At 42.4% G+C, this 71,471-nt stretch overlaps 1 protein-coding gene, 2 long non-coding RNA genes and 2 pseudogenes across 7 annotated transcripts; 2 read left to right on the plus strand and 3 right to left on the minus strand.

The window, feature by feature from the left end:
• Positions 1–9,873: 9,873 nt before the first annotated feature.
• LOC125414768 (ferritin light chain-like) lies at positions 9,874–10,537 on the minus strand (annotated as a pseudogene).
• Positions 10,538–11,287: 750 nt separating this feature from the next.
• LOC125414843 (uncharacterized) lies at positions 11,288–26,033 on the plus strand. Its single transcript, XR_015735310.1, has 3 exons — positions 11,288–11,395; positions 24,902–25,014; positions 25,827–26,033. It is a non-coding gene; the product is annotated as an uncharacterized LOC125414843 (long non-coding RNA).
• On the minus strand, positions 17,897–26,761 carry LOC148119349 (uncharacterized). The gene is made up of 2 exons (XR_015735311.1): positions 26,209–26,761; positions 17,897–18,812 (listed from the first exon to the last, which is right to left on the minus strand). It is a non-coding gene; the product is annotated as an uncharacterized LOC148119349 (long non-coding RNA).
• Positions 26,762–26,897: 136 nt separating this feature from the next.
• Ap1ar (adaptor related protein complex 1 associated regulatory protein) lies at positions 26,898–59,125 on the plus strand. Of its 5 annotated transcripts, XM_048456704.3 has the most exons (11): positions 26,901–27,211; positions 40,479–40,527; positions 41,671–41,697; positions 44,417–44,442; positions 48,629–48,725; positions 50,035–50,133; positions 52,210–52,265; positions 52,849–52,922; positions 53,111–53,239; positions 57,409–57,598; positions 57,789–59,125. In XM_048456704.3, the coding sequence occupies exons 1-11, from the start codon at positions 27,135–27,137 to the stop codon at positions 57,862–57,864; spliced, it is 900 nt and encodes a 299-aa protein (XP_048312661.3). In that variant the 5' UTR covers positions 26,901–27,134; the 3' UTR covers positions 57,865–59,125. The 5 variants fall into 5 exon arrangements, with proteins under 5 accessions (XP_048312663.3, XP_048312661.3, XP_048312664.3 ...); XM_048456706.3 differs by lacking the exon at positions 50,035–50,133 and having other exon boundaries at positions 26,898–27,211; XM_048456705.3 differs by having other exon boundaries at positions 26,903–27,211; positions 57,409–59,125.
• An 11,604-nt stretch (positions 59,126–70,729) lies between these two features.
• The window catches only part of LOC125414755 (ubiquitin-conjugating enzyme E2 variant 1 pseudogene), a 4,506-nt pseudogene continuing 3,764 nt past the window's right edge, over positions 70,730–71,471 (minus strand).

Below are 71,471 nucleotides of genomic sequence, written 5' to 3' on the forward strand. Positions count from 1 at the left end.
CTTCACCAAATGAATCAGGTCTCTGCCTCTGCCTGCAGAATGCTCATATCAGAAGCGTCGGACTGTTGAATCCTCAGAGTGTATCCACACTTCGTCTGCCCTATCAGCTTTGCTAGCGAGAGAGCAGCATGGCTGTCCCTCATGACAGCTTCTCTTGTCTTGTGAGGTCTATGCAGGGCCCTGTTCCCAGAACTATGAATTTACTACAATCTAATTTTTAGAGGCGGCCTACAGATAAGATTTAAGATGTTGATTTTTGAGTAGTTTGAACATGCAATCATAGCAAAACCGAAATAGAATTTCCTGTGAGACACCATCTGCTGCCATTTTTTTTGCCTTTCAGTACATAGCAAGGAACATCAATACGAACTCATCTATAGTTTAATATAGATGTAGATAAATACATATGGAGATAAGCTCAGAAGTGAGTACTTGTGCTAAAGATGTTGTGATTTAACTGTGAAATGCCCCTGTATTGTCAGCATGCTCATATATACGGGAGCTATTAGAGTGGCTTACAGACTGTGGCCTAGCTAGCCCAACAATGTTATCTTCTAACAGGAAGTCAAAGAATCTAGCAGTTGTTCCATCCATGAGGCTGGATGTCTCAGTTGGTCTTCAGTATATGTGGGAATTCTGAAGAAGTAGGCTTTATTGCCAGGTAAGGATTAAGCTTTCCAGTGAGGGTTAGGACAAGCAGGCAGAGCAAAGGCTTCCTCTTTTCATGTCCTTTATATAAACTGCCACAAGAAGGTGTGGTCCAGATTTAAGGTGGATCAAAAGATCTGGTTTAAAGACGGGTATTCCCACTTCAAATGATTTAATTAAGAAAAATCTCTAACAGGTACCCAACTGCATGGGTTTTAATTGATTCCAGATGTTGTCAAGTTGACAACCAAGAACAGCCACAACAAGATCACCCCTTGTCAACTTGACACGCAGTTGTATCTCCTTATATCATGGATAGTTTCCAAATGAAAACAATTACCAAGTCATAAGTATGCCTAACATGATATAACTATCCCGTGTACTATGGCAAACACATATATTTTAGAATAGGTGACACTGTCCCTTAAGGAACATTCTTTTAGAATCTCAAACTTAAATATAACAACTACTGGTATTCTCTCACTTGATGTTACATTATGTGATAAATCAAGAAAATAAAATACAGTACCTGCACAAACATATTCTGCTTTTAAAAGACTTATTTTTATTACGCATAGAGTGTTCTGTTTGCATGTATGTGCACACAGCAGATGAGAGCACCAGATCTCAGTACTGATGGGTGTGAGCCACCATGTGGCTGCTGGGAATTGAACTCAGCACCCCTGGAAGAGCAAGCAGTGCTCTGAACCTCTGAGCCATCTCTCCAGCCCCTGCACAAACATATTCTTTGCAAAATATGACAGAAACGCATATGTCAATTATAATCCTCATTTTTGTAACTGGTTACATGACAAGCAGTTAACTACCTTCCTCTACTATCCATTCTGTATTTCCTCTTCTCTCAGCAAGTTCTTTGGCAGGTCTTTTCCTGGAGGGGAGGAGTGATCCTTAACTTTATTATTACTGAGGAGTCTATGCCCTTTGTCATCCTGGATTGGGTGGTTGTAGTTTCCTGTTGTCTTTAAACTTATGCTTTATCTACTGTTTTATTGTATGAAGAGACACCATGACCAAGGCAGTGCTTATAAAACAAACCATTTACTTAGGGGTGTGTTTACAGTTTTAGAAGGTTAGTCCGTGATCATCTCATCGTGGGAAAAAAGCAGACAGGCATAGTACTGGAGCAGAAGCTGAGACCTTTTCATCCTGAACTCAGGCACCAGACACAGAGGAGACTGGGCCTGGCCTGGGTTTTTGAAACCTAAAAGCCTACCCCTTGATAAACCTCTTCCAACAAGGCCACTACTCCAACAGTGTTGCACCTCCTAATCCTTCCCTATCAGTTTCGCTAACTAATGACTAAGCATTCAAATACACAAGCCTATGATGGTTGTTCTCATTCACTGCCACCATAGGCTCAAATGTTTCAACACTTGGCCCTCAATTGGTGATGCTCTGGAGAAGGTCGGGAAACCTTTCAGAGGTGGAGCCTTCCTGTAGGAAGTGGACCACAGGCCACGGGATTTGATAGCTAGGAATATTTTCTCTTCACTTTTTGTTTCCTGCATGACGGATGCAGCCGGCTTGCGGCTCCTGTCAAGCATGCCTTCATGCCTTGTTACCATGTCTTCCCACCATGGCAGACTGTATCCTTCTGAACTGTAAGCCAAGATATACCACTACTCCCCAAAGTTGCTTTCATCCGGGTATTATACTACGGCAAGGGGGAAAAAAGCTAAGAGAAGAAGTTAGTATATATACTCCTCCTCCAATCCTGGAAGCAGCCCCATCACAAAAGCAACCAAGGAACCAGAAGCGAGTCTCTGTTTCTAATACTGTTCTCCAATAAAAGGAGCCCAGAGTCCCTAGAGAAGTGGCTGATTTCACTGCTGGGAGGGCAGCAGGCAGCATGAGCCTGAAATATCTTCCAGTGCTTGTGTTCAAGAAGCACCAGGACCACATGAAACTCTTTCATCTCATCTCTCTCACCCTCCCCATGATCCCTCCCTCCCTTCCTCCCCTCCCCCCTCTCTAACACACACACACACACACACACACACACACAGAGAGAGAGAGAGAGAGAGAGAGAGAGAGAGAGAGAGAGAGAGAAGAGAGTAAATTGAAGAGACAATTGAAAGAGCTCTCAATAACCAACTAGCTGGTACAATCCCAGTAGCAAAACCTTAAAGGACCCTGGAGAGGAGCCTGGAAAGAAGGCAGACTGGCAACTCCCCCTTTTATTGATGCTAGCTATGGAGGCTCTCAGGGTATCCCCAAGAGTCCCTGCTTGGCAGGAGATAGCAGGTGCTGAGTCCCCTCTGGAGTAGAAGGTTTTCCGAGACCTGACAACCCCTTCTGACAGCGCCACCTGTTTTCCGCTCGTTAGGAGATCCTCCAGTTCTCGGGAACCTGAGTGTCTCCACCCTAGGCGCGGTTGTTCAGTTGCCGGGGTCTCCAGCGATGACTATGACCTTGTGCGCAGTGAACAGGCAGAGCAGCAAAGCAAGGGGGGCAGCACACCCAGGTTGCTCTAGAAACTGCGCTGTGTCTTAGCTTCCCTCCTTATAAATGCCAACGAGTAGTTCTCCAAGAGGCAAATATTGTTGGATAACATCTAAAGCATTTTTCCATGTGTGGTAATTTATGTACTTAGTGCATAAGAGTCTCTACTTCTTGTCTGTTTTTCGACTGCCACACAGAAGTGGTTCTCCTTTTTATCTCCTAAAGAATGATCCTTATTATTTTTTAAGTACCACAAAAAATATGAAAACTCTTCTCAAAGTTTTCCACTCGGGGCTGGCCTTCAAGATAAAAATTTCCAAAGTATTTTTATTTGCCACAATAAAAACTGCATGCGTGGTCAGGCCTGATCACAGAGGGTGGAAGCCGGTGATGCCTGGATGAAGACAGAGGATTGCAAGGCCCAGATGTGAAGCTTTTCCCTTCGGGCTGCGCTTGGTCTGTGGGGGCCCAGGGCTGTGTCATCCCTGACTGCTGAAACAGCAGGTTTAGTGCCAAAAAGAGGTCAGGCATGACTCTGAAGATTTTGAAAATGGAAACTTACCACCACTTATCCCTTTAATTTAATTTTTCAACAATTACTTGCACAACTGTTTGCAACTGGGGGGCCAGTGATGAAGGGTTAACATCTGGAATCCCTGAAGACATTTTTGCAGGAAGTTCCCTGCCTCTGCTTCTCTTCCCTTACCAAAGCAGAATGCCAGGAAACTGGGAATAAACACAAGTAGGGGTCAAGAGGAGTTCCTCGCAAAGCCCTTTGGGGTGTCTGCTTAGCGCCCTTGTGTTTTTCTTTCCAGTTGTTAAGAATGCCTCTCTTAATTGGACTAAATAAACAACTGACCAAAACTCATTTCTTACATTTAATACTCCTTCTATGATATCTCAAAATGCTTTGGGGTCCTGCTTAGGTGATCCTTGCTATATCCTGGGTAGTTTAGGAGTTGGACATATAGCTCAAAATAAAGAACCACAGTAAAGGAGTTCGGTGAGAGCTTGCTAGTCCAGCTATCTCCACCCTGTCGCTTGCACAGACAGCCATTCTTACAGCCCCCACCTCTCTGTGGCAATGGACCACTTAAAAGGTGAGCCCTCCAAGAGTTCAAGGCGTTAGGAGGAGAGCACTGGAAATGGTGGGTTTCCACATTTTCTTGGAGGAAAGGATGGCCAAGGTTTTCCAGGACAGACTCAGAAAAGAGCTCAGCCACAGATAATGGGGTAGATTGGAGCTTCCCACAGAAGCCTAAGTGCCTCCATGTCCAATCTTAAAGAGGCAAGCAAATCTTGTCTAGAGCCTGCTGTTCCCATAGCAACGCCAGCAGCACAGCACGGGGCTAGCCAGGGTTCCTGGGGCTGTCCAAAGGCAGAGACTGAAGACTGGAGGAAACTGATAGTTGTTCTCCTTGGGAACTTACAGGCATACGTACAGAAAGTCAGAGAGACAGACAGACAAACAGATAAAGAGGAACTTTCTGAGATAGATAGATAGATAGATAGATAGATAGATAGATAGATAGATAGATAGATAGATAGATACTTTCATTGCTTGCAATGGGATCATGAACCTGGCTTCTTCAATATTTTTATCACTGAACTTGAATTAGCATATAGTGAAAACTGACAATATGGGCCAAATATCAAGTCAGAATCATAGCAGCATACTTCCTGTTTTACACATAGATTGTACGTTCTATATTTTAAATACTATAAGGCAAATATTTTATGACTGAAACAAGGTTTCACTAAGTAGACCAAGCTAGTTCTTTTGATTCTGATGCTGAGGTTACAGGATAAGCCACCCATCCATTATATCTAATAGGTCTATATAACAACTGCCCAGCTATTCTGCCTGATTTGAAAGGATCCCTTTTGAATGTTGCGCTATCACAGTAACTTGTTAAATCTTAAGTCCACTGTTGATATGTTCCAGGGAAAATGGCTACTTAGTGTGGGATTTTCTTGAATTATTTGGTTATTTTTTTAATATGTGTTAAAATATAAGAAAAGGCCATGAAGCTATTGACAATTGTTAGCTTCTGGGACAGGGAGAGCATACATAGCCCCTGGAAAGCCAAACATGCTCCAGAAGACCACATCCAGTAGGTCATCCAGACAAAACTAAACAGAAAAGTGCTGAACTAAATGATGTCATAAGTCAAATGGACCTAGCAGATGTTCCTATTACATTTCACCCAAACACAAAAGAATATAACTTCTCAGCACCTCATGGAATCTTCTCCAAAACTGACCACAAGTCTCAACAGATACAGGAAAACTGAAACAATATCTCCTATCCTGTCTGCCATAAATTAAAGCTGGACAGCAACAACAACAGAAACAACAGACATAAACTCATGGAAACTGAACAATTCACTACTGAATTAAAAATGGGTCAAGAAATTGAGAAAGAAATGTTAAACACTTTAAAATTGAATGGAAATGAAAACACAACATTCCCAAACCTGTGGGATACAATGAAGGTATTTCTAAGAGGCAAGTTCATAATACTAAATGCCTACTTAAAAATACTGGAGACGTCTCATATTAGTAACTTAACAATACACATGAAAGCTCTAGAACAAAAAGAAGAAATCACACCCAAAGAAGTAGACAGCAAGACGTAAACTCAGGATTGAAATCAATAAACTAGAAATAAAAATCAATGAAATGAAGGTTGGTTCTTTGACAAAACGAGTAAGATTGAAAAATCCTTTGTCAAGTTAACTAAAAGATGGAGAGAAGACCCAAATTAATAAAATTGGAGATAAAGGGGAAGGGGATAACAGCAGAAAGCAGATATTCAGCCAATCAGGATCCAGTTGGCACCCGATAAATTTGAGCTTTGGAATGCAAGGCACTTTAGGATTTCTGAGAGGAGGAGGAAGAGATGACGGCTTTCAGCGTTGTAATGTGGAGAAAGCGGTGGGCAAGAAAACGGTGCCATGCGACAGAGCTCAGGTGGAGGGGGTTTTTATTGGGAGAAAGTGAAGGGGAAAAGGAAAAGGGGGGAGGTGAGACCGGCCTCTGAGGACAGGAGTAGCAGAAAAGAAGAGAGAGAGACAGAGATAGAGAGATAGACAGAGAAAGGGGAAGAGATGGGCGGTGGGCAGGGCCTTTTTAAAGGGGAACCTAGTGGATGCGCACAGGAGGTGCTCCCAGTGGCTACAGCTGAGGATGTGGATCCCAAGGTCAGGCCAGTACAGATGTCTGAATACTAACATTCAGGACTCCACGGACAGACTCAAGAGACTGAGATCCCTGGGCATGAGGCTTCTGCCTCTGTCAAGGGAAGGGGCTTTACTGAACTACTTACTACTCCAGGCAGGGGAAACTCTACCCTGTCTGGGTCTCCAAGGCTCCACACTGCAGTCAGCTGCCTCACTACAGCCACCTAATCTTTGACAGAGGCATCAAAACACGAATGAGAAAAAAAAAAAAAAAAGACAGTATCCTCAACCAACGGAACTGGTAACACTGGATGGAGTTTATCCTTTGAAAAGAAGGAAGCGACATCCTTTTCTCGCCCTGCGTGGGGCAAAAATCAGTTCACAAAGACCTTAATGCAAAACCCGTAACTCTGACATTTCTGGGGAAACCGCGCAAGACACTGCCCCCAGAGCCCTGTGCGGCCGCAGCAAGGGTTCTCTCAGCCACACTTCTAGCTCAAGGCTGTCGTAGCTCATGGCCACCACCCGCAGCTTCACTCAGCACGCGGTCGTTTAAAACACGGAGAAGTCTTTCTTGTTGGGGAGAACTGTGCCCAGAAGTGAACTTCTGAAGAGCGGCAAAACTGAGCTCAGGTCCTCGGAGGTGACATGGCTCCCCCTTTTGGCTGAACAGAAAGCAGCTCGTCTTGCTCTCCACCGAATCTTGTTATCAGCCTTTGTGTAAGGCTTTCATTGATATGACCTAATGATGTTCTCTAACTTTTTATAATAGACTTAAAACGTTAGTCTTCATTTAAGAGGCAAATGATCTGGTTTTTTCCTGAAGTATTTAGAGGGTTTAACTAAAACATTAACTAAAACACAAAAAGATTGTATTTATTATTACAAGTTTTTGTTACTATAAATCTAAGGTGGGGAGTTTGTGCCATGGTGTGGGGGTTGGGCTTTTGCTATTGTCTGCACGTTGGAAGTCAGAGGACAACTTCATGAAGACAGGTTTCCCCTTCCACTTTTACATGTGGTTCTGGGATTAAACTGGGGTCACTGGGCCAATACCATAAACAGTTTACTAGCTGAACCATCTTGCTGTTCCCAACACGGTTTCTATAAAATGTAAGTTTTTATATATAAATTGTAAGACAATTTGATGTCCTATCAAAATACTTGAAACAAATTGTCTAAGGAGGGGAAGAAAGATGTTGATTGCTTCCTGTAGCTGCTGTCGCTGGCTGTCCTCCATTCTGATGATGTCTCCTTAGAAAGCAGAGCAGCCCTTGCCAATTCAGCAATAAACGTAGCAGAGTGAGCGCTCTGTGTGAAGGACCAGACAGTAGACACCTCAGGCTTCACAGATCACGTGACTTCTGATGCAGCTTCTGAAATCTTTGGATAAAGTATGGCATCAGCCCACTGTGGAAAAGATGACCACCGTTCCACTCCAACAAAACCATGTCTGAATAGTAAAAGTGAAATCCAGTACATATCACTGAATTTCAATAAATTAGTATATTTCTTTGGGGGCAAAACATAAGCCTTAATTTTTGAGTTATGCAAAGTGGGTAGTGGACTAGCTAGCCAGGGACCAGACTGCTTGGCTCCTACAGCCAGGGCCAGCCTGCTTGAGTTTATGTCTCCCATTTGGACACACATCCTGAGTTCCACCTACCTTTCCAGTAGTCTCTAATTCCTCCTGCTGTGAGTATCCCGAAGCACCTCAAACTAGCTCAGAACATATGTCTCATCCAGGCCGGTCTGCCTGTCAAAAGCCACTATTTCTGTTCACAGCACATCATCTCCCAGTCTCCAAGCCTGACAATTGGAACTCTTGGTACCCTAGCAGGACCCTCGTCTAGTACTGCCTCGCTTTGAGACTGACTTTGCTTTCAGTCCTCATCTCCAGCATCTGGGTTGTGGCCTTTGTTTTCTAGCCTGCACTGTTGCCGTGGCCCCACGTACCCAACAGGACTGGTAGCTGATAGCACAAGTCCTAAAATGTTCCTCCAATCGAGTCACTGTAGACTTGTAAAGCTTTGTCTTCCTCTATTATTTACAGAATTTGATACTAACACTTCTGGTTGGTAGTAGAGGCCTTGGAGGCATTATCCCCACTGTGTTTCTAGTCTTGCTTCATTCCAAGTGCAATCAACTTCAATGAGCAAGTGTTGGGTGCTCCCCTGAATACACTGTTACAATAATAAACAAAAGTAGCCAGACTGCATGGTTTGCACATTTTGCATGGCTCTGGCTGCACGGGGCACTGGGTTCAATTTCTTGCCTATGTTTTCCCAGACTGTACTGTTTGCAGTCTAGATATGGGAAAGATATCAGTCAGGTTGTCACGTAAAGATAAAAGATAAAACTGGGGGCAAAGTATTATGAGGTAATCCTTTCAAAGAACAGACAGACCCTTCTTTGTAACGTTTTACACAAGCTGAAACTATCAGCCGAGGTCTGTCTTCACTACAAGGAAAGGTCTTGCTACCCGCCTTTCTAGAATGCAGGTGCTTTGGTGCTCCCAGTGGAGCATAAGCATTGGCCCTTCCACAACAGTTTGAGCAATATGCATCCCCTCCATAGGATGAAGAGACTCTGTGTCATAACCATATATTCCCTGTTGTTGGCCATATTTATATATGCAGTATGTGACAGAAATAAAAATAGGCTCCAGTGTATGAGGACATCACCAAAACTACCACATGCACACTCTCCGGAAAAGAGGCCTGGAAGAAACACTCCAAGAAGAAGAAAAGAGTGCTCCTAGGGGCTTTGAGATCTGTAGAAAATAAGGTTGCATAAAGCTTTGCTTTATTGCAGTGAAATTTCTGCACAGGTATGTCTCCATGTGTCAAAGCTTATAAACTTGGCTGCTTTAAACATGAGTAGCTACCCAGAGAGTAAGGCTGGGCTCAGTCTTGGGCAGAGGAGCTCATTTTTCTCAATGTGTTAATGCAGAGCTTCAGAAGTGGTCAAAGCACTGAGATTAAGTTACCGTTGCAAGCTCAGCTTTAAACAGAATATCTATACCACTCTCTCCAGGGCCCAATGAACACTGCAGAAAAGAGAGGAAAAGATGTAAGAGCTAGCGGCCGAGTGCTATGAAATGCTGTCTTGTGGATATGACATGATCATTGCAATCGTGAACACTTAGGGACTGCGGATGCCCACCCAAGATGGGGCCCATCCGCATAGCACTGTGGATGGGGGAGGAGCTCATGAGGTCCCCATCCCTCCCTAAGGAACTTAATGGTTGCTGGGCAGAGGGTATCATTTTTAGTGATAGAGCCATTTGTAAGTAAATAACCCCTCACCCATTCACAGGAAAGCAACCCTAATTAAACTCAGTGGGTCACATAGAAAACGACACAAGAGTGAGAGGGAGATACCTGAGGAAGAAAGGAAGGGAGGTCAGCAGGAAGAGGAAAGGAGTATGAGAGGACGGTGGGGAGCAAATGTGATTGCCATTATTTTACATGAACCATATATCAATTATAATGCATTGTATATATGCTTATATGAAATGTAAACATTTTAAAACTGTGAACATCTGGGTTTTTTTTCTGTTTCAAAACGCTTCATTTTTACTTGGTCCAAGACTTGAGAGGGGCTCCAGGGCGTTACAAAGCTGCCCAGTGGCTTCTTGAGAGGTTGGGGTGAAGGTCCTGAGGCTGGCTGGTGCAGAGCAGGGGTGAGAGCCCCTCGGAAGGAGAGGCCCCCTAGTCATGCTTGAGAGTGAGCCGCTCAAAGAGGTACTCGCCCAGAGATGCCTGGGGCCCAGCAGCCAACCTGCGGAGGTTGGTCAGGTGGTTGCCCATCTTCTTGATGACCTTCACCTCCTCATCCAGGAAGTGATTTTCAAGGAAGTAACAGAGATGAGGATCTGTGTGAGGAGAACCCAGGGAATGAAGATCCAAGAGGGCCTGGTTCAAGTTCTTCTCCAAGGTCAAGGCAGCTTCCATGGCCTCCTGGGTTTTACCCCACTCATCTTGAAAGGGCTTCTGCACATCCTGAAAGAGTGCACGGCTGTCGTGATCGTTCTGCAACTTGAGGAGATGCTCGGTGCCCTTGCGCTTCTCCTGGACCAATTCGTGGAAGGAGTGGCCTACACCCTCCAGAGCCACGTCATCCTGATCAAAACAGTAGTCCAGAGAGAGGTAAGTGTAGGAACCACGCAGGTGTAGGTTGACCAGGCGGTTCACGGCAGCCTCCACTTCGGTGGAATAATTCTGACAAACTTAGGAGATCATGGCTGAGACACAGTCTGGAGCTATCCGCAAAAAGATGGTGCTGGCTGGTCCTAGGAACTGAAGGCGGAGAGAAGATGGTCCCAGAGGCTGTGACTGGAGAGGATGAGGAACAGTTGAAGCTAACAAAGGGAGGCCCCGGGTCTGTTGCGTCCAAACACTGTTGAAGCAAGACACAGACCCATGGGATCTCCGAGGGCTGCTCTGTGAATATCTTTTTAATGTTAAATATAGCTCAATAAAGTATGTGAGTAAAATCTTAATGCATAGCCATTCCTTTTTGTAAAATTGATGGGGGGGGGGGGTGCAGAAGACACACACATACCACAGCATTGTAGGGAGAGCTTATAGGAAGGAGAGTTGTAGGAACCAGTTGTCTCCTTCTACCATGTGGGATCTGGTTCAAATTAAAGTCACCAGGCTAGGTAGCAAGTGCCCTTGCCCTCTGAGCCATCTTGACAGCCTAGTACTACTCGTATAAGAGTATTGCAAAGGATAGAGTTCCATATAAAGAATATTGCACTGTACACATTACTATCCTCATTAGTTGTCATGGTGATACTCAGGTCATAAGCACAATCTAGCTTGCCAAGGGATAAGAGGTTCCGGTTTAGGGAGTAATTACCGCAGGCCAGACTTTGGGTGATATTTATTATACATCATTGCTGCGGGAGCTCCTTCCGCTCCTTCAGCCAATAGCCTCTGAGATACCAGCCCATTGGGGTGTGGTCTCTCTCTCTTTAAAAAAGCCACTTTAAAAAGTGGCTGTCCTCCACTCTCTCTCTGGCTTCCGGCTCCGCTTCCGGCTCCTAGACTCCTTTCCTGTTCGCACAGAGGGGCTGTTGTCTGGGACGGTAATCTGTAAGTTTTTTCCCCTTTGAATAAATAGCTATTCTATTAATCATAATTCCAAACTGGTGTGGGATTGTTTGTGACTTACGCCTTCATCTGGTGCCCAAAGTTTGGTTGTAGAACCCCCCCTTCTCTCCCACTCAACTGCTTGCCACCAGCTCGGCTAGTCACGAGCCCTCCCTCAGCTGCGGCCTGTGCCCTGTGTGTGGAGCCAGCAGTTCAATTAAACCCCACACCTCCCAAGCTCCACAGGCTCGGGACAGTCTCTGCCTGCCTGGTTTGCTCTTTTCTGAGTTGTTTTTAAATTTCCCTTGGAAGTGCGGTGCTTTAGTGGCATGAATCAGAACGACTTGGTCACGTGGAGGCATACACGGCTTCCGGGTTGCTCTTTTCTACCCCTGGATTCTGGGTTTCTGGTTCCGTGTATGGAATTGATTTAATTACATTTTCTTTCTTGAGCAACTTATATTTCCTAGTTTTTAACAAATACTAAGGCGGACACTGAAACAGGACCCTGTTTCTGTCACCTTTGCAGTGGTTCTAGTCGCGACTTGGCAACAGCACCGCCTACTAGACAAGAGGTAACATGGCAGTTTTTGTTTCCAATGCCAATTTTACTGTTTTCTTTATTAATACACTGGATATGTCATGCAAAGTTTATATGACTATGGGGATACATTAATTTACTTGTTACTAGGTTTCAGTTTTCTTTTCAATATTTTATCATTAAGAAAGATACGATTTTTACGGACTAATAATGAACAACTAGTTGAAAGGATTAAAATTATTGAAAATCAGGGGTTATCTGAACAAGTGGATACTATGATAGACAAAATTGACTCCATATCCAAGGGTACTAGGAAGTTACCTGAAAGGGTTCAGGCTGTTGAATTTGACATTCAGACGTTACCACAAAGTTTTGATAAGGTAACAGATAAAATGTACCTCCAGAATGGGAATCAAAAAACTGATACCTTAGTGAAATTCCTAGAAACACGGGTAGGTCAGGAGATTCAGGATTTAAAGGAGACAACGATAAAAAGATTAGAAATGATTGAAGAAATTATTGGAGCTGGTGAACAGAGTGAGAAGGCACAAGGACAGGATACAATGCCACCACCAGCTGTTAGAACTGGCTTACCCAGGGTTCTAACGACATACCCTGTAATTTATACTGACAAAGGGTCAACTTCTAAAGGCTCAAAGGGAGTTAAAGAAGCTAGGTGGACACCAAAAGCAATGAATGATTTAAAAGAAATTAAGCAAGCTGTCGTTAATTATGACTTGCACTCTGCATTTGTTAAGGAAATGATAAGGACTTGGGCTTCTAATGTCAGAGCTACTCCCCATGATTTCTCTCAGCTAGTGTCTGCAGTTTTAGATGATGGACCTTCCTTGATGTTTGGAATTTATTTCAGAGAGGAATCCAAACACATGGAACAGCAAGGAAGAGCTAAAGGTGTGGAAGTTTCCCAAGATCAAATTCTTGGTGTAGGAGCATATGCTGATCCACAGATCCAAGCTCTTTATGACGAAGAAGAGCTGTCCTTATGTCACAAAGCAGCCTTGACTGCTTTGAATAGAATACAAGATCCAGCAAAAAGGGTCGAATCATATACCAGGGTTAGGCAGGGACAGAGAGAACCCTTTACTTGGTGTGGGAGAATTATCTGTATTCTGTCAATCATATTTTAATAAAACGCTGGTTGGCCAGGCAGGCAATATAGACAGGAAAGCCAGACAGGAAGTAGAGGTGGAGCAAAGAGACTGGGAGTATTCTGGGAAGCTCCCTCTGCCAGTTCTGCCCAGACCACTGGAGAGGAAAGATGTAAGCTGCCACGCTGAGAAAGGTACTGAGCCATGTGGCTAACGTAGATAAGGATAATGGGGTAACATAAGTTATAAGAGCTAATAAGTAGCCTGACCTAATGGGCCAATCAGTTTATAACCTTATGGAGTCCTGTGTGTGATTTTCTTTGGGGTTTGCCAGCTGTGGGGTACTGGGTGGGACAGAAACCCCAACAAGCTGGCCCCTCATGCTACAAATGTTGCCAATGTGGATAACTGAATCCACAGAAAGCTTGAGAAAGCTTGGGAAAAAATAGAGTACAGCATGTTTTGTTGGTAGCAGCAATTTCTCGGGTCTGCTCTGCTTGCTAGAGGCAAGCAAATGCTCTCATCTAAGAGAGGCTTCCTGACTCAGTTTTAGCTGCAAAACTTTGTAGCTCCTTTAAGAGGTCCTGCCATGAAACACTTAAACTGTGTTGATGAAAAGCTGAATGCATGCTTTTCGGTTTTCAGTCGTAGCAGGAAAAAAGCTGTGCTGTTTTAAAATGCCGGTTTTCTGGGCCGTCCTGCCAGGGCAAACTCTGACTCTTTTAGGCAGACAGTCCAACTGAGTGTGGTCTGTGAGCAGAATACTACAGCTTTTGCTAGCAAGGACCTTGAAACGCCATAGAGTTGTGGCAGTGAACTGCAGCTCTGGCTGGTATCTCAGCCATGAGGCTGGAAAGCTAAGGAATGGGCTGGATCTAGCTGTCAAAGCCATGGCTCTCCATATTGCTTAGTAAATTAAAGGCTCATGTAGTCAGGAAAAGAGAGATATACAGTAAAGAGAGATTCAAAGAGGAAGAAAACCTCTAACTGGTTTACAGTATGTTAAAAAATATATGCAGGCTAAAGGTTAAAGTCATTAAAAATAAAAAAAGAAGAAAAGGGAGACATAGGGTGTGGTGGTACACACCTTTAATCCCAATGCCTGGGAGGCAAAGGTACATTGACCTTTGTGACTTCAAGGTGCAGAGGTAGATTGACCTCTGTGACTTCAAGGTATGGTAGTGCACACCTTTAATCCCAATGCCTGGGAGGCAGGGACAGACAGATCTCTGTGAGTTCAAGGTGTAGTAGCATACACCTTTAATCCCAGCACTGGGGAGGCAGAGACAGGAGGATCTCTGTGAGTTAAAGGACAGCCTGGTCTACAGAGTTATTCCAGGACAAAGATATATACAAAGAACCTGTCTCAAAAAGCCAAAAGTTAAAAGTAAAAATAAAAGAAATAGAGGTTGAAATAAAGCTGCATAAAGATGGAAAATAAACAAAGAATCTTGATACTGTTTGTTATTATTCTCTCTTTGAATTGTTTGAATGCTGAGGAAGGAGCAACAGCTGCTAAAAGACTTTTGTTTATAAATGTTGCTGAACTAACCCAAGATAGGTATTTTGAAAATACCTTGGCTTCAAAACTGAAGTCAAAAGGTATGTTACTTTGGAGAAGAGATTTTGCTTTTGTTTTCACAGAAAATGAGAGACTATGGATTCATTCTGAGTTAAGAAAAATCAGCTTTGATCAAGGGAGACCACCTGAGAAATCTCTGACAGGAACAGATGGCCCAGATGTCTGAGTTCTTCATCCAGAACAGGTTCAAGACTGCTGCCTGAGATGATCAGGACTCACAGGATACTCCAGTCAGGACTTGATTATAACTCTAAATTTTCTTTAGGTCCCCATAAGAGACTATTTGCAATTTTAAAAGATATTGATCTTGAAATTTAACCATCATTTTACTTTCACAGGATCCCCCAGAAAGAACGTCGCCCCCATGACAGCTGGAAGTAATTTTAGAGAACAACGTCCCTTCTCCCAGTAAAGTTTGTCCTTGGGTCTAGGGACATCATTTAGGGGTTGGTTATATTTAGTATACGGTTGAGGGTTGGGGGAGGAATTTTATAAGCGCAGGAATCCTTTAAAAAAAAAAAGGGATAATTGGATTATGGGATAATAGATTTGTACTTGTGAGTTATTGTTTTTAGACAAATATATTGGTATTGATTCTTATATATTGATACAAAGTTAAATTATGTTCACTATTGTATACATGCATGCTTCTACCTCTGTTTAAAACATTTTTATGTATTGATATATGTATATATATATAGTATTGATATATGTATATTTACCATACTGCATTGTACACTTCTACCTCTGATTAAGATACTTATATATTGTCTATGTATTGATATATATATTTACCATATTGCAATGTATACTTGCACATTGTTTATATTTGGAGGTCATATTGTCCTCATTTATTGCACAGTTGTTTATTGTCTCAATCTTTAAGTTAGATAGGTATTGAGAATTATATAGATCAATAGTCATCTAATTTTGTCATTTATAATTAGACTAATCAGGTTTAGATACATAGAGATTATATTCAGTATAGATAGATAATCTTCAACCTCTTCAAAGAGCTGTAGAAAATGGCCTTTAATCTAATTCAGAGTTCTGTGGTAGTGAGACACAATCGCTCCTGGCAACACCGATCTATTCCCAAGAGAATGTTGAGCACCAAAGACACTCCATCTGGAGCCTTTCTTCTTGCCAGAACTGGCCTTTGGGTAAAGAAATGCCCACACCTCAACTACTGACAGAGTTACAGAATATCTGTAAATGGATAAAACAGGACTGTCATATCCGCCAACACAGGGTAAGATAGCTTTGAAAAGTTTCTTGCCTTTGAAAATGGTATGTCAGTTACATCAGGCCTTAGCCAAAGTTGGTTGATTCGACGCTGCAAACGTGACTTTGGGTGTTTGCCCAGGTAGTCAGTTGTCTCTGTGATTTGTTACATGTTCTGGAAGTTGTTTGATTGCACTTCCTAATTACTCAGGTAACATTATTTCCCTTCTCAGATCTTCGATGGGATTGAAGATTATATAAATGTAGTTACTTTCCTCATGACTTGGCCAAGTTATTTGTTATACAAGACTTAAGCTAGTTAGAATAGGATATTTGTATTTATTGTATATAATTTCATAGGTTTGTACTTATTGTATATAATTTCATAGTAGGCTTAGAACTCTCTTACTTAAACCAAAGGGGGAGATGCTGCGGGAGTTCCTTCCGCTCCTTCAGCCAATAGCCGCTGAGATACCAGCCCACTGGGGCGTGGTCTCTCTCTCTCTTTAAAAAAGCAGCGGCTGTCCTCTACTCTCTCTCTGGCTTCCGGCTCCACTTCCGACTGCTAGACTCCTTTCCTGTTCGCGCAGAGGGGCTGTTGTCTGGGACGGTTGGTAATCTGTAAGTTTTTCCCCTTTGAATAAATAACCATTCTATTAATCATAATTCCAAACTGGTGTGGGATTGTTTGTGACTTACGCCTTCACATCATTCTACTGACTGGTTGTTTTTTCACTAAAGTTTTATTGGATATTTTAAAACATGATAGTACTGTTTCATTCATTCCTCTTGCTGCATAGAAAGGGTAGAAAGACCTTTTCTGTAAAGTGCTGGTCAGAAAGTATTTCAAGTTCTTGCATAAATTAGTTCACGAGCATGGCTATGTTCCAACACATTATTTACAAAACAGAAAGCTGTGCCTGTAATTTTCGACTTTTGTCATGAAACAGTGATTCTTGAACCTGAGAACATGAACCCCTCATATGAAACTTATAAAAACAAAACAAAACATGGAGACCAGATAGACAGATCATGATTATAAAGATAGATTTCAGTACTGATTGGCTTTTTTTGTTTGTTTGATTTTTGGTTTTGATGTTGTTGCTTCGAAACAGGATTTTTCTGTGTAACAGAGCCCTGGCTGTCCTGGAACTCACTCTGTAGGCCAGGCTGGCTTCAAACTCACAGAGATCTACCACCTGCCTCTGCCTCTTGAGTGCTGGGTACTTTTATAATCGATAAGTTAATCTAAGTTAACATAGAAATCAATGTAAAGACTTGAAGATTTTAAATGTATTTTGTACTGTGCTTTCAATAAATTAATATTATCAACTATTTGCTAGACAAGCTAGCTGTACTGTACACCATTCATCAACATTCCAGTAATTTCCAATCCTTTGCAGACTTTGGTACCTTATTGCTGCAAGTTCTTGTTTGACACGGGTGTTTCTATGCTAATGATTCTTCTCTCTTAGGCATGATTTGATTCAGGAAAGGGTTAATAAATTCCCCATCAACTCAACAGTAGTTAGGTGACTTGTGGTCTAGGGATGTAGTTAGCTTAGTGGCAGAGGACTTGCCTAGCATGTGTGAGCCCCTGGTTTAAACCTCAATTCTGTTAAAAAATAATAATAATAAATTTTTGTTACATTTTTCCAATCTTCAAATTATTCCCAAATTATTTGCATAGAGACAATTAGCTCTTACTGGCATATCATATTTAGTTAGTTAAGACTCTTAATGCCTAGTATTTGCAGGAAGAATGAGCTTGGATTTGGGGACACAAGATGACTATCTGAAGAAAATTTGGGTTGTCACAGGAGAAAGTATGTGTAGCTGCCACCTCTTGCATAGAGACCAAGGGTGATTCTAAACACCCCTCCGTGTACAGGACAGCCCATAACAAAGAATCAATTGGACCAGACACTAATGCTGATATTAAGACGCCCTGTGCTAGGGACTAATATACACATCCTAAATTTATCAGATTACATTGAAATTACATTAAACCACATTTTTACAAATAGAAAAAAAGCTCACAACTTAAATGTCATTCCAATGAACAATGAACACTTCCTTTATTGATCTCTTTTCTTCGGCATTCTACAATTTCTAAATTATGCGGTTAATTTTTAATAATGAAATCAATTTTTCTCATAAATTTAAAAAATGGCTTTATTTATCCTCTTCCAGCCCTCTTCATTTGTTCTTTTCTATAATCTGGGTGTCCATCTGCTGGTTTTTCCTCTGGGCTGCTGTGCTCCCATTTGGTTTTGTTTGGGTTTGTTTGTTTTTGTAGTAAAACTGCTGCATCGAATTCTTTCAGGTTGTGTCTGCTGGAAAGTGTTCTTTGCTTTCCTTTTTCAAAGCTCAGTTCCCTCGATCTAGTTGTCAGAGTCCAGCAGTCTCTTCTCCCCATCCTTTGCATGACTGTAACCCTTCCCAGATATTGCTGTCTTGAGAGTGGATTTTTGTTTGGTTTGGTTTGGTTTGGTTGGTTTGTTTTTTGTTTTGTTTTGTAGTTCTGGGTCAGAATCCAGCCAGGATCCAGCCAGTAGCATGCCCACCAAGTGCCCTTCTCTGAACTGAGACTGCCCACCCTCATATGCCGTTCTTGCTGCTGTTTCTCCCACGGTGGATTTTTTTTCCTCCTGTACTGTGGGTTTTCTTTTCTCCATATGTGTTTTTTGTTATTGTTGGGTTTTTGTTTTCTCTGTTTTGATTTTTAGCCACTTTCCTCTTCTGGGCCCTGGTTCACAGTTTCTACATTTATCCTGTTAGACTACACTGGGAGTTCTGAAATCTGTGGCTTGGTGCTTTATCAAATATCAGTGATTCATTTCACTGGATATGGTGATGCACACCTGTAATCCCTGCACTCGCGAGGAGAGGCACGAGAATCAGGAGTCCAAAAGCAGCTTCTTCTACAGATGGAGCTCAAGACCAGGCTGCTTACACAAGTTCCTGACCGGGGAAAAGGCAAAAGCAAAAGTAAAAGCAAATCTTTTTAAATATTTACTATTTATTTATTATGTATACAATATTCTGTCTGTGTGTATGTCTGCAGGCCAGAAGAGGGCACCAGACCTCATTACAGATGGTTGTGAGCCACCACATGGTTGCCAGGAATTGAACTCAGGACCTTTGGAAGAGCAGGCAATGCTCTTAACCACTGAGCCATCTCTCCAGCCCCTAAAAGCAAATTTTTTTGCCACGATTTTCAAGTCATTTTTCTCTCTCCAGCTCTCTCTTCCTCTTCCTGGACTCATGTACGGGTTCATTGCCCTCTGACACGGCCCCCCTGACTGCTTCCGTGCCATCGGCTCCCTGCTCCTTGTGTTCTCCTCCTTTACAGTGAACTGCCTTTAAGCTAATTACTCCTTTACATTTTCACCCCACGATCTGCTGGGAAGCTCAACCGATGTGTTCCTTGTGTTTTCACAAGAAAAATATAATCAATTCTTAATTCCCAACTTTCTTGCTTTACAGCATTTCCGTTTGTCTCCTCAAATAGGACATATCCTAACCTACTGTTAGCTCACACAGGTGTAGTAGCTCCGTCAACCCTCTATTCCAGAGTCTAGTAACTAGATCTATGTCTCTCAAAGCCCACTTCAATGTTTTCTCTTGTATATGGGTCTCCATTCTACTTATTTTTGTACCCACTCAAGAAGTTTTAATTTATTGCCATTGTCTAAAATGCAACCTTAAAGATTAAGCATAATTTTGGGGTTTTTTTTTGGTTTTTGTGTGTGTGTGTGTGTGTGTGTGTGTGTGTGTGTGTGTGTGTGTGTTTTCTCTATCTTTCCTGAGGAGTAAGGATCTTCTTTCTTCCTTTTATGTGAAGGCAATTACTCCAACTCTCCCTACATTAATGTTTGAACAGAAACAAGCCACGTTGCTTTAAGCTTTCATTTACCTGTAATTTGCCTAATACTCAAATAATAACTGTGTCCTTGAAGTGCTTGTTTGGTGATTTTCCTTCTGTTTTGATTTTACAGCTCAGAGGAGGGTGCTACAGTTTCAGAGTTTTGATTCACTGTCATGTTCAGACCCTGGGTCCAAGATCCCAAGTGCAACGGGGTATGAAGAATGTGTATCCCTTCTACTTCCCAACCCACCCTCCGCTCTCACTTTCTTGTCGATGCTGTGACTGGTGAGTGGGAAAATAAAGGTTCTATTTTCAAATCTGCAGCGTCTTCTGCTGACCCACTTCTTTATTACACATGACCATGGATTTAGTAGGTCTAAATCTGAAAATGAAAGATTTGAACTGAAATCAAATAGTAGTATTTGAAATGGGAACAAATGTTTGACTACACTTGGGGATTGCATGAATCAGACCGGCTAGGACCCCGTGGCAAGGGGCACGAATCATTTAGAGACAGCGCTGATCACAAGTGTGCTGACCTGTGTTGGTAATACATAGGATCCAAACACTTTCCTAAGACCGCTCCTCACCTGGTAACCTGAAATTGGGTTTGCCAATTTAGGAGAACCAGTTGCTTCCACAGTGTGGAGACTGCTCCACACTGCCACCTACCGCACCCTGAAGATCTCCGAGAGATGGGTGAAGTTAGAATTGTTGGGTTTTCTCCCCCCAGGATGAGTCAGTGTATAAAGCAGAGTTGGAGTTAATTAAGACAAATCCTAAAATGGATTTAATCTCCAGGGCTGATAGGAAAAGAGGCCCCATGGGAAGGATAAGCTACACCTAAATATGGGCGTGGCTTCTCAGAGAGTTGGGTTTACCTATCTTTACAGTAGCTAAGTACACGGTTTTTGAAGGTTTCTGAAGTTACTTCTCAAAGAGTTATTAAGGAATTTAAATGAGATGAGAGGGTGTCCCCGAGGTGCTCGGGATAGGATTATAGCTGAGGAGGTAAAACCCTAGGTCACAGGGTTGCACAAGGCAGCTAAGATGTATTATTACTGTAAATAAGGTTTATGGTCCTGTTAGTGAGTTCCCAGAAAGGAATAAGATCATACTTGAAGGTCATATAGGCTCAGGCCTTAGGCACGTGTGGTGGTTTGAATAGGAATAGCCCACATAGACTCTCTTGTTTGAAGGCTTGGTCCACAGGTAGTGGCACTATTAGTAGGTGTGGCCTTGATGGAGAAAGTGTGTCACTGTGGGGGCCGGCTTTGAGGTGATACCTGCTTGAACTAAGCTTATTGTGGCTCACAATCACCTGCTGACTGCATATCAAAATGTACAACTCGCAGCTCCTTTTCCAGCACTGCGTCTGCCTACATGCCACATGATAAAGGGACTAAACCTCTGAATTGTAAACCAGCCCCAACTAAATGTTTTCCTTTATAAGAGCTGCCATGGTCATGGTGTCTCTTCATAGCAATAAAACCCTAAGACAGCATGGTTAATTGCTGTTAATATTCTTACTAATATAATTAATATTAATATAATTGTAATTAATATTCTTATTCAGAACACTTCTATATGAAAGGAATATTGTCTTTAGATAGGAAACCTCCAGAACAAGTGTTAGTTGTGCTGGAATGCTTGACTTTTCAGCTGGTGAGAGGCTTTAAACTTTCACTTTGGAGTGAAGGGTTCTCCTCTCATATTCCCTTAAGTCCCCCATCTTTCTATCCTTCCTCAGAAGCCTTGTCCTTTTGTTTAAGTTAGCATCAGAGATAACTGCCAGATGTTAGATATTTCTGCCACTGTTCGAAGCTTGATTAGATAAAAGGGAAGGACCATGGGTTGTACCATCCAATGGGGAAACTGTTGAATTGTACTGTAGGACAGGACACTATCAGTGGGAGATGATGAAGTCACGTGGATGCTCTGGCTTTACAGTGTTTGGTCTCAACTCTTCCTCTTGTGGGGGCTCAAGGCTCTCGTTTTCAGGACAGTGGTGAGACCTGTGCAGTTTCTTATCCTTCCTTACCATGATGCCTGATGTCACACATGCACCCTACAGACTCTAGCTGAAAGGTTCTGTGTGAGGATCTTCCAGTGGAAGGCATTGCGGGGACATTCTTAGTGCATGAGCAGGAAGGAGTCATGCCATGTTCCTTAGTGGTGAGCACCCTCCTGCACAGTGGGGGTTCAAAGTAGGCACCTTCAATTATTGTCTTCTCTGCAACCACGATGGAAGGCAGCATGTCTCCACAGTACCTATTAACCAGCTCAGAAATCGTGTCTGCTTTTAAGGGACTTCTGAACCTCTAAATTCCTTCCTTGTTCAATGTCCAGGGTTCTCAGGCATGGTAGTTGTTCCCTGCAACAGCCACTTCTGTGTGACCTGGGAATTTCCTTCTAGCATTAAGCACCACTAACTGTCTTAGTGATTCCTTGCGCTGAATTCTCCCTGTTCTAATTAGTAATGTGGTTTCTGGCTTGGCATGAGAGATTTGAGACAAACTCTGCCCAATAAATGCAATAGGCCACTTATATAGTCATTTGTGTGAATGCCTCTCCTGTGAAATGGAAACATTGGGCGGGCAAAGAGGGAAGCAAATCGCCTGGTGTCTTGTTGTAAATGATGTTGAGAAACTATGCTAATTTACCACACACCCATAAGGCAGACAACATGCTGCTAGTGATGCAATTACATAATTATCTTTTGTGTCTTCAAGCATACTTCCGAGTGCTCATTTTCTTTGAAAAGCATCCACGTGGTTCGTTTCTCTATTTAACTATACACATGTGAAGTAAAAGACTATCATAAAAAAATAAGGGATTTCATGTTTCTGTCTTGCAAGTCTTTCTGTGTGCTGGCTGTGTGTGTTTGTTTGTGTGTGTTTCCTCACCCCTAAAGAAGCCTTTCTTCATCTGTAGAATAGAATTTAAAAGTATCCGGAAAACTTTGTTGGTATTAAAAAGAGTTAGGCAATGCTGGGCCAGCTTAAACCTGAATTGGATAGTTAGCCTTTCACATGATATTATTTAAAGCTAACTAAACGAGATATTACAAATCTAAACGAGATGTTACAGATCATGATGCTAGATTCTTGCATTGAGATTGTTCTGTTTGGGCTTAAGATATTGATAGCAAACAGTGTCTCCTTTTATTGCAGATTATGTGACAGACAAGGGCTGAAATTGGATAATTTTTCCTTACATTCAGGGTATCTTCTCTTCTCTTTTCTTTTCTTTTCCAAAATAGGGTCTCACTATTTAACTCTGGCTGGTCAAGAACTCACTACATAGACCAGGCTGGCCTCAAAGTCAGAGATTCACCTGCCTTGGCCTTTGAGTGCTGGGATTAAAGGCGTGCACTGCTATGTCTGGCCAAGGAACATACTTTCCTAAAGCCTGACTTCAAGAAGTAGTATGAATGCACTTGAGGGAGGGCAAGTCTAAATAAAAGGTTGAATTCTGAAGGAGGAAGCATTTCTCACAGGATGCTTCTACAGAAACTACAAGGTATATTTGTATACTTAGAAATCAGAAACATTCCCAATTAGGGTATTTAAAGTTCACATGATACCATATCGGGATTAATATACTAAGCAGTTGACAGTATTTTATCCTCACAAAATAAGCTTTTTAATAGTTTTATTTTGTTGAAGAGGTTTACTGTAATTTCAGTTTTATACTGGTCATATGCCATATCCTGTGTTAGCTTTGGTAATCTAAACTATGAAGTGAATTAAATGAAATCTGTGTCCCTGTTTTGCAATAAGGAACACAAAATTCTTCCCAAGAACTGCTACCATACTAGAACATGATCACACACAAAAAGATTACTAACCAGTGAGAAATTCTGAACAAAGAAAATCAAATTCGGAATCACATGATCAGAAGACAGGTGGAAGGTACAAAACATATCCTGACTCCAGAGTATCTATGAGGGAAAAATCTTCATAATAAAATCCTAGAAAAGAGAATTTTGAAGCAGGCAAGGGAGAGGCCCCTACACCTGGAAGGCAAGGGCAGGACTCACTAGAAATCTGACGTTAAAAGTCTATCACTGGGGTGGATTTATGTATGTGTCTCTTATTGATAAACTGAATATTCCACTTGGTCAGTTGTCACATAAATGTGCTCTCTAGCTGTGATAAATTTCACACGTATATCTTGGAATGTTCTTGGCTATGGTTCTTACTAACTTCACCTTTTGCCCAAACTTAAGGGAAACAAGATTGTACCTTAGTAGGAACCCAAGTCTATGCCACCAGCACTAGGTTTTCTTCCCATTATCTGACTCATAAATATCCCTTATATTTCCAGGTTTTCTGCCTGTCAGTTCTTAACCAACAGATCAATACTTGGCTGCATGAAAAACTTCAAAACTACATTGCACACATTTATCCATAAAGCTCCCACCCCCTGCATGGTGGTGTACACCTGTAACCTCACTATTAGTTCAATAGTAGGAAGATCTCCAGTTAGAGAGATCTAAGCTACATGGCAAGACCCTGTCTCAAAAACAAACAAGCAAACAACTAGCATTTTCATACATTATTCAAAATGTATTTCCTCTATCATTAGCTTTTAAAGATAATTCTGATGACTACAAAATGAGAAATGCCAGCAAACTCACCATCCTTCACATGTTAATCATTTAGTTTTGTGATTATTGATGAATATTTGCAAATCATTTTCCATCATGAGTTTCCGTCGGAGGCTCAAGAGAGTGCTGATTCACTGTACCCTCGCAAATAATGGGATATTCTATTTGCAAACCTTTCTTCACACGTGAATGACTTACTATTTTAAGTTGCTTAGATTTGCTTAGCAAAGTTGTGTGTGTGTGTGTGTGTGTTTGGTGTTTCAAGACAGGGTTTCTTTGTAGCTTTGGAGCCTGTCCTGGAACTAGCTCTTATAGACCAGGCTGGCCTCGAACTCACAGAGAACCACCTGCCTCTGCCTCCTGAGTGCTGGGATTAAAGGCGTGTGCCACCACTACCCAGCTAAGGTTTTTTTTTTTAAAAAAAGATTTATTCATCTACATTGATTCTGAAGACCATTCACATTTTTAACTAAGTCCTGATTTAAACAATGAAAATAAGCACACCTATGAGAAGTGCCCTGTCAAGTCTACAGCTGTAATTACTTACGTTTGTTGTTGTTTCTGAAACAGGGTTTCACCATGTAACTCTGGATGGTCTGGAACTCCAATATGAAGACAAGGTTGGCCTAAAACTCCCAGAGATCTATCTACCTGACTATGCCTCTCGAGTGCTGGGGTTAAAGGTATGTGCCACTGTGCCCCACCCATTTCTCAAGTTTTCTAAATTAGCAATAATCATGGTGTCACATGACGTTTATGTGACTGGAGAGAGCTGGGTTGCCAGCACCTACATCTGGTGACTTACAACCACCTGTAACTTCAGACCCAATGTCCTTTTCTGGTCTCCATGGGTATCTGCATGCACGTGACACACACACACACACACACAATCTTAAAAAGAAATTAACACAGAGTATTTATTATTATCGCTGTTGTACCTCAAGCTCCATTCCCTCAACAGCAGTGTCTTTTAGAACAACAGTACAACACAAACAAGGGTGTGCTGATAGCCGCGGAGCCAAAATGCAGGCTTCCGATCATGGATCCTCTTATTACCTGTTTGTCCTATGTGTCATTGCCTTCTTTTAGAATTTCCTACAAGCAAACTTATGCAATATGTAAGCTTTGCAAATTAGAGGTTGATTTAGCCTGCTTTTCTGCAGATCCAAGCTCTCAAGGTATGCTCATCAGCATTATGGGCAATATCCATAGGATTCACATACCAGCTTCCTTAAACACTTATAGTTCAATTTCAAAGAGTACTTTATTAATATTGATTTCAGGTACTGGAAGGAAGAAGGAAAATGCAGTAACAACTTAGGTTTCAAACCATTATGTCATTTCACCGGCATCCACTGAGCTGGTCTGCGTACTTGGATACCAAAGAGTCAAGTGCATTAGTTTAAGTGCTAGCACTGAAATCCTGGTTGGTCTTGACAAGAATCAACAAAATGACCAACTCAAAAAATGTTTATCATTACTATTTTTTTTTCAGATGTAACTACTTCCCTGGCATTGAAGCACGTTAAGACGGTAAGGGTAAGATTTGGTTGCCAATGAAGCATATTACTCACAAGGCTAGGCATTTATGAAACCGTGTCTTGTATCCAACTGGGGCCAGGGCAGGGTTTCATTACATAGTCTAGCTGGCCAGGACCTGGCTCTGTAAACCAGGCGGGCCTCCAACTCATGGTACTCCTGCCTTCCGTTCTCAAGGCTACCTGGTGCTGGAAACCAGGTTTTAAAGCAGCATTTGAGAACGTGGACCTTTCCCTTAGCCTTGCTTCAGGATGTTTGAATTGGCAACGGCTAGTGCTTCTGAAAAACCCAAGCCCTTTTGCTGATTTCCCCTGGATCTCAAATCTCAACTTTCTCACCTGAAATTACTTGAACTTTCTTTTTTTTTAAGGCAGGGTCTACCGCAGCGCAGGATGACCCTGAACTTAAGATTCTGCGTCCACCTCCCAGATGCTGAGATTGAAGATTTTCCACCGCTTTAACCAACTGAGCTACATCGCCACCTGGAACTTTTCATTTTTAAAAGAAAATCTTGCTAGTAGTGCACCATTAAGGTCTCTCCACAATGCTGACAGTATAGAAACTGCCCCACAAACGAGACTATTTGAAGAATAAAAGTTCCTTTTTGTGTCGTCTAAGTAATGGCAACGAGTCCTTAGCATCTACCTCCAGCTATGGTTGCAGTACTGGAAGCCACTTGCTGGGTGACATCCGACCCGCTACTGCAGGCGGGAGGCTCGCATGCCTTAGGTACAAAGTTTAAAGACAGAACTTGCGCTCTAGGCTCCCCGCGGGATCCTCCCCACTCGATAGCGACGCAAAGCCAGAAACGCCACAGAGAGAAGGCAATTCACCGCCTAGGATCAGGGTTCAACCCAGTTAATGACAGTCAAGAACACCGCCTCCTGCCAGGCTGAGACAGCCAAAGCGGAAGCTGGAGGAAATGACGCACGCGCCGGCCGCCGGAAGCGGGGCGGCAGGAAGCGTGTCCAATGAGAGCACGGGAGCGGCAGGGGGCGTGGCGGCACGGGCCTCCCGCGGCTGCCGGGGCGGTGACCGGCGCGGGCGGCGGATGGCGAGCGGGCCATGCGGACGGCTGGCGATCCGGGACCCCACGGCCTTGCGCTCGTCCCTCGCGCCGCGGTAGCCCGGTACCCGCGTGCCTAGCGGTGGCCTTTGTCCCCTGGGTCGCCGATTGCCGCGCTCCGGCCGGCGCGGATGCAGCAGCTCCGCCTGGGCTCGCGCTCGCGGCTGGAGGAGGAGCGGCGGCGCCGGGCGGCATGCGATGGGGAACTGCTGCTGGACGCAGTGCTTCGGGCTGCTTCGCCGGGAAACCGGACGGCTGCAGCGAGCCGGCGGAGGGTAAGCGGCAGCGCAGGCCCGGGAGGCCCGGCCGGAGATCGGTGGTGATGGTGCCTGCCGCCCCCGTCCAAGCTCTCTGTCCCCAAGGACCCACCTCGGGAGGCAGCGTCTCCGGTGTGCACCCGGCTTTGACTCCTGGACACACCCTGCTTTAAATTTGTTTCATGTCAAAGCGTCTGTCCACGTCTTTGATTTTCTTTTGGGCCTTAACAGAGCAGGTGAAAACCTGGCCCCGAGGTTGATATCTCAGGTGAATTTTAAGTAGAAGTCACTTTCTCCAGGCTCTGATGAACTCTGTTAGGTCAAGAGCTGCCGGATCACAGCGCACACTGGACATTTAAGTGATTGGTGCGGCACTATGTAATTCTTTTCATAGTAATACTTAGAAATTTGGAAAGGATAGCACGCTGTGATTGCTACTCGCGTTCTTGGTAATCCAAGTATCGTCGAACATCACTTCTCTTGTGCGAAGTGGAATATGCTTAAGATTTTTCTATCCACGCCATCCAAGAGCAAAATTTTATGATTATCTCCTTGTTATACTTTTTATTTCCTAGAGTACCAGGCACATAGCACCTAGCGTTGGTGTTGACTTTATTGTTACTAAGTATTTCCCAGGAACTTTAGCCTAGAATTAAAAAATCTAAGCCAGGCGCTATTTTGTACTTTCTTAAGCATACTGCCAGATTTTCAGCCAGTAGCTTTGTACCTTCCAGCATGCATGTAACCAAGGGATTTGTAATTTAGAATCTTTATAGAGTCAAATACAATTCACTAATCAGGCAGAGTATCCCCTGGGATACAGAATAACTAAGGCTTTACACTATGCATCCCTAGAATCGGAGTGAATGGACTTAGAAAATTTCTGCTTAGTTTGGAATTTTGATTTCCCTGATTTCTATAGTATTATGGTCACAGCTGTTTAATATTGTCCTCCAAAATCATATTGCTGTAAGTTTTATGTGGATGAACCCTTTTACTAAGCTATGCAAATAGACTCATGAAAGAATTGGACATGCACCATCTTTGGCTTTAGGTTATTACCTTGGAAGGTGTAATGTTCTAACTCAGGGAAGGAGTCTTTTATATTCTGTGGTAGATATAATGTTTTTATATTTAACGCTGGAGTACATTACTTGAATTCCTCTCCCCCATGGTGATTTTACAAACGACATTTTACATAAGCTATTCATTAAAATTGTGGATTCTACTGGTTGAACATAGGCTTGGCAGCATAGGATAGGAGTAACAGGAGGAACTGAGGGAGTCAAGTGTATGTTGTCTGAAATATGTCATAATACTTGATCGTGAGTCTGCACTTTGCCCTGGGTAAACACTTTGAGTAAGCCCTATATGGCATGGATAGTGATCTAAGACCGTCTGACCAGTTCCAATCCTGTTTCTTTTCGTCTGCAAACACAGGTTTCAGCCGTCTCCTTGCTTGAATCTTTTGGTAAACGCACTGCTTAATATCAGTCTTAACAATTCTTAGCAGCATCCTGGAAGCATGTAGTTACTTAAACACAGTAAGATTGAACAGTCTTTCAGTGTAGTTGCTATGTTAGGCATGCATCTGACCAGTTAATAGTTACTTCTAGGGGTGAAAAAAAATGGGTAATCACAAAAGTTTGCCTTGATTTTGTCACTGAACTTACCATGGCTAGAAAAATATAGGACATCCTAGCCTTTCTTAAGCTCATTTAGGCTGAACTCCACAGGGGTGCTTTGTCATTCGAGGCCTGATTTCTTAGCCTTGCAGATTTCCCCGGAGTCTCTCAAAACGAGATCACTTACTCTACACTATGCAGTCTCAACACTATAATTACCAACTGTACTCGAGTGTGCTCTAGGATTTTGTATGCTAGGGTAACTGCTGACCAGTCAAAATATCAATGTAAGTGCTAAAGCAAGTTGGATACCTTAGCTGCCAAGAAACAGAACGTTGATATCCTGAGGGGTTAACCTTCATTTTGAGGGTTAGCCGATGAGCACATCTTGAAGAACTCCATATGCTGGCCAGTTCTGTTTCTCTGGACAATATTAGAAGTGTGTAACTTTTAGCATATCCCTTGAACTTCTAATTGTTCTGTCTCCAATCCCCAAATTCTGGGATTAGAGGTGTGCAACCTCACCTGGTTCATGCCGTGCTGGGGCTTGAGTCCAGGGTGCCACACAGTTTAAGACAGCTCTATCCAGCTGAGCCAATCCCCAGCCCTCCGTGGCACTTTTTCTTAGAAAGGTTCTTGGGAACCTAGTTGTGTTTTGTTGTGTTGTATTTTAATTCCCGACTTTAGGTCGCTATAAAATTGCCCACACTTGGTCCAGTTAAGTTGTATGACTTATGCAAAGATGTGATCATGTTCAGTGTGCTCTATTTAATAGGTGTCAGCCCGCTGGGTTCTAGCAGCAGACTTGCTTCCAGGCAATGGTTTTTAGTGATTTGCTTATCCTTTCCCAGTGAAAATGACTTAGTGCCTGTCAATGTTTAGCTATTTCCGGTGTGCCAGGCAGTATTCAAAACACTACACGTTATCTTGTTTATTCTTTTGCACACTCCTGTCTGTCGAAAATTTTGTACACTCGCTAGCCAAGTTGCTTGAGACCGATTTCTTAATTTTTCAATAGGGTTTTGGAATATTTCTATATACAACGCCCTTAGACAAGTTGTTTTTCATACACACCTTATATACCTAAAAGTGGTTTTGTAATATTTTTAGTCTGTCTGTGGTTTTACACTGTTTGCTTTAAGCAGTGTAATGTTTATATAATGTTTGTCTTAATGCTACCCAGGCTGGCCTCAAACTCTCCTGCATTTGACCGTCTTCCTGTCATGTGAAGTCAGGTGTGGAATTTCCACGTTGTGGCCTCAGGTTGCTCACAAAAGGTTTTAGAGTTTGGAGCATTTTGGATTTTGAACTTTTAGATTAATGTTACTCAGCTTGCACCTGTGTTATAGGCTGAAAACCAAAGCTTGGAGAGTTGAACAGGCCTGAGATAACAGAGCTGGAATTGCAGTCAAAGTCCCTCTGCAGCCAGAGCCCTTATCTGGTAACAGCTTATAGCTCTTTATTCTGTAGATAACGTTTCTTACCCTCTGTGTCTGTGAAGAATCCTGGACGCTCTTGGTGAAGATTTTATGAGTAGCTCAACAACTTGACCCTGTCTCGCGTGGTAAGCTTCTTGAAGCTGTGGACTTGCTCTCTTCAGCATCCTGCCGTCTTCTCCTTTTCTGTCTCTTTCTTGGCTCGTCTTACTCTTTCTAGCTGTCAGATAATGGGTCTTCCCTTCATTTAATTAACTTTACATGTACACTGCTTATCCCAAGGAAATTTAGCCTTTCCTCTTCCTTCAGCCACTACCATTCCGTGTACCTCTGTAGACTACTGTAAGGATGCTCTTGCCTAGATTCTGATTTAGTTTCCCTTTATACACTTGGACTCTGTTTTGTCTTTCTAAGTGTTGGCTTTCTTTTCGTCCAATTAGTGGCTTCCAAACTGCTCTAGTACTATCTGAACGCCACAGTAGTTGGGCTTTCTAAAACTACACTGCATCGTGGTGTTTCCTTGTTTAATGACTTCTGCTGCTATTTCCTGTAGCTAAATTTCTGAATCTTGTTTTTCTCCTGCAGCAGCCTGATCCCTTGTGTGGAATTCATGTTCATCATATATCCATTTTATCATGTGCGTTCCTGTGTTTGAGCATCTGTAACTTAATTTTGTTCTCAGCAAAAACACATCAATACAAATAGATCAAAAAAAAGGCATTTTTAAAAATTAAAAAAAATGAAGATATTCTTGTTTCAAAACAACATACTTACAAATCTTCATATTTTAACTTTTTTATAAAATGTTATCCTTCATTTGAAAATAGTATTGATCCTATCTTGCCAGCCTTATTCTCCTCAATTCTCCGATTGGCCACTCCTTCAGCATCCTGTACTCCAGCCGGATTGTGTTGTCCCTGATGCTAAGGAGCAGTATTCTCCTCACCCTTTGCCTTTATGTGTGATGTTTTGCCATAATGTGTGTTGCTAAGATAGGGGAATCTGTGTTGTCAGTAGTAAGGGATTTGTTTTATTGGTGTGCATATTTGTGGGCTTTGAAAAACTTATAGATTAAAGATGCTTCTGAAATTTCACAAGTTACTTTTCACAGTAGTGGATTTAAATGGATACAAAAAATGTGGCCTGTTCTGTGTTGCCGCTTAGAGATTCCAGGACTTTGCTCTGATCTTTGTTCTTCCTGGATGTATTTTTTCCCAGTGTACTTTTGGGTAGTACTGTGAACCACGTGCGTTTATCCACTCCCTGTGTCCTGTTGTTCCGCCTGCTCCCTTGTTCTGAGACACTACCGGCTCACTCCCAGTGGCTGTCAGTACAACTTCCAGTCCGTCTCACAGGGCTGCACTTGCCTTTCCTTCTCAGCCCTTTCTTCCTTCTGGTTTTTAAACCTGGATCATTTTTACTTTATTGTTTCCTACATTCGTCTTAGAAAACTACTCTACAGCCACCTTGGCTGTGAACCTGAGGCTCATAATACCCCTTCCTTCTTGTGTCTGCAGCCTCTGCGTCTGTGCTGGCTCGTTGTTGTTGTTGTCAAGATGACACAAACCTAGACATATCTGAGAAGAGGGAATCTCACCCAAGGAACTGACTGTGTCAGATTGGCCTTCAGAGTCCTCATTTTAGTGCTTACCCTACTTCTAGGATAAAGGCTAAAATCTGCAAAACCTTTGATGTGTCTTTCCAGATTCTATACTATGTATTTCTTGCCTGTTTTTTTCTTTTCTTGTCTCTGTTACATTCTTCCTTGAATCTGTTTCTTCCCTTTTCACTTAGATAACACCTGCTTACTCATCTTTTCACTGGATATTCAAGAATTATCTTCCAGAATTTCCTCAAAACATCACCAATCCTTTGGAAATAAGAGCTCACAGCCCTGCTGAACGGCCTGCTCTTCTAGCTCCACTTACCTGCTTAGCCTTTTGAATACACGCATTGCAGTTGTGTCCACGCTGATCTTGGCTTCCTGTTGAATACCTGGGTCCTAGTTAAGTTCCTAGTCCAAAGTAGATGTAAATATTTGCGACTCTGGGAATATAGTTTCTTTACTATGTCACTGTTCTCACATTCCTGGCTTTTGATCTCTGATACTCTGAACCACCCTTTCCCCTATTTGGGTATGGGCTGATTCCTCTTCAGGGCGATTAAAAGACAGCCTTGTTTGTAATTTACCTTCATGACTACCCTATCTGACTTGTAAGATTAATTATTATTTATTTTCATGTTCTAAATGTTAACATGTTGCTTTGCCTGTCATTCAGTAACTTAGAGAAGGAAGAAGAGAAGATTCGGTGTCACCCATAACAGGAAGTCACATATCTTACTTTCCAAAAGCAGGGGATGGGTGAGTTCAGGTGCTGCCCACAGCATGGAAGCTGGAGGCCTGAGCTCCCTTTTGTTACTAGTGCCCTCTCGAGCATGCTCTTCTCAAGAGGCAGTGGCTGTTTGGTTTGTTTTTAGTCTGTGTTTTCTGTCTTTGCCATGCACAGAGGGAAGACCTAACTCCACTGGTCTTCCAAGGCATAAAAATAATTTTCTGAATATCCATTCTAAAGTTCATCATTCAGAAGGCACTGTTAACAGTAACTCTTTTTCCTTTATGATTACCAGTTCTGTAAGGCCTCCACAGATACATAGCCATATGTCTACCAGTAGCTGCGACGTAGATGTCCAGTGACATCGTTATGAGGGATTGGCTCCAGTGCAAGCTGTCATTGTCTGTGGTGTACGAGCTACTGACCCAGGAAAGCCAGTTTGAGTCCCAGCACCGAGGCAGAAGACAGCCAGCCATCAGCTCAGGCAGGGAGGCAGAGAATTGGATCTGTGACCATAGGCATGAGATACTCACGTTGGCATCCTCCCTCCTTGAGACATCTGTCAATCTTGCCCCTTCAGATTTGAGTGGTTAAACCTCCGCTGAAATATTTGATGTCAGCTGGAGAGCAGTGCCCATCTTCATCTTCATAATAGCTTCTGCCAGGCACATGATTCATATCCTGCCCAGTCTTCTGTTGGGAGTGGGGAGATATCTTGGGAGGCTTTTAATTTTTAGTAGACTTTGGAACTTTGCTCATCATTTATTTATAATCTTCAACAAAATACGAAGGATCATCTTACCGTACTTCAGGTAGGATATAAAATGAGTTGAAAAAGAAGAATACCAATGTGTACTTTTGAGTTTTATAGTCTTTTTAACCCACTATGCAACATAACAGAAAAGCGTTAAAAACTTTATTTTCAGCCAGTTTTCAACAAGATTTAAATTTATCTTAGTATCTGTCTTAGTATCTGTCTTGATGGCAAGGTATTAAGTACATTTGTAGGAATCTCCATTTTTTACTCCCAAGCTATTCTAAATTCTTTTTATTAGTACCCCATGTCCCAACCACAATCGGTTTTGCTTCTCTGCTGCTTTTTCATGTTGAGCCCACATTCACGTTTTTAGTGGTAGAATGGGCGCTGGAATCTGCCTCATGTTGAGACTCCTCAGGGACATAAGGACAGTCAGCCATGGGTGACTCTCAGCTTTGCAGAGCTCCAGACTGAGATGGGAAATGCACTTCTGTTTTCTTTAATTGCTGTTTAGTTCGCCCTGGTGCTAAGTATGCATCTTGTTACAGCCACGGTCAGGTTTTGCCCGTTATTTCTTACCTCCCTTTTCTCCGGCACAGATGCCTGACTTGATAAAAGTTAAATGTATGTGTGATGTGACCTTAATCGTTGTCCCCTCAGCTCAGCTCTGTGACCCTGCTGTATTCCCAGAGGACTCTGCTGCCTTCTCTCTTCTCTGTTCCTTATCCTTTCCCTGCTGGAAATCTTGCATCTCTGACTTGCCCTGTTTACTTTTTTGCTGTCCCCATTCTTGCCTTTTGCCTCTTGCACATTGTAACCTCATTAGGATTCTGACCCCACTTCCCATCATTTCTCACTGTCCAGTCCTTCCCCTGGATTTTTTTTTTTATCCGTTAAGTATTTGTCTGCTTCTCTCACTGGCACCACCCTAACCCAGGCGATCCTTGATTCCTCCCCAGCCTCAAGTTGGTCACATGTATTATTCATGCGTTCACTCTGCATCATCTCCACTCAGTGCTCTCAGACTCTGTGGTTCCTGGCACTTGAAGCAAGCTTATGATGCTGACTTGCCTAGCTAGATTTAAGGAAAGAATTGTGTTCTTGCTCCTCCGTAATTACCTCAAACACAGTAAATATTTGTTATGTTTGTCTTTGCTCTCAGTGACTTTGAACAATGATTTCCAAAACTCTTATTTTCATACCTGATCACCCACTCATCTCTCTTCCTGTGCAGCATTAAATTATATTATATTTTAATATACCACAGTTTATCCAGTGATAAATCGATGGACATTTCTGTTATTTCGAGGGTGGTTGTCGTTTTTTCCATTTGTTTTTTGCTGTTACCATCAGTGATCATTCTAATGACATCACAAGAGGTTTCCAGGAATGAAATGACTGAGTCATAGCTTTTGCATGTCTTCGCCAGTTTTAAACTATGTTAAAGTTTTTCAAGTTTATGGCAGTGTATACTTTTACTAATAAGAGATTTCCATTGCTCCACTTTCTTAGTACTAAGAAGGTACTTTTTTCTAACCCATTAATGTGGAATGTTGAGTATTTGTACAAGAACTTCATTATAGCCCTTTGTGCCTGTAACAAATAGAATGTACAGAAATTTCCTTAATGATAGCAATGGAGACAAATATAAGAAACTAGGAATAAGTAATAGGAAATATTTCAAATTATACCAGTAGCCGGGCAGTAGTGGCACACGTCTTTAATCCCAGCAAAAGAGACGGAGTACGTGGATCTCTGAGTTCAAGGACAGCCTGATCTACAGAGCTAGTTATAGGACAGCCAGGGCTATGCAGAGAAACCCTGTCTTGAAATAAACAAAAGAAATAAAAACCAGAAATGTAAGCATAAAGATAGACAGAGAAAGAGAATAGAGCACTTGTGGGTGACACAGCCATCTTCATAGCAAAGTGACTGCCTCTTGTCACCTTGGGAGAATGGCTGCTTTCAACCTGAAATAGAGCTAGTGGAACTAGACAAAATCTATTATTTTATATATTTTGTTCAATCCAGAGACTCTTCCTTCTTGTGCCCCTTCTCCCTCTCTTTTTCCTAGCTCAAGTATCCAATGTGGCAGCAGTGTCCTAGTAGGAATAGCCCATTGTTCTGTTGATTTTTTGCTACAAACAGGACCTGGTGGACTCTGTAGGCGGAGTTTTCCTGTCCTGCGGTAGTTCTCAAATAAACCCACTGGGGCTTATATTAATTACAAATTCTCAGCCAATAGTTCAGGCTTGTTACTAACTAGCTCTTACAACTTAACACATTTCTATTCATCTGTATGCAATCCTGAGGCTTGAGGATTTTACCTCTCTATCCTGCCTTGTTTATCCAATTCCTTCTGGCTGGCTGATGACTCCTGACTCTGCCCTTCTCCTTCCCAACATTCTCACTTTTACTTTCCCACCTAACCTTATTCTGTTCCACTATTGGCCAGTCAGCTTGTTTATTAAACCAATCACAGCGACACATCTTCACAGTGTACAAAAGGATTATTCCACGGCAGATTTCCTCATTTTTTAGTGCCATCTTGCTTGTTAACTCCAAGAATCTCTGAACTTGGGGGTTATCTAATAGCCTTATTTTATTATCTTAAATGAAATAATTTGAAGTTGAATAGCTTGGCCCTTACCTACTTTCTTAAGTGTGTCTTTTCTTCTCTTAACCCTAGTGTTTGAAATCTGTACCAAAGAAATACTAGCTCTTCTTCCCAAAGCATTCAGTGTCTTTAGTTACATTGTACAAATGTGAAGGCAAAGAGAAAAGTTTTATCGTCTTGTTTTCTCATGTAAGCATGATAGAAGAAAATCAGATTTTCCATTATGGCTTGCTTTTTTTTTTTTTTAAGTAAATCCAGAAACTTTTGTACAATCTGACCCACTTATGTGATAACAGTAGTTCTAAAAAGTAGGATGGCTGTTTATCCCTTATTTTTAGATAGTATGATTTAAATTACTTGACCAGACCCATTTTGAATGTTGTCAGCTGTTTGTTACCAATGTTTGGTGAGAATCTTTTTTATGAAAAACCCAGCCATGTCTTATGTGTGAAAGCACTAATGTGGATGCATTACATATAGTGAACACAGCTGGACTCAAAGCTGTGTCCTTAGTCCTGGAACCTGTGTGGGGTGTTCTCAGCTGCAGAATTGATAGATTAAACAGAGAGGGGATGAATTGATGAAGTTCTGGGCGTTTTTCACATCTAACCTTGCAAATATGCCCAAGAGCTTAGTTATGAAAGTAGATATTTTAGTTGCTTTTGTTCTGTCTTTAACATCCAGTTTGATTTGACATTTCATAGCTCCCCAAATTGAGATGGCTGCATTTCCAGTGCTTCATAGCATTTACCATTCCAGACAGTGGGGTTCACTCTGGGGTAACTGCCGCTGTAGGAGTGTGGAGGAAAGGAAGTTTCTAAGAAACAAGCGGGAACCGTTCTAGACACATTCTGTGTTCTTGAAGTCTGCACTACTCACTGTGTTAGCGCTCGGATGCTTGGCTTCGTGTGACGTTGCTCTGTAGGCTGCACACTCTTCCATTTCTAACCTTTCTCATCTCCGACAGCTCCATCTTGATTTCCGCCCTCCCCCATAGTCCGTCTCTTAGCACATTCTGCCTGTCTGTCTTCGTGGTTCTTCTCAGGGCCACCTGTTATCACTGGGATCCCAGCCACTGTCGTTCTCTGTGCTGCCTGTTACAGCAGCAAATCGTCTCTGAGATCCACTAGGGAAGTTCTTATAGCGCTGAAGGCTTCTGAAAAATGTGTGAGGGATTTGAAGTTATGGACTTGAGTATTTTAGTGAAGCAGAGCAGTGGTTGTTGATGAGTGTCGGCAGCCATGGTAAAGGTTAATATGGAACTAACCATAACAATGGATGGGTTAGGATCTTGGGTGATTGACAAAAGGCTCACCCTTCACTCTGGAACAGAGCTGTGAGGTAAAAAATAAGTCAAGGTAGCTTTTTGTATTCCAAATTTATTAGACCTAGAAGTCCATAGTGTGGAAGACTTGAGTCCTGGGTCCTTCATGCTTTTGATGGAGTGCCCACTGAAGGGCACTGTGTTGAACTGGCACTACCTATGCACTAAGGAGACATCGTTGAAATGGTCTTTCTAGCCATGTTCAAAATAGCTGTCATATAGAAAACATGGAAAAATTTAAGAATGGCTGCAGCTTTTACCTGTCTCAGAGTTGACCAGATATCACTGATCAGATTTAATACGCGCATGTCTGTAGATGGTCTGTACAGGGGCCAGCGATGTTTAAATAAATAAAGACATCCATAATTCATTTTAAAATGTTTATAATCTGATATCCACTTGTTTTTAGAAAACCCCCACAGTAAAGCTTCTCTTAAAAAGAACAAAAATGGTACCCGAGTTTGCCAAATTGTGTATTTACTTTAACCAATCAATCTGCTCTTATTAGTGTAGGAGTCAGTATATGTAATTTGTGAATAAGGTTTCAGTCTTAATTTTTTCAGAAAGCGAAGCCGTACAGATCGCAGGAGGATATTATCTGTGTTTTTTTTTTTTTTTTTTTTTTAGAGAACTCTGAGCCAATCCAGTGTCTAGAGGTATAGAGTTTGGCCAGTCGGTCAGGCAAGATATGCTTGTCGCTGTCACCAGCTGTGGATGGAGAGGCCGCGGACACTTTGACTTTTCCTAACGTCGTGGTAGTCGTGTAGCCAGCTGTAACTGTCGTTCAGCGGTTACTCCCCTGCTTTCGACTGTTGTGCTTGGCTTTGGGGTGGACTATACCATGCTAGTATTGCTGAACTTTTCCCATTTTTCACTTATACCACTCGGCAACCCTAAACAGGTATAGTTTAGCCAGACAGCTTGTTCAAGCAATCAGGTAATGGTTATAGGCAGAGACAGTTGAGCCCCAGAAGCAGGAATCCTACTGCCAGAACACTGCTTCTGGAATATTCAGCTCATTTCTGGATTTGCTTGAAAAATTGAAGAGTGAGTGGTCAGAGACTAGAAGGCCTGTGTTTATGCTTGCATGTTCCGTGTCTCTTTAAAGACAGGACAGAATCCTACACCATTGCCAGTAGCCTGAGAGGAGGGAAGACACAAACAGCTGTATTATATTGGTATTGGTTGTTTGAAGAAAATAACCAGCATCCGTAGACTAAAGCAGAAGAAAGGTGGACGTTGGCCCACAGTTTCAAAGGAGAAGCGTGTGCATTTCACATCATGGCGGCCAGGTTCTGCTGTTCTTCTTTCTTTGTGAATCTCTCCAGGATCCTGGTCCCTGTGACAGTTTCTTAATTGTCATGGGAGAGAGTCCCAGGAATTGTCTAGGTCAGGGTGGCTTGTGGGTGAGCTTGTTGAGAGGGAAAGACCCACCCTGAGTGTGGGCAGCAGCATCACATGGCTGGGCCCTGGGCAGGAGGAGGAGAAAGCACGTGCCTGCCCTTGGGAACCCATTACTCTCTGCCTTGACCGGATGTGACGTGACCAGCTGTGTCACACTCCCGTCTCCTGGACTCCTTCACAGTGACGGACTGGCCCTGGACTGTGAACCAGATAGACCCTTTCTCCTTGAGGTTGTTCTTGTCGGGATGTTTTGTCACAGCAACCGGAAATGGAACAGCGTTTCCCCTTCAGTTCATCCTTTAGGGAAATGCTGTCACACAGATCCCAGAGGCTTCTAAAGACAGCGGCTAACATTGAAGATCAACTTAAAAATGTTCTCACAGGAGAAAATAGCAGCTGTAATTTCTTTGCTGTGTTTTTCTTTATTTGCAATAGTATGTCATTTTGTCACTAACCTGCCAGCCCCCTCCGTGCTTACGTACACGTACAAAGCGTCAGGCCTGACCTGACCAGCGATCTCATCGTGCCAACAGTTCTTTTCTGTCCAGCAAACCTGACAGACCAGGAACTGTACGAGTGACTCTGGCTCCCACGCAGGGCTTCACTTTATTCATTCTGGTAACTGTGGCAGGAACTGCGTGTGAGCAGAAGTCCCAGACTTGCCTGGCACTTGAATTGACTGAGTCTGAGGTGGGCTTGTATTGCAGTAGAGCACAGCTGTATTGCTGGGACAGCGTGGTAAAGGTGGTACTTACTTAACTACCTCTCAGTTTCGACGAGAGGAGCAGAAATTAATAACCAGAGTAGGAGGAAAGATTTGTGCCCCCCAGGAAAAGTGATGCACTGACATATTTAAATGTAGCTTGACGTACTTGCGAGTTCTGTTTCTTGTTTCATTTGTGAAGGCATAAGAAAAGAACAAAAGCTTTCTGTGAATATATGACTATTATCTAGAAGGCTCTCTTTGTCTTGTTTTGTCTTAAGACCAAGACCTGGCTATGTAGCCTGAGCTGGATTCAGACTCACAGCAACTCTCCTGTCTCAGCCTTTTAAGCAATGGGATTGCAGGCAGGAGCGCCCCCAGCTGTAGATCATCACTCTGCTTCACACGTTGCCAGAGATTATCCTTCCAGAGCTGTGATATTTGCTTATCTAAAATATAAAGGGCGTACTCATTGTATATTATTTAGTGTGATCCTTTGTGTATTTTTAAAGGACTTTTTCTAGTTTTTGACATATTAACTATACATAATGAAATATTCATAAATAATATGTCAACGCATAATGACATGACAGACACATAATGTGATTTCGTTATATTCACCTCTATTTTTAACAAGATATTTTACTTGATAACAGTAAAATAAAATAAATTTTAAATGTCATTGTATTCTGTACTATGTGATAATTGTATAAATTAGTACAGTCTTAATATGCATTAGTGCCAATAAAAAGATTGGTTAACTAAATTTAAACATCCAAACATCTGGTGTGAATGCCTTTAATTCCAGTAGTCGGGAGGCAGAGACAGGCCAATCCCAGTGAGTTCGAGGCCAGCCTGGTCTACAACGTGAGTTTCAGGACAAGCAGGGCTGTTATACAGAGAAACCCTGTCTCAAAAAACCAAAAGAAAAAAAAAAAACCCTGAACTATATAATCTCGGATAAATTTTGGTTTTTAGAAATACAAGGTGTTCTATATTTCTTGTTGTTTGCTTTATGAATACTTTATGCCATAATATTAAATCTATTTTAAGAGTTCATTGTGATTTTTATGTTTTTCTTCCCAGATCAAAGTACTTTAGAACATGCCCAAGAGGAGAGCATTTGACCATAGAGGTGAGGCCTTGAACATTTACTGGAATCCAAAAATGTCCACAATTGTTCTTCTCCTCCTCCTCCTCCTTTTCCTCTTCCTCCTCCTCCTCCTCTTCCTCCTCCTCCTCCTCCTCCTCCTCCTCCTCCTCCTCCTCCTCCTCCTCCTCCTCCTCGTTTTATGTGTATAAGATTTTTCCTGCACGTGAGGGCACCATATGTGTGCAGTGCTGACAGAGACCAGAAGAGGGCAGCAGATTCCTAGTGAGTTACAGACTCTTTGAAACAAGGCTTTACTAGTAGCTCTGGCTGTCCTTGAACTCCTTTTGTAGACCAGGCTGGCCTTGAAGTCACTGAGATCCATCTGACTCTGCCTCCCAAGTGCTGAAATTAAAGGCAAGTTAACCGACTTTTGTGAGCCACCAGGTAGGTGCTGAGAACAAAACCTGGGTCTTTAAGATAAGGGAAATGAGGGCTGGAGACATGGCTCAGTGGTTATGAGCACTAACTACCCTTCCAGAGGACCTGGGTTCAACTCCCAGCACCCACATGGCAGTGCACAACTGTCTATGACTCCAGTTCCAGGGAATCTGGCACCTTCATACCAAATGAACATAAAATAAAGTTAAATAAATACTTAAAAAAAAAAAAGATGGGGAATGGTTCAGAACCACACCTAGTATGGACTATAAAATATATATTATATGTGTCAGTGTTTATTTCAATATTGTCACTTGTTTAGGAGGCAGGTCTCAGGAGTACTTGGCTAGCATTCTGAGCCACATCCACATCCCTCTTAGTTTACTTTTTATTGTGAGATGGGGGTCTCACTGACTCTCACAGGCTTGCCTTAAACCCAACCGCCACCAAGGCTGGCCTGGAGCATTGCCTCCTCCCGCCTCTGCCTTGAGAGTAACTGAGATTACACCAGGCCTGGCTCAGTATTGTGGATTCTGATGCACAGAAAAAGAATTATATGCTTGCTTGCGTTGGCCATTTTGTGAACTAGAGTATACCAAATATGCTGATTATAAAAGATACTCATATAAAGATGAGTACCTTGTAAAGATGTGTTATTTTGAAGATTAAGAGACGTGTCAGTTTCTTGTGAGATGTGTATGCTCGACAAACATCCCTCCTGATGGTTGTCTTTTTGTCCCCTTTCAGTTTGAGAACCTGGTAGAGAGCGATGAGGTAAGTATATAACTTACAGTCTGTGTTCTTAATGATTGTTGCTTTAGTTATACCTTTATTGTCTTGCTTTTTACTTTCTCATCCATTCTGCATCTTTTTCTTCTTTGATTAATTTATTTTAGTAAGAATTCAGAATTTTCTACTGTATTGTGAATATAATGCTGGACACAAGGGGTTTTTTTGCCTTTCATAGAATCCAAGAAACTTCAAAAAGAAGATATTTCTAATTCCTTTCCCTTATATAAGTAAAATACTTCAATCTAGAATCCCTGTTTTCTGTGGCTTTTTGAGGGTAGAATGTATGTATGATTATAAAATTTCTCACTTTAACCTTTATCTCCGTCAATTGTTATTAATATTGATTTTTTTATATCTTTATTAAAAGCTCAGTCAAATTTAAGATGAACCTAAGAATAGAAATGCTAAAATATTTTAAAAAAATACAATTTCGAGTCAGTGAGCTGTGTTATGTACTTAACATGCAGAGGCACAGTTAGGAGAGCTGGAGTCTGTGTGCTGAGGTTCGGCTTTAGCCGTGTGAATGTGTACAGAGGACTCCCCTTCCTAGGGTCCTCGGAAAGGAAAACATGTCTACTTTCCTTTGAGTGTCTATGTCATGGGACCAGTGAGATAACTCAGCAGGTGAAGGCACTTGCCCCCAGGTGTGAGTTCAGCCGCCAGGACCCACCTGGCAGAAGAGGGACGCTGACTCCTACAAGTTGTCCTCTGACCTCTACATGCCTGCCATGACTCACATGTGGAGTTGAGCACAAATACACACACATAATAAATAAAATGTAATTTTAAGTTATTAAAGTAGTTTAAATTTGTCCAATTAAACTTTTCTCAAAGTAATTTGATAGAAAGACTGCCCAAGCCAGGCAGGACTGGCACACACCTTTAATCCCAGCACTTTAATCCCAGAGGCAAAAGCAGGTGGATCTGTGGGTTCAAGGCCAGCCTGATCTATACAGTGAGTTCCAGGTCAACCAAGGCTATACAGAGAAATCCTGTCTAGAAAAACAAACAAAAGAAAAAAGATCTTCCAAAAGCAGGCATATACAACATTATGTGGTAGATAGTTTAGGGAAGCAGTCTTCATTTTTCTAGAGAAGCAGCACCCGCCTTCTGTGGAGTCTCCTTCCTTCCCTTCGCAGTGGTTGCCTCCATCTCCTCCTTCTTCACAAACAAGACTTCTTTCAGCTTCATAGCCCACCTCAGAGCATCCTGCTTCTCAGAAGAGCCGGTGCCCTTCTCTGAGGTGCTCTTTAGGAGTGCGCTAGGGCTTTTTGCTAGTTCTCACTCTGCTGACCAGCCTCTCTCCTGCCCCACTTGGTCCTGGCTACTTACCATCCTGTTTTGTGATGCTATTTCCCACGCGAATGTGGACCTTTGAGAATTTGATTCATTATTTTGTAAAAGAAACTAAGCCAATCCATTTTTTTTATTTTTAGATTTATCTTTTATTCACATATGTGTGTATTCTGTTGAGTGTATGCCATGTGTGTGGGTACTTTCAGAGAGCAAAAGAAGGTAGTAGATCAGGTCCTCTGCAGCTGGAATCGCAGACGGCTGTGAATCACATGGTGTGGGTGCTGGGAATTAAACTCAGATCCCTCTGCAAGAGCAGCACTGATCATAACTGAACCATTTTCCCAGCTCCAACTCATGTGGTAGCTAAAGTATTTCAGAATCCCCATGAATGCTGGCAGCCAATCCTTCCTCCTAGGGGAACTAAGATAGACTCCTGAAACCTCTGCTCTTAGCGTTTCATGACGTGATAAATGTATAGGCTTATTTCATGTGTTTCTATTGAAAATACTTTCCTTAGCATAGTTGCTAGCTTGGACTTTGAACTCACTGTCAACATGCTTTACTGAAATTTTTCTACCCACAGAGTCTCTCTGTGAGATCCATCACACCTTGTGCTTAGGAACATCAGGGAGCAGCTGTACACCATACTGGGGGGCGGGGGGTGTTGTATTTTAAGCCAGAATCTCTCTGTGCCAGGGATTATTTTTAAATAGTGAAGTCACAGAGCACAAAATGCAGGCAGCATGACAGAAGCTCCCCTTCTGTGTGAGACCTGTGACGAGGGCAGAGTGACCCCCATTGTACTTCCCATCCTTGGCCGGCTCCTAGTCATTTGCTGGTCTGCATGCTTTCAAGAGGCCAGAAAGTCTACAGCAGTGGTTCTCAACCCTCCTAACACTGCAGCCCTTGATACAGTTCCTCATGGAGCGACCCCAGCCATAGCATTAGTTTGTTCTTACTATGAATGATATGCAACCCCCTCAAAGGGGTCATGACCCACCGGTGGAGAACAAGAATACTGATTTCCAGGGCAGGGTTACAAAAAAAGTTTTTAATAGGTATGTAAATTTTAAAACTTTTAAGATCAGAATAGCAAACATCACCCACAAATGTTGAAGACATAGTGAGTGTGTTGTCTGGCACTTCCTAACTGTGAGTTCATTTGCTACATAACAAATATTAGAAAAATTAAGAATTATCCAACAAATGGTTATTCTATATTTGAGTTTTGCCTTTGAAAAATAGTAAAGTTTTTTTGTTTGTTTCAAATCCTTTTAATAATGAATTTGCTTACTGTGGCAGAAATAGGTAAGTAAAAATATTTTTGATTAAATGAAAATTGCTTTGGCTTGCCTTAGTGAGTTCAATTAGTGAAAATTCTTTTACTTGTTTAATTTTCGTGCAGGGGGAGAGTCCAGGAAGCAGCCATAGGTAAGGCTTTTCAAAACAATAAAATGTTTAAGTCTTATGTGACAGAACTTTCCTGGGGAGATATAGCACACCCATCTCTCACTCGACAGGGAGCCCAGACAGACTACAAAGTACAGACACCACTGAGTCCCCCTTGGGGTACCAGTTAGTTTATTGGGCTGACTTATAGGAGCAGAAGTGACTCAAAAGACAGCTGGATCACCTAGGCCACCCCAGTATGGGTGACAGCTCATAAGATTGGGGACCTGGAGCTTACTGCACAGCCTGCAGTGGTGTCCTTTCCAGGTGCCTTGGTTGGTCTAAAGTTCTTGTAGGCAGCTGGTCTGATCTCAGAGTCTTCTTTGCAGCTTGGTTTATCTGAGAAGGATGAGCAGCTTTCATTGCTCACTGTAGCAGGGAAGGGGCCTAGTGAATCCGGTCAGTTTCTGGGACTTTCTGAAGCCATTTTGAGTGTGTGAGCCCTTGAAATAAGCATTCCAGAGAGTTTCTTATCATAGTGTTCAAGACCCTGAACACTTGTGTTTCAGAAGCAAAATTTTCTCTTTATATAAAAGAAAAATAGCCAGGTGGTGGTGGCGCACGCCTTTAATCTCAGCAGTCAGGAGACAGGCAGGTCTTTGTGTGTTCCAGGACAGGCTACAAAGGAACCCTGTCTTGAAAAATCAAGAGGGCGGGGGTTAGACAAATAATAATTGCCCTAATACTATTTTGAATAATAAAAATGTTTATTTATGCCAGTTTCTCAGTTTTCTGTCTAAATTAGGCCTAGGTTATAAATCATTTAGTTTTCTTAGAGCCGCTTAGCACTGACAACTCCGTCTCTTTTTTTGTCCTACCCCGTTTTCTTCATTGTGACGTTCCAAACAATGGTTCTCAGCCTGTGGATCGAGACTCCCTCTGGGGGTCGAATGATCTTTTCACAGTGGTCACATATTTACATTATATGCCATAACAGTAGTTACAGTGTGAAGTTGCAACAAAAATAATTTGATGGTTTGCGGGGGGGTCACCAAAACATGAGAAACTGTACTAAAGGGCCACAGGGTTAGGAAGGTTGAGAACCATTCTACTAAAACATTCTCCAATTACTTACTACTTCAGAAGTAACTAGAACCTTATGCTGTAGTTTATTCACATAGTCTTCTTGTCTGCTGTTAAATTGCACAGACTGCTTGCAAAAGAAGGCTTGGTCTTTAACTCCAAAGTTCCTAAGCAGGAGAGAGGGCTCAGTGGTTAAGAGCACTGACTGCTGATTCACTAGTTTGATTTCCAGCACCCGCAGGGTGGCTCACAATCATTTGTAACTCCAGTTCTAAGACCTTCTTCTGGCCTCCCTGGGTACCGTACATGCAGGCAGGACAACCCATACACACACACACAAAAGATGTTCCTATTGTCAAGGGAATTGTTTCCTATTTTGGTCATTTTGTCCTTGCATTTTTTAGTTTAGCAAACCTTATTGGGCAGCTGTCCATGTGCTAGGTTTGAAAGATCAAGTGTGCTCTTGGTGTGATGTTGCAGATTGTGATGGCTGCACTGGAGACACAAAATCAGGTGAAGTAGACCTCTGATAGCACACCCGGGAAGATTGCCTGGGCTGCACGAACCTCTTAAAAAGAAAAAAGCAAAGGCTGAGAATATGGCTTGGTGGTAGAGTGCTTGGGTAGCATGCACAAGGCCTCCCTTGTGAAAAGCCCTGGTTAGTCTAGTCTCAAGCTCTCTCTCTCTCTCTCTCTCTCTCTCTCTCTCTCTCTCTGTGTGTGTGTGTGTGTGTGTGTGTGTGTGTGTGTGTGTCTGTCTCTCTGTCTCTGTCTCTCTGTCTCTCTCTCTAACAGCTATTATAAAACATACTAGTGAAGCTAGGGAATATGTGACCAAAATATGTGTGGGGAGGTGTGTCCAAAGGGGCTTCTTTTAAGCAGATGACATCTGGCTTAATCTCTAAAGAGTTGGTTAGCAGTTTTTAGCCCGGCGAAGGAGACCTTCATGTATAGTCAAAAAATGCATACAAAGTGAGACAGTTGATGAGAAGGAAGCACTGGGGGAACTGTGTAGAGAGATGGAAATGTGTGTCTTGCTTTCAGTGAAAGTTATGGAGAAAACATAAAAGTCCAGGGTCTCTGCGCAGGTGCAAACGAGACAGAATCCTAGCACTGGCAGGGGGAAGTGGACACAGGGTCCCACCCCTAACCAAGAAGCTGTTTATAGTTGGTACCTGCCAGGACAAGGAATTTTAGTTCTCTTTGATGGAGTGTGTGTGTGTGTGTGTGTGCGCGCGTGCGTATGTACGTATATGTATATACATCAACCCCAACCCAGGAGTACTTGGCCAAAACAAAACAGATTGCATTTTTTGTAAGCCTTTTGTTTTGTTTTGATATTTTTTTATCTTAACTGATTTTCTTTTTAGTTATCTGTTTTCATTTTTTGTTTTATGTTTATTTTTTTTTGAGGCAGGAGAAGAGAGGGCATGAAATTGGATGGAGAACGAGGTAGAGAAGATCTGGGGGCATTAAGGGAAGGGAAGGAATACAATTGAAATATTTTACGTGAGAAGTTTTAAGTTTGCTTTTAAATGAATATATCTAAGGTCTTAGTATTGTTGTACTTTGCTTTGTTTCGGGATGTGTTTGTCTGGAATTAGGAATTTGCTACACAGCCCAACTGGCCTCGAGTTCTATGTGGTTCAGAGTGGCCTTTAATTGTTGATCCTTCTGAATGCTCATAATTTTAGCCCACTTTGCCATGCCCAGGGGTAACCAGCTCAGTGGTAGAACATTTATCTAGCATTTACTAAATCAGGGGGTCATTCCCCACCCACCCCCTCAGAGGGTTGGGCTCGCAAACCTGCGTTGCAGGATGATATAAAATAGAGCGGGAGGAAGAGTGGTGTGGGAATTACATAGGCACTCAGTGGAAGAGTTTGAAAACGAATGAGAAGTGGTAGAAAGAAAGAACCATCACAGCCTAGAAAGGCAAAAGGTAAATGAGAAGGGGCAGGCCAGGCTTGGGGGATGCTCAGCCTGTTCATGAAACTTCGGTAGGAAGGACTTAAGTTGTTTAACGACACAGAAGCCGTTGAGTCCAGCGTTACTGGAGTGGCGGAAGCTGACGACTGTGTGCTGATGAATGGGGGGGAGGCAAGGACGTGAGGACAGGGAACAGGGGGCTGGACCACCTGCATTTAAATCCTAGTTCTCCACGTGCTCACCCTTAATCTGCGTCCATCTCATTGCCTTCACCTGTAATCGCTGCCTCTATACGATATACGTGCAAAGCATTGGCTTGAATGAATTCTAAGTGTAGCAGTGACCTCAGGTAGGTTACTGCCTCCTTAGGAGAGGGAAGGAAGAATAAGATATATTTAAGCAAGGGAGTAGAAGTCAAATTAAGTTACTTTTAAGAAAAAGTTTGAATAGGAAACAAAGTTACAGAGTTATGTAGGCAGTCACGTGAGTAAATTAAAGGACTGTTGCTGGAGACTGAGGGCCAAATTGTTGCCGCATTTTTTCCCTAGCAGCCCACAGCAGAAAGGACTAAAGTGGGAAATGTTCAGGGCCCAGAGACAGGCAGAGTAATTGGTGTGATGGTAGGAACACAGGAAGGTGTGTGGTGAGAAAGGAATTGGGGCCTGCTATGAGATCCCCGCTGTCCTGAGTGGAGGCCAGGAGATACTGGCTGGATGGAGCAGTGTGAGGAAGGACGAAGCATCCAGGGAGCCCAGGGCGATCGGTGGGAGGGCAAGACTAGCTGTGAGCCCTGGGAAGAGAGTACAGCGCACTGAAGTTGTGCTCTGTGCTGAGCTGTCTGGGTGTGGTGTAGGGTGTGGTGTAGGGTGTAGTGTTTGGGTGTAGTGTAGGGTGTAGTGTTTGGGTGTAGTGTAGGGTGTAGTGTCTGGGTGTGGTGTAGGGTAGCTGTCAGGTAGAGCCTGTGCAGAGAGTAGCCAAGTCTGTATTATTAATGGGCAGCTACAGAGGAAAGAGAGCGTATCATCTTACACCGACAGGAAGACTTCTATTGTAGTTCAGTTTATAGTTTCACATAGCAATTGAAGCTGTATCAGGTTGCTTTCATACAGTTTTGGGTAGGAAAAGTTCAGCGTTCCCCTGGCTTTTGGAATGTTTTATTTGGACTCAGGTTCATCAGCAGGGCTTTTGTTTGTTTTGCCCCCCCCCCCGTTTCTTAGGCCACTTACTGAGGAAGAAATTGTTGACTTACAAGAGAGGCATTATGATTCGATTGCTGAAAAACAGAAAGACGTGGATAGGAAACTCCAGAGGGAGGTAAGTGCTGTGCCCTGGTTGATTGAATATACGTGAAGCCTGTTGGTGGGGGTCTCACCGGTGTGTTACCAACAGTCACTGACCTCTGTTTCCATAACTACAGAGAAAAATGATTTCAAAGTGGAAGCTTATTCCGCCTTACTGTGATTTGATAGAGGTCATGTGATGTCGCAGCAAAACAGGTAGTTCTCAGTTCACTAACAGGAGTGCCAAGCCAGAACAAGCACCTTTGCCGCAGCCAGCCTAAATCAGCTGCTCTGTTTCTCAATGAGCCGTGTTTAAGGTTTTGTTTGTTTTGGGTTTTTTTTTGTTCTCAGTGAACCAAATACCCTACCAGTCAAAATTGTTGCATAAATCTGTGGACATGTCCTGTGATCACAGCTTCATTATCACTGAACTAAAGAGAATTAGTTGCTTTCCACTCCACATTGAAAGCAGTCTTTTGAGCTGGGCATGGTGCTATGTGCCTATAATCCCAGCACTTGAGAAGTGCAGGCAAGAGAATGAGTTTGAGGCTAGCCTTAGGAACATAGCAAGTTCAAGGTTGGCCTGAACTATATATTTAAGGAGACCCTGTATCAGAACTAACCTTCTGGTCCCCTAGGCCAGCTATAGTGTACAAGGTACTGGGCTCAGTCTGCAGTACCAGAGGGAATTTTTTTAAAGTAAAAATAAAAACAGTACATTTTTATTACTAATCATATTAAATAGTAATATTTATTACTACTAATAATTTTATTATTAATCAACCATTAGTGAGTTACAGTGTGTTAATTTAATCTACACAGGAGATGACGACAGTACTCTAAGAAGGAAGGTTAATACCTGGTGTGTTAACTTAGGTTTCATGTGCAATACCTACCACTGAGCTTCTGTGTAAGCTGTTGTGGAGGATAAGAGCTTAAATTGGAAAGCAGTTTTTGAATGATGAATGCTAATAAAATTGAAAAATACGTATAGATGTCAATTAAGTGGAAAGACCAGAATTCGGAAAAAAGCATAGATATGATTGGCCTTGTATTTAGGTCTCTTTGATTTGTGAGGGCCAAACCCACTGTAGTTGGGGTGACAAGTATTAAAATGGTGACTGTAAATGAGGAGCATTGCATTTTCTAAAGAACTCAGTCATGTCTTACATAGCATCTGGGGTATGTTGTGGGCAGCCACAAAAATAGCAGTATTGATATGCTTCGTAGATATCATTATTTTCAATGATTTCTGTTTTGTTTTGTAATCGGAATAGCTGGTGTTTAGAGCAGCTAGACAGGTTCTGGTTTCCGTTAATCCTTACCGTTTTGTTCATGTACAGTTAGCCTTACAAGAGGAGAAGTTAAGACTAGAAGAAGAAGCTTTATACGCTGCCCAGCGTGAAGCAGCCAGGGCAGCAAGGCAGCGAAAGCTCCTGGAGGTGAGGGGGAAGACCCCAGCGCACACCAGGGTTACTTCTCCTTGTTTTCTCTGACTATTCCAAGTTGGGACTTTCCTGCTAGAATCAACAGCTCCTTGGGAAGCAGAGGATGTACTTACGCATATATCCCTAGGATCCTCAAAGGCAAATGAATCCATCCTGACCTTGTAGAAGAAACATACACATGATACTGTGTACTCTACAGCTTTAGATTAGCAGGAACTGATCCTTGTTTAGCCTAAGATGAATCCTAGGGCTCTGTATTCAGACCCTTTTAGGAAAAATGTATTTAGAAGGCAAATATTTCAAAACTGGTCTTCAGTATAATTTCTCAAGCATTTTAGTGTATTTTCATGAAGATTTTTTAAAACAATTTCTTAAATTATAAGATTCTTATACTTAATATAAGCCAAGATATATGATTCATGGCTCACTAGAGGTATTGTTTAATTCTCAATTTCTTATGTGTCTGAGACACTAAGAGGTAGAGTCTTGAACATCTTTGGCATCTTATCAGGAAAGACAGATGTACCATCTCTTACCGTGACGTGGGGTTACGGCATTATTGCACATGCTTGACAACTGTCAGGAGCAAATTCTTATAGCAGTGTCAGGAACGCTACTAAGAAGGTTCTTAGTTGAAAATTCACAGCAGTCTGGGAGAAAGGGAGCATTTGAAATCCCTACTCTACAGACGAGGAAGGTGAAGGGCAGGTCTTATAGCTGGGACCCCGGAGACCCAGAGTCGAGGCATGGTGGTACTTAGCCCCAGTACATTGCTTACTGTCTCCCTCCGTCATTGCCTGGATGGGTTTGCCACGAGTGTTATGGTCCAGTGTTGAGTACAAAACTCAAATCACATGGAGATTTAGACAAACTGAAAAATCCTGTCTTTGTGATTTCTATGCGCCCGCCTCTCTTCTCCCTCCCTCCCTCCCTCCCTCCCTCCCTCCCTCCCTCCCTCCCTCCCTCCCTTCTCCCTCCCTTCTCCCTCCCTTCTCCCTCTCTCTTTCTCTCTTCATGGGGGGTGGGTTTCAGCAGGGTCCTTGTGGGGAAGTGTCCTTTTTAATATATCCTAAGTACTAGAAAATGTTAAAATTAACTTCACTTTCTATGAAACTATTTGATGCTCTTAATATAGACATTCTTTTTACAATAATAAATTCTCTGCTGTATCTGGTTAAAGCAGTGGTTCTCAACCTGTGGGTCATGATCAAAAGATCCCTTTCACAGGGGTTGCATATCAGAGTTTTACATTATGATTCATAGCAGTAGCAAATTTATAGTTATGAAGTAGCAATAAAAGTAATGTATAGTTGGGGGCCACCACAACATGAAGAACTGTATTGAAGGTCACAGCATTAGGAAGGTTGAGAACCACTAGGTTAAAGCATTCCACTGAAGCATGTGTCACTGTGGGTAATCCAGGTTCTCTGTGTTCTTGCTTCCACGGCTAAATGCTTGTTCTGGGAATACATCATTTGCATATCATACATGAACCCAACTGTACAGACACGTGCTAGTTCATTGCTTTTCATAGTAACTGAATCTGCTAAGGCAGGAAAGTAGCCATCTGTATTTAAAAGATGCAGCAGCAGAAGGTTACACTGTGCCAGGAATATACAGTCACTTTCAAAGCACAGCTCCGAGAGATCTAGAGAAGCCTGTGCTGAGTCCCAGATAATCCACTGCCATTAACATTCCCGAATCAGCTCAGCCTTCCAAACCCTTACATTTCTCCTTATTCCATGTCAAAGAAGACAGCAGCATGACCTGACAGCTGGCTTCCTGCCTTACCCTTCTAGTCATGGAGGTTCTTAGAGTGTTGAGAACATGAGGGGTCCAGTACAGTTCACAACACTAGATATTCTCAGTCTGACAGCATCACACTGATGAACTGAGAAGAATTCCGTCCTTAAATAAAAGGATGTAGAAGTAGCGATGAAGGAAAAGATTTCAGTGGAATAATGCTAACTTTTTGTTTTTAGAAACTAGGCAAAGGATGTTGGCATTGCATGGGTATTTTTTAAAAGCGTTAACATCAAAATGATTCTGTATTACATTGTGTTTCCAAAGCAAGAAAAGCAGAGAGCTACACAGCGCTATCATCCTGGCAATGGAGACTATCAAAGGTAAAGGGCAACGTGTGTTTCCTCCTCCGTTTGTGGCAGAAAGTCTTATATGTAGACAGACCACTGTTCTTAAGATGTTTGTAAATGTATTCATACACTCGAGACCCCAGGTTCAGTCCTTAACACCCTTTCATATATACACTCATATACTTTCCTCTAAGACATTATCATAGAGAATACTGGGGACTTTTTCTTTTAGCTCTATGATCATTTATTCATAATGACTTTGATGCATTTGTAAGGGTAACAGCATCTTCATGTAGAAAGGGCTGTGGTAACTGGACTCCTTCAGGTAAGTTGGTAGCAACCTTCGTTGTTTATTTTCCTTAATGAAGAACATGCCCATGCTTGTTGGTAGAGGGTTATTGTGAAGTTGAACTTACCAATCAGCTTTGAGGATTGGTCTTCACAGTTAATCTGTTTTCAGTTTCATGGTAGCATTAAAATTTTCACCAGAATATTCTGATTATACAGCAGTTATAACTTGGGGAAGAGACTTCAGGCCAGAAATCCCGTCACTCACATAAGTATTCATTCTGTTCGTCTATTCCAGACGCATTTTCTAAATTCACTTTTATTACAGTGCAGGACCAGAAGACGACTTCGAATCTTGTTTGAGAAACATGAAGTCACAGTACGAAGTTTTTCGAAGTAGTAGTAAGTCTTTTAAAAGATTCTCTCCACATTTTCAGTTTACTTTTTACCACATTAAGAGTTGTATTTGTGGAAGTTTGGAGAAACATTAAGATTTAGAGAGACAATCATTACCCAAGAAAAGAGAAGAAAGCACACGGCTGCTGTGGGAAGAGCACGGTGACATTTTGTTCGTTTGGTGTGTGTTCCAGGACTCTCATCCGATGCCACGGTACTGACACCAAATACTGAAAGCAGCTGTGACTTAATGACCAAAACCAAGTCGACCAGTGGGAATGACGACAGCACCTCCTTAGACCTGGAGTGGGAAGATGAAGAAGGTCTGTCACCTTGTTGTCCCTCGGAGTCACACTGACCCTTGTTGGTCCAAATGTTTTCTGCCTTGTGTTTAGTGGTATTTAAATTTAGTATATTCAAGCCCATTAAAAAATTATCATCAGACTTTTTCTTTAGTGGAGTTTCACTGTGTAGTCTGAGTTGTCTTGGAGCTCACTCTGTAGGCCAAGCGGCCCAAACTCATAGAGATCACCACCTCTGCCTGCTGAGTACCAGGCTTCAAGGCGTGAGTCCAACACCCAGCTGACAATTACTGTTATTTGTTTCTTAATGTGTAGGTTTGTGTGTGTGTGTTTGTGTATACATGTATAGCAAGTCTTTCTCCATTCTGCCAGCCAACTCCCAGTTATGACCAGAGACTTACTATTAATTGTGAAAGCTCAGCTGATAGCTTAGGCTGTTTCTAACTGGCTCTTATAGCTTCAGTTAACCCATACCTTTTCCTCTACATTCTTTTACATGGCCTGGTTACCTTTATGCTGTATTGCCCATGCTGCTTCCTCTGCATCTTTCTGGCATCTCCCTTCTTCCCAGCATCCTCTCTGCCCAGATTCCTGCCCAGCTATTGGCTGTTCAACTTTTTAATTAAACCAATCAGTGACACTGTGTGCAAAAAGTTTATCCCACCACACACATGTGCACACCACAATGTGTGTGAACGACAGGGAAGGGGTTGGGCTCAGGCCATTCTGCTTGTCAGCAAGCACTTTTACCAGCTCAGCCATCTTGCAAACCCATGACTATTGCTTTGTTATCAATTATCATTTCATGATAAATTGTTTAGAAAATTACTGAAGTTTTTCATGTTTCTTGGGATTTCGAAGGCAAATGTCAATTTTTTATTTAAAAGGTCTTTTTTCATTTTATATACCAAACACAGTTTTCTCTTCTTCCTCTTCCCACCCCTGTCCCCCTATCTTTCCCCCCATCCACTCCTCAGAAAAGATAAAAAATATCTGGTGTATCAAGTTGAGGCAGAACCAAGACATCCTCCCCTCTCCCGTATCTAGACTGAGCAAGGTATCCTTCCATAAGGAATGGGCTCCAAAAAGCCAATTCATGCACTGGGGATAAGTCCTGGTCTTATTGCCATTGGCCCCACAGACTGCCCAAGCCATAGAGTTGTCACCCACATTCAGAGGGCCTAGTTCTGTCCTATGTAAGTTCCCCAGCTATCAGTCCAGAATCAGACGCTCCCACTAGCTCGGGTCAGCTGTCTCTGGGTTTCCCATCATGATCTTGATCCCTTTGCTCATATAATCCACCCTCCCGCTCTTCCACAGGACTCCAAAAGCTTGGCCCGTTCTTAGCTGTGAATCTCTGCATCTGCTTCTGTCAGTTATTGGGTCTAGGTTCTGTGATGAAATTAGGGTAGTCATCAGTCTGTGTACGGGGAAGGCCAGTTCAGGCACCCTCTCCACTATTGCTAGGTATCTTAGCTGGGGTCATTCTTGTGAATTCCTGGGAGTTTCTCTAGTACCAGATTTCTCCCTAACCCTATAATGGCTCCTTGTATCAAGATAATTGCTTTCCTTGCTTTCCCTCTTTGTCCCTCCCCCAGTTCAACCATCCTGTTCCCTCATGTTCTCCTCCTCCCCTCCCCTTAATCCCTTCCTCTCCCCGCTCCTCCCCTATGCTCCTCCATCCCCTCTCCCCCTCCCAATTTTCTCAGAAGATCTTATCTATTTCCCTTAGAAAGCAAATGTTAAGTTTTTAAAAAATGTTTCTAACCTAACTCAGGGAGCTTTCCACATGAGGGATTACTACATCTTTCTGAAAAGTTTAAAGTCAAAACTTGATTAATGTCTAATTCACTATAAACGAACAATTTAATTCTTAAGGTTTTTTTTTGTAGAACATAAGCTATTGTTCTATAGAAGTCTGAATTTTATCTGTTTAGTCTTCCAAGTCATAGTATCTTACATAGATTACTTAATCTCTCTAAGTCGTAGTTGTTCATCCTCAAAAGGGGATAATAATAAAGGATAATTTTCATGTTTTATATAAGTGCTAATGTATTGCTATATATTGCTAAACAATAAAGTATCTGTCTAAGGAAGGTGTAGCTCAGAGGTGGAGTGTTTGCCTGGCATGTGCAAGGACCTGGCTTGGATGCTCAGCACACAAAAAAAGAAATAATAAAAAATTAATAAATATTTGGGGGAAATGAATATGGTAAACATTCAATATATGAAACACCTAATACAGGGAATGGTATTACATACAAGTGCTCAGAATTATAGTTATTTACTTGTTTTCATCACAGTTTTATTAAGATCCAATTTTTCATCTTCATGTTTAAAAACAGACAATGTAAGAAAGAATTACAGAATATAGAACTTAAAGGAAAATCATAAGCTTTAAACAGTTCGTAAAATGTTGAAATGGAGTGGATCTTAGATACCCTTTAATCACGCTGGTTTGTTTGTCAGTTAGAAGACTTGGCAGGCAGAGCTTACATAGCCCTGTTACAGGCCGCGTTAGTCTGTTTAATCTTCCCAGTGGCGCCCCCATTAAGGGCTGTGCGTACCTTAATGTAGGCTGGGATCCCAGCCACCAGTGCGTTCGTATCTACTCTGTCATCTACATGTGCCAATCATATTCCTAGATTAGATTGCCTCAGGTTATTTAAAAAAAAATTGTTCAATCAGCATAGGCAGAGGAAAGAATCCACTGGAAACCTCCTTTATGGTCAATACACAGTTGCCGCTTCCTTTAGAGGAATTTCAGTCCAAGGTGCAAATCCGCAGTCTTAGGAGTTCTCAGCCTACATAGGTTTCTATTTTGGTGGATGCAGATGTGTGTATATGCACAGTGTGTGTGTGTGTGTGTGTGTGTGTGTGTGTGTGTGTGTGTGTGTGTGTGTTTGTGTGTGTGTGTACATATGTGTGGAGGCGGGAGCCAACCTCAATGTCAGCCCTCTAGAGCTATCATTCTTCTCTTTTGAGATGGTCTCTAGGACCTGGGCTTACTAATATTGCCAGACTGGCTGGTCATATTTTTATAATGTCCTCATCTGGTATAATAAGTTGCTTTATTGAGTTAAGTCTGATTTTTTTCGGGAGTGACAGACAACAGTAGTAAAGGTTTAATACTCCTTTTTCTTTCTTTACTGTGAGAGCTGATTCCTTAAGGTCAGAAGGTGGAGTTGGTTGTGTCTCCTAGTCCTTAGAATCTCTTTGCCCACCCTGGATTTTAGTTCTTTTACCAATGAAGATTAGTATTTAGGAATTTCTGTTCTTTCTCCCCTCCATCTGCTTCGGTATGTTTGAGATTCATGTTCCTAACAATTTATATCCAGAATGAAATCTAGACCTGTAAAACAACTGCAATCTAGTGCAGTAGAGAAACCGAAACAGCACGAGAACACAGACTTTGGAGCCAGACCCGGTGCGCTAGAATTCAGTCTTGGCCAGCATGAAGCTCAGCAGTAGAGACTGCAGCCCGCAGAGAGGCCCTGGGTTCAGCCCCTTTTCTACTTCATAGCTGTGTGACTTCGTGGGCACGTACCTGTCTGCTGCAGACTCTTCTCTCCCTGTGTAGCTGGTGCTCGTGCTCCACTTAACTTCACAGGGTCGGCTAAGGAGCCAGAAGTGCAGGCAGTGTTAGCAGGGACCAGGGAGGTGCAGGAAAACCTGTCTCATCGCCACTGCAATGCAGTCTTCACCTTTCCCCAGGAAACGCAGCTTTTGTCCGGTAGGGAAAAGACCTTGGCAAAGCTACTGAGAGGCCTTATGAGACTCAGAGCAGTGGATTCCCAGTCTCTGTTGTGTTTGATTTGTGGCCCTTCAGAGATCTTATCAGGTGACCAGTGTTGCGTTTTTATCAGAGACATGTGATATGTGGTGATCGCACCCCAGGTTTTCTCTGAAGAAAGCTTCTGCAGGACTGGCTCCCAGTTTAATTCACTAGGTTAATTCACTAGAGTCAAACAAGACTCAAACTAGTATTAAACCAACAAGTCTTGATTGGTTCGTTGGTTTGTCTGTTTTTTGAGACAGTTTCTCTATAGCCCTGGCTGTCCTGGGACTCACTTTGTAGACCAGACTGGCCTCAAACTCAAACTCTGCCTGCTGGGTACTGGAGTTAAAGGTGTGTGCCTCTATGCTGGTTTAGCTGGCAAGTTCCTTAATACAACTTTTTATTATGCTAGGAATGAATCGGATGCTGCCAATGAGAGAGCGCTCAAAGACAGAAGAAGACATCCTCCGGGCAGCACTGAAGTACAGTAGCAAGAAGGGCAGCAACCCTACGTCCGCCTCTGATGACTCCAACGGGCTGGAGTGGGAGAACGACTTCGTCAGCGCCGAGATGGATGATAACGGCAATTCGGAGTACTCCGGGTTTGTGAATCCCGTATTAGAACTGTCAGATTCTGCCACCAAGCAGTCTGATACGGATCAACAGATCCGATAGGATGAAACTGTGTGACCTACTTACCAAATGTTAAAAATCACCTAGAATGTACAGATGGGTGCTGAGCCTTTTTGTAAGGTGGCATAGGAACCTTGTGACAAGTGCTTGTTTTCGTAGGAGCAGGAGTGGAGAGACAGCTGAACGCTTCGGTCAGGCGCGGTCTCAACATCTGCCCTCTGTGTCCCAGGACTGACGCAGTGATCTGACATATCAAACACTCACGGCATTCCTGTTCACCCTGGTCAGAGTTCTGCATCTTAAATCATTTTTATTTTACTTTGACTGCTTTACTAAACCTATTTTATTACAGAAATAAAAATCTAAAAGTCTTTTGTTAGTTCTCAGCAGATATAAAGGCACCATGAAGGAGGGATGTTGGAATTACTTAGAAGGCTGGTCCCTTTTCCAGCATCGTTTACTTTGACAACTTCCTTTAATTTGGTTGTCTAGTAGTCAGCAGTTAATTGGAGATGACCCCAAATCACGCTGATATATGGGTTTCTTTCCACACATGCTAATTCAGTGTTTACTCAATCTGAATAAAAGATAATAGGATTAAAGAAATTTTCAGTTTGGACACTTTGAATTGGTAATAATTAAATAATAGTTAACAATATAAATTTTTTTTTACTTCCTTTTACATGCCACTATGTTGGCTTTAAATTGAGATCTTAAGTGTTTGCTTTCATTTTTTATTTCTATATTTCCAGTGAATGATCTGCAAGATTTTACACAGAACATATTCTGTGAATGATTTAAGAAAACATTAAAATACGGGTATTTCCAAATAAATAAAATCCTTTCTGATATGAAAGGTCCTGTTGATTGTATTGCCCTTTCCTTTGCCTTGTAGTACAAGGTGCTTTGTGGGATGGAACTAATGTATCTGTGTATTGACGGCCTGTGTCTGAATCCACGTGGAAGACCAGGGCTGAGAAACACTCCCTAACTGCATTCCTTGGTTGGCTGAGGACTGAGTGTCACTGTGGCGAGCACACTGTTCTCTCTCCCTTGCTGTCTTGCTCTCTTCAGCAGTGATGGTGCATGCTCTCAACGGTACAGGAAGGCCCAGGTAGAGATAGTGAAGTTCTTCTGTCCATGAAAAGATGTGTGGCCCTTTCGATATCTGAACTGCTATACAATGACATCTGCAGTTTTGTCATTTTTTAATCTCATAGAAATAAAGATACTTTGATATGTAAATATGCATTAGGTTATGCTATTATTTATATGTGTCTTAAAATTTAAATTGCAGTTGTGCCATGGAAATAATTTAAAAATACTCTATATTCACATTGCCTGTGTTCCTGCTTTTTAAGGTTTATATTACATCAGATGTATATTTTTGGTTTGGCATAAGCTACTGTTGTAATATTTTGGCCTTTTGTTCATAAAGAATTTTCTGAAGGAATGGTAACTTCTCAAGGATTGTGAATAAACATTTTTACATTTAATGATATTTGCATATTGCTGGTATTGCTTCATAACAGTACAGATAGTGAGACTCTTGGTATATAATTATTTTCCTTAATCAGATATGAAGATAAAAGACTGGAACTACCTGTAAAAATATGCTTTAATTACCAAGAAAAAGAATTGTTGTGTTTTGGGTTTTTTTTTATTGTTGTTTATTTTTTATTTTTTCCCTTTGCTTTGTTTATAAAATGCTAAGAATGGCATTTGTTCCGCAGACTTTGGCGAATCTCCTGGGTAGGGAAGAGTTTGAGGGGCCCTGCTCTCTCACTTCCTGTTCTGATGAGAGACGTTGATGAACACTGTCCTAGTGACTTTCCTCCTGCCAAAACAAAACACCGTGACTGAGGAGCTATTGGGAACTTATGGTTCCAGAGGACTGGATTGTATGACCATCATGGCAGGGAGCATGGCAGCAGGCAGAGAGGCCTGGTGCTGGAGCAAAGCTGGGAGCTCCCATCTGATCCACAAGCACAAAGCCGACAGAACTAACAGAGAAATGGCATGGGCGTTTGGAACTCAGAGCACAGCCACTCCCAGTGACACCAGCTGTACAAAAAGCACTCAAATACATGAGCCTCTGAGAACCGCTTTCATTCAGACCATCAAATTTTGCTTCCAATTCCTGCCCCCCATAGGCCCATGACCATACTATAATATAAAGTGCATTTAGTCCAACTTGAGAAATCCCCACAGCAAAGTTTCATCTGAGGCTTGAGGCAGTCTCTTAATGGTAACCCTTTGCAAGATGGAAAAACTAATTAAAGTTCATGCTTCCAATATACAGTGGCGCAGAGTGTACAGTACCATTCCAAAGGGAGGCATGGTGGCAAAGCGAGAAAATTACTGCACCAAAGCCAGACAGAAACAGTAGAGCAAACTCCCAGCTCCTGTAGCTCTTTGTCCAATCCCAGCGGGCTTACGTGGACCCATCCTTCCAGCTTTGCTGACTGCAACACACTTCTCTGTCGAGGGCTGGTTCCACTCTCTCTATGCCACTTGACAGACATTCCAGGGCTCTGACATCGCCATCACGCTGGGGTCTCCAACACAATCTAGGCTTCACCTTCACATCTTCATGCAGTGGTCTCCATACAGAGACTCCATGCCACACCTGGCTTCAGGCTTTCCAAAGAGTCCATAGCCCCTTACTCCCCTATCCTTAAGACTCTAAAGTCAGAACTACAGGTCCAATATTGCCAAGTTTGGCTATGACCTACCTCCTCAGATTACATTTGAATGAGCTGTGATTTATTGGTGCTTTCCTTTATTGGATAAACTTTTCTTTATTTTAGGAGAAGATTGATTTGGCATTTCCTTTTTGTAAGGTGGACACATAGCTGGGTGGGGCCTTGCCCGGAAGGTGCCACTCCTGTCACTCCATTTCATACCAGACCTTTCTTTAGACATCTCTCTTTAATCACAGGGTGGCTTCGGCATTAAACTTCCTGGTGCCCTTTTTCTCCTCACACTGTACATTTCGTGTGCCTTTTTGTCCTGCTTGGACCATTTTCACTGTGGACCTGCATAATGGTGTTCAATAATTACCACGCCACAGCCAATATTAGGCTGTCTTCTATGCCAGCGAAATTAGTTCCGAACTCTTCACTTGCTTCAGACAGAGTCTTAGGACAAGGGCGAAAAGCAGTCACATTCTTTGCCAAAATAGTACAAGAATTGCCTCTAGCCCAGCTGCTAATATTGTTCCCCTCTGAAACCTCTTGAGCTGGGACACCGGAGGTCACATTGCTCTCAGCACCACTCTGGGTTGTTTTGTTTTGTTTTGATTTTTCAAGGCAGGGTTTCTCTGTACCTTTGGGGTCTGCCCTGGAACTAGCTCTTGTAGACCAGGCTGTCCTCAAACTCACAGATCCACCTGCCTCTGCCTCCCAAGTGTTGGGATTAAAGGTGTGTACCACTACTGCCTGGCCACTCTGGCTTTCAAGCTCCTGCTAGGATGGCTTACAGCATTCAACCGCTTTCCTAATCCCAAACCCTCCTCCGTGTTCCTTCAAAAAACAGCATGGTCAGCCTTGTCATAGCAATACCTTACTGGTACCAACTTCTGTCTTTCTTGGCAGAAGTTTCTGTCCTGCCTGGTCCCACAGCTGTTCAGTCCCAAAGAAAGACATAGAGGTTTACATTCATTATGAACTGGCTGGCCTATTAGCCCAGGCTTCTTTATTATCTCTCACATCTTAAATTCACCCATAATTCTTCTCTGTGTTAGCCACATGACTTGGTACCTTTTATCAGTGAGGCATTCTCATCTTGTTTCCTCTGCATCTGGGAGTCAACTGCAGACTGAGCCTTTCTTCTTCCCAGAATTCTCCTATTCTAGTCACCTCGCCTATCCTTCCTACTTGGCTACTGGCCAATCAGCATTGTTAAACCAGTACAAGTGACACATCTTTACAGGGTAGAAAACCACTGTCCCACAGCATGTCTTACTCTGTTACTGTGAAGAGGCACATGACTAAGGTATCTTATACAAGATAAAGAGTATTGGGGTTCATGGTTCCAGGGGACAGAGTCCATGTCCATCATGGCAGGAAGCATGGCAGCTGTCAGGAAGGCATAGCCCTGGAGCAGCAGCTGAGAACTTCGGGTTCACACACATGAAGGCAGAGAGAGTACTGCGACATTGCATGGGCTTTTGAAACTTCAAAACCCACCTCTAGTGACACATCCTCCAAGGACACATCTCCCAATCCTTCCCAAAAAGTTCCACCAACTGGGTACCAAGTATTCAAGTATATGAGCCTATAGGGGCCTTTCTCATTCAAACCACCACAAACATGTCTGTCCAAAAAAAAAAAAAAATCACAGACCAGTTAGGAAATTCACAAAGTGATTGGGTAAGGTAACAAGACCTAGTGAGATCTTCCCACAGGTCAGGAGACTTCTTGTCAGAGGAGACATTTGTTCTGGGTCTTGAGCAGGTGGGAGAGCCTGGTGAAGAAGGTTGTAAGTCAGGAGAAGAGTATGTGCAAAGTTCATGGGGTAGGAAAAGAAAGACTCAGGGCTTGAAATATCACGAGGAAGGGGAAGAGTTGTAAGAGGTGGTAGGAGCGTGTCAGGGGCCATTTATACGCCTCACAGGCCATTGTCAGAAGCAAAAGAGAGAAACTTTTTTGATGTGTAATAGAATGCTGACATAGAGTGATCAGATCTTCATTTTTGAAAGTCATTAAGTAGGGAATAGGTTATAAGAAGGGCTAGCTCGGACACAGTACTCCCAGTGAGGTGGCATGCGGCTAAGTTCACAATGGCCGTAGAGAATAGGAGCCAGTTTTAGAGGGAGACTCACGAGGGTTTCCCATTGAGTTGAATATGGGGATAAAAGCAAGGACTGAATCAGCTCTTCTGCTCAGTGTGTCCAGTCCATACAGGCAGGACTCAACACTGATGCAGATCTGGGGGGGCTCTTCTGGGATGTGGGAAAGTAGTCAGTCCTTATAGGAACTGCCAGGCATTTCTCATCGCCCTCTCTGCCAAGAGGCGGTGCTCATCCAGCTCCATCACTCTGGTGACGCATAGAACTGATGTCACCCCATTGAGACATCTACTAAACTTGGCCACAGTCTAGTTGGTCCTCCACAATGTAAACATAGACTACTCTGATTCTGCTTATGTCACCTCTGATTTGTTTCCTTTGACTCAGTGACATCTTAAGAGCATCCCTGAGAATGACCCCATGCTCCTTTGGTTTGCTCGTAAAAATAAGTGTCTGAGTTCATTGTTTCCCTTCTGGATAAACCTGTGAATATTTGACAGCCGACCTGGCAGTCACAGCCCTACCTGACGAAAACCTCTTGCTTCTGACTTGACCTAATCAGAGCAATGGAAAGAACAGGATTAGGTGGGGGAAACAAAAAAATTCGTTGGGAAAGTCAAATGCGATATTTCCATGGGGGTCAGATCAAAAGGTGTTTGTGTATGTCTGCCATTCAAGGAAGAAGTGTCACTGTAAGTTTGAGGAGTATTGGCAGACATGTTCATTGTCTCATTTCTGCCATTAAATACGCAAGCAAAAGCCACTTAAGGGGGAAAAGGTTTGTTCTGACTCACGGTCAGGAATGCAGTCCATAGCAAGGAAGTCTGGAGATGGACACATTGTGTCCACCACCAAGAAGTCCAGAATGATGATCCCAGGCCTCGGCTAGTATTCTTTCTGTGTAGTCCAAGTCTCCATCCCTCAAATGGACCATCCGCAGTTAAGGTGCCTCTTTCCACCTCCACCTAGAGAATCCTTCCCGGGCATGCCCCGAGGTGTGTCTCCTAGGAGATTCTAGATCCTGTAAAGTGACATTAGCCATCCCAGTAAATGGGTGCTACTTTAAGTCATATCCGCTGAGAAGTCCAGCTTCTTGGGGTGCAGGAGGAGATTGGTGTAGAAAGTCACCTATCTGATGCTGATACGGAGTTTGAGAGTTGGGTCACCAGCACCAGACGATTTGAAAAGGTGACCCGTGAGCTTGGGGAACAACAGGACTGATGGAATGCTTGTGTTAGACAACGGAAGGGTGTGAAGAACAGAGAAGAATCGGAGTAGATATTCTATTTGCAGGGGTTTTCTGTAGAAGTGTGGTAGCTGGGGGGGGGGGATGGGCATCATGGGAGGATCTCACTGAAGAGTCTACGGTATCCCTCTAAAATGGTAGAATTTGAAAAGGTGCCCTTTTTTCAGAAGTTGTGTAAATATATTCCAGCAGAGGACAGACTTTACATTTTACTTTTGCTACAGTTACCCCAATCATAGTTGATTAACCGACATCTACTAAGATATTATATTGAATACAATATTTTCCCATCTCCGTTTACTTTGTGTCACCTACTAGTATTCTGATTGTAGAGAGAAAAATGGAATTCTGTGAAAGACACAGCTTTGCCAAAACAATGCTTAGAAAACATTAAATGAGATGAAATTTGAAGATTATTGTTTTGAGTATTTGGTTAAAATTATAAATTTATATGAAGGAAATCCTTTCCCTGACACCTAGACAGAGTAACGCCCTTTCTATGTTAATTCTTTAGGAAAATTACGAACTGCCCCACGTTGAGGACTCCACACGGCTGACTGGCCAATTCAAACTTAACGATGTGGGCGAGTTACACTGTTGCAGACTCAGAGCACAGTTCATCTTGAGTCATTTGTAGCCCTTTGAAAGCCTCCACTGCCCGCCCTTCTGTCTCACCTAATATTCCAAACCTTTGAAATGTATTCTTAGAAGAATAGTTTTATCAAATCTTGAAGATAAGAATTTACCCCACCTGTCTACTAGCCCCACCCCCATGTATTCATTCTTTGGTTTATAAAAAAATAACATTTATGAAACATCTTCTGGGGCAATCCTGGCATATGGTTGCTCAAATATGACTCAAGAATAAACTATCTCTTATCCCCTTTTCGTTCGTAGAGGTGAGAGCTCTTTTAATTCAGAGAACATCAGATACAAGGACCAGTTGCTCCCTGGTGATGAGGGACTGCAAGTTACATCTCAGCTGGGCCTCCCAGAGGCCCTGTGGGGGAGGCGCTGTCTTAATCCTTAGTTTCAAAAAAGGAGAAGGGGGAGAAGTGTCAGGATACATAGGAAGTGAGGATAAACCCTGACAGTGGGTCATTCATAGTGCTAACCCACAATTGAGAATAAGACCACTACCCCAGGTTAAAGCTAAATTTGAAGCACGCTTTAATTAAATACTGGTTAGGTGTGTGGGTTCTGACCGGGTTCATACCCAGGTTCCTGGGAAAATGGCCCAAAATCACAGTGTGTAGAGGCTTAGAAAGGAAAACCCACAATTCATTGCATTTCCTATCCGGTCCAGTCAGGGCAAGCCTACCTCTAGGCATAGGTCCAGCCTGTGAACCTCCCACCTCTATGAAATCAAGCATATCGGTGCAGATAGGTCAAAGGAACTTGTTTAGGGGAACAAAAACCTGTGGCTTGCTGTCTCCCGACATTTCAGGAACTATCTGTCCTTGGGCAAGGGGCTTGCAGATCGAAGATGTTTTCGTTTCATGGGTCTCTTAGGCATAGTAATTAAAACTGAAAATGTAACTTTGGCTCTCACAATAGCCCACATTGAACACCATGTTTCCTTTTCTAGAAACAGGGTCAACACTGTTTATGGCTGCTCGGGAAGTTTGGGGGTTGTTTTGTCTTCTTTTCTTGACTGAGGCTTTAAAGCTAGTTTTACGCTAACCCAGTGATTGTTCTCGTAGAGGGCTATCTCCTGTGGAGTTTACAATGTTGCAGTCCAGGGGCTAAGCGCAGTTTATCTCCAGCTATTTTTAGCCCACCACACAGCCGCTCTTGGCTCCCACCTATGTTAAAAAACCTAACCTCCTAATTACAGAGAAAACCTTTCGGAGTCTATTAAAAATACCTTGTACCTGGATTTCCCACCAACCCCAAGGGTGTGAGTCATCAAACCGCATCCGAGGCTTCTAGCAGAGATTTTTCCACGGTGCCGTAACCGCCCACTCAGTGTCACACCACTGCCTTTGAAAAGCACCTTGATTTACGACTTCCCTTGTTCTGTTACTACAAAGACGTCGTGAGACTGCTTCCAAGTCGATACACAAAATTTGGGGTAACCTAAATCTATGTTTCCAGGCCTCGGTCACTCATAATTTGGCTATAGAATGAAACTATTTTTTATCCCCTTTGAGTTGAGATTTTTTTTTTTTGTGCCCACATCTCTGAGTCAATCTTCTGTGCCTACCTACACAGGATCATCACAGCTGGCCTTGCTGACTCCTGACCTCCGGGGATCTTGGGCCCCTCACCCAAATATCCATTCATTCCTCGGAACCACTTGTATGCTTGGCTCAGTGTGCTTGGCTTCAGGGAGAGTTAAAGTACATTGGTGGGAAGGTCTAGGGGAGGAGGCTCCATCTGCGAGGCCAGAGAGGAGTCACCATCTACCCTAGGTGCAGCAGCCCTTCCTTCTAGTGTGGCTCCTTTAAGGCCAGCCATGCTCCTGCCTGTAGCCCCTCACCCACTGCCCTGTCTGTAAACCTACTCTGCTGGTGAGAATGAATACCATTGGAACCACACCTTGCTTTGTGGTTGGGACTTCAGGAAAAAAGGTAAATGTTATTTATGTCTTCCTCGGGGAAGGAATTAAGCTCAGAAGTTTTCTGTTTTACCATGATTTGGACATTGGGGCAGTGACTTCACTGATAGTGACGACAAGGCTAAATGCTCACCTTTGGTTCCTTGGTGGCCTTCCATCACGAGGAAAATGAAACGTGCAACAGAGCTGAAACCACTGTCCGCATTCACTTCCCCAAAGCTCCTGACCCTGAACCTAACAAGGCTTAGCAAGCGAGCTCCAGACAAAAGTCTATTCTCCCATAGACAGAATAGCAGAATGATGAGTAGCTGGATTCTGGAGCAATGCAGAAGCTCAGCGAATCCCAACCGCGCTTTCCACGCTCTCCTTAGTCACTGTCTGCAATGCGGAGTGATGATCTCAGTCACAGGCCATGAAGTGGCCACCACACCTGCCACATTAACAAGTAACCATCCAGAAACTGTATGACTACTAAGTGAAGAAAAATAAAGCAAAAACAAAGGCGCCATTAGGTAACATAGAAAGGAGCAGTTGCTGCTCAAGACCGAAACAGGAACACTAGACCTTGCCTGTTAATCGGAGACCAAAGCCGGAAAAATAAACCTTTGCGGTAAGACAACGAAGAATAAGTTCCTATTTGTCCTGTGCAGGTTAAAGTTTCTGTTTGTAGTTGAAGATTAAGTTCCTGGTTTTCCTGTGTGAAGTTCTTGCAAGTTAAGGTTTCTGTTTGTAATTAAGAATAAATTCCAGCTAGGCAGCGATGGTGCACACCTTTCATCCCAGCACTGGGGAGGCAAGGGCAGGAGAATATTTCTGAATTCAAGCCTGGCCTGATTTACAAAGTGAGTTCCAGGACAGCCAGGGATACTCAGGGATACCCTGTCTCACCAAAAAAAAAAAAAAAAAAAAAAAAAAAAAAAAAAAAAAAAACAAACAAAAAAAAAAAACCAAACAAACAAACAAAAACAAAAACTAAAAACAAAAAGGCAGAAGGAGGAGGAGGAGAAGGTCCCTGTTTCTTAGATCTGCACTAACTTTGCAGCGCCATTCACGTGAGCATATCCTTACCCCACTCCTTCCCTTTCATCGTATTTTCCTCACAATGTGTAACAGCTGACTCTCTCGCCCCTGTGAGTACCTTATTTCTCCTATAAAAAAGACCTCAAGAGTCTGGCAAGGGTTGCTCTCTCAAATCCCGACTTATAGGTGAGACAGCCAGCTGACCAGTCCCGGGTGCACCCCCAAAGTACAGCTTGCTCTGATTGGGCATTCTTGGATTTGGTCTTTTCTCCTCAGGATTCTCAGGTCTAACAACAATGCAGACTGTGAACAGTATCTCCTGACAGAAAGGCTATGGCCAGTTGTCTTAACACATGGATAATTTCTACATCTATATGTTATTTTTTTAAGGTAAAGCCCCAGTGGATACACCCCATCCTACACCCACTGAAACAAATACTTTGATTCGTGTTAGAGCTTCTGCCTGTCAGTAAAGGTTCTAGGTACAGAAATAGAATTTTCAAGAATGTAGTTGTAAAAATCATATGCAGGAGGACATAACTGACGCTCAGAAGTCATCCTTTGAACTCCACCCATTCATGGGTGTAAGTCTTCACATAAATAAATTCAATTTTTTTTTTTAAAAAAAAGAATGTAACCCGATTCTTGAGCCTGTTGAGATGACTCAGCAGTTAAGATGGGTTTGACTCCTGACTGCTTGGTTCCAAGCCCTCATATTGGACAGCTCACAACTGCCTGTGCCTCTAGCACATATCCACACTCAGGCAAGCCTATACAGATAATGTTTAAAAATAAAAAAAAAAAATTCATATTGTCATGTGAGTTTGCTTCCCCATTGGATTGTATGGCTTGTCTTGAAATACAGGTCCAAGAAAAGAAGGCTGCGACACTGGTACTGATCGACACGACCTGTTAAAGTCAGATGCCAGCTCCCAGAGGCAGAGCCCTTAAGACCTGTGTGGAAAGTTTTTACTCAGCTACCCTGTTTGTTGCATCAAACACCGCTTTTCTTTTGTCCTCATTTCTGATCCACAGTGGTGTTTTCGTTGTAGTTGTTTGCAAATGCTTCTTCCTTCTACATGGTCACCCACTGGGGCGGCTGTTTCCGACTGCGATTGTGTCACCTTTGAGAGTTGACTGGTGGAGGCTTGGACGCTTCAGTCAAGCTCACCCCTTCCAAGAACTGAACTAGGGAGGTCAGGTTCTCTGCGAGGTTCATGTATGCAAACCTTGGGAGTTAATGTGTGCAGAGTGGGGCCACCAACCCCCAAGGACAGGCTGGGCAGCGCAATCCCAGCACAAGCCTGCAGTATTCTGTCCTTTTGTCAGTCCGCTGCTACAGTTTCCCTTTAATAATCCCCTCTGTGCTTGAATAACTCAGAAGAGGTTTCATTATTTGTAATCAGACATTTTTTATTGCATTCCCAGGCCACCTTTGCTATGAGACTCTTCACGCTGTCAGCTCTTTTTCTTCCTTCCTTCCTTCCTTCCTTCCTTCCTTCCTTCCTTCCTTCCTTCCTTCCTTTCTTCCTTCCTCCCTCCTCCCCTCCCTCCCTCCCTCCCTCTCTTCCTTCCTTCCTCCTTTTCTTTTTTTAATTTTTGATTCTTGCTGGATGTCACACTATTTATCCTGATCCCACTGATCTCTCTGTCCCCTGGCTTCTACCCTCTGCCCTTGTAACCTCTCCTCTCCTGGAAGTACTTCAAACAAGCTAGGTAGTGTAGTTCACACATTTGCATCAGACAAGAAGGTATAATTCTAAAGCTAGGTTGCATAATGAAGGCCATAGATTGTCAGTGACAAGAAATGTCAGTGTATAACTGTAGTGGTTTGACTGAGAACGGCCTCCATAGATTCATATATTTGAGTGTCTGGTTCCTGTTTAGTGGACTATTTCAGAAGGATCAGAAACAGCTGCCTTGTTGGAGGAAATGTGTCACTGAGTTTGAGGTTTCAAAAGCTGTGGCCAGGCCCAGTCTTCCCCTCTCTGCCTTCTACCATTGGGTCAGGATGTAAATTCTCCACTGCTACTCCAGCGCCACGCCTGCCTTTTTGCTGCCACACTCCCTACCATGATGGTCATGAACTTACCCTCTGAAACTGTAAGCAAGCCCCTAATTAAATGCTTCCTTTTATAAGTAGCCTTGGTCATTGTATCTCTTCACAGCAATAGAACAGCAACTAAGACGATAACCTTACATCAGAAGTCATAGGTTTGTTTTCTCTTTGCTGCTGTAACAATTTGCTGTAATTTGCAACATATTAATCTATGTATCATCCCGAGGCTGTGGCCTACCAGTATTATTCCGGTGTTATTCTCCTTCTACAGCTACATGGTGTCTTCCTGACTACACCTTTTTATTTCTTTGTATCTCTTCCAGTCTGGCTATATTCTGCTTTGCCATAAGCCAAAGCAGCTTTATTCATTAACCAATAAAAGGAGCACTTATACAGAAAGACATCCCACATCATCTATCCCTTTTTCTCTAAATAAGAAGGAGGGTTTTAACCTTAACATAACAAAATTGCACATAGCAAAACAGGTATCAAGCAAGAATTACAGTTATAGTATTTCTTTGTGAGTCTAAAGTTTTATATTTATCTTTTATCATGACTAAGGAAGACTATAATTATAACTATCTATTTGTCAACTCCATCAAAGACTTCAGAAGGATATAATATTACCTAAGTAAACAGGAAGTGAATTGTACGCAACTTCCAAAACTCTAGAATTAACAGAGACATCTCGCTGCCTGGTCAGTCACCCAAAGTTCTTCTGTAACATTGGGGCATCCATATTCAGCCTACATGTTCATAATATCTGGCGGACTTTTCCATGAAACAAGAACTATGAAAGACCATTTGCCTATATTAGCAGTTTGTCAGTCACTTTTTTCTGTGTCCTGCAAAATATCATGAAGCAGAAACCTTGAAGAACTGTCTTACCTTCTTTAGGCAAGTTCATCAGTCTTCATGTGGGTCCTACATGTTCAGTTCATACAGCATTTCATCAAGCAGTTCAGGCAAGAACTATTTCTTACCCAAATGGATAATCCATTGAAGGCAAATTTCATAATGAGTTTATTCAATGCCCATCAACCTCTCTGAAATAATCGGTGCTGCCAGAAGCAGACATATCTCACTGTTGAGAAAAGTTTAAGTTTTAAAAATATTTTAAATACCATGTTCTGTAGGTCTTTGAAAGGTTTGAAGATTATTTATCTAACTGAAGCATATCTCTATATATCTAGAAAACCTAACTAACATGATTACAAGATTGACTTATTTAAATGACTATTCATCTGTAATTTTAAGTGTATATTACATTTTTAAAATGAGTTGTTAAAAATAATACTTTTAATAAGAGTAGATATATATATATATACACACAGTATAACAAAATTGACCTTAAATTTGTATCAATAAAAAACAAATAAAACCCCCCAAAAATCATATCAATAGACCAAGATCCATACCAATGTAAAATATTCATCTTTTTATCATATCCTTCTTATTTATTTATCTTTTTAAATTGACTGCGACCATTAATCACTTACAATCAATCCCCCCAAAATGAAAACAAACGTTTATAAACAATCGTTTTGGGAATTTTGGTGTAGTTTTCTCCAAACTGCTTTCCGCTGTTTATTGGACAAAGTATTTTTAAGATTCACAGAGACCTTTTGGGAGTTCTGTTTCATCAAATCACATTAGCCTAGAAGAAATTTACAGGTTCTTGTCCTCTGTGGGAACAAAAGCAGAACCTCTTTTCCAAAGTAACATATCCTTAGACTCAAATTTTGAAGTCAATATACCTTTAAAATATATATGTTGGTTTAGTTCAGCAGCCTATACAATGAAATGTCTCTCTGCATTTAGCTCATTCACAGTCAAAAACTTCAAAGAAAACACAATAGTATACATAATCCAGACTCTCTGTATTTTCCATCTTTACATGGCTTTTTTTTACTCTATTACTTTTTAATATTTAATTATCTTTACTCCTTTAATGTATGACTTTCTGTATTCTTACTTCTCTCTCAATAAGCCCATGTACTATGCCCGTGTACATTATGACACATTTAGAGGTCTTTTTCCATTGAATCTGTCTTTATTGCATATCTGTAATCATTTTCTGACCAGGAGCACTTTTTTTTTAATGCTAAGCATATGTGACTAGGACCAACTCTGCAACCCTTCCTGTTTGTTCCACCCAGTCCAAC

This window comes from Myodes glareolus, chromosome 17 (genome assembly GCF_982192425.1).
Source record: "Myodes glareolus chromosome 17, mMyoGla1.1, whole genome shotgun sequence".
NCBI lineage: Eukaryota > Metazoa > Chordata > Mammalia > Rodentia > Cricetidae > Myodes > Myodes glareolus.

Excerpts from the sequence above, each read along its gene's own strand:
- Ap1ar (XM_048456704.3), top strand. The coding sequence starts at position 27,135 with ATGGGGAACTGCTGCTGGACGCAGTGCTTCGGGCTGCTTCGCCGGGAA. Across the intron at positions 41,698-44,416 it reads ACCTGGTAGAGAGCGATGAG|GGGGAGAGTCCAGGAAGCAG; the intron begins GTAAGTATATAA and ends ATTTTCGTGCAG. Across the intron at positions 57,599-57,788 it reads GGCAATTCGGAGTACTCCGG|GAGCAGGAGTGGAGAGACAG; the intron begins GTTTGTGAATCC and ends TTGTTTTCGTAG.